Source organism: Artemia sp. Qi Xiang Cuo, chromosome 4 (assembly GCF_049724085.1).
Source record: "Artemia sp. Qi Xiang Cuo chromosome 4, ASM4972408v1, whole genome shotgun sequence".
Classification (NCBI taxonomy): Eukaryota; Metazoa; Arthropoda; class Branchiopoda; order Anostraca; family Artemiidae; genus Artemia; species Artemia sp. Qi Xiang Cuo.
In genome coordinates, this window is record NC_142797.1 from 5968076 (window position 1) to 6039277 (window position 71202).

The window sequence follows — 71202 nt, forward strand, 5'->3', positions numbered from 1 at the left end:
AGCCCTGAGGATGAGTTGAGCAGGATTAGTTTGGTACAACTGCTGATTAGAAGCGATAATAATCACAAGAAAATACATTTCGATTTTCTTATAAGGTTGCTGTTGCTGTTTTTGCGTAAAATTGCCCAGTCCAATTGTCGATTCCATTTTTTTCCGTTACACTGTCGACGATCAAAGGTTTCTTCTTCTTCTTCTATTTAACAGCAGGCGGGCTTTTCAGTAAAACTTTTTAGCCCTTTTCCTTTTGCGTCACTCTATGGGCTACAGAGCTACTGGCTTGATTGCCTCATATTTATTACATATATTCAGATATCATTCAGCAGATCTTTCGACTCTAGGAGTTCAAATATAAGATGATAGATGTCAATTTCTCTTCTCTGTGTGCAGGTATAGTTGGCTAGGCTCTTGGCTGATAGTGGGATTTTGTGGTGTTTGAAGTATTTTAACAGTTTACAAAGCAAGGTATGTTGTGCAGACGTCAGCATATTACATTCAAATAGGCAATAGTCCATTGTTTCATTATTCATATTAAAATGCCTGCAAAGAGGGGACAGGGGACTTGTACAACTTGAATTAGAAAGCTAATATGATAATGCAAGGAAATTTAGTCCATTTGTTCCAGAACTAATTATATGATAAATTTTAGAAATATACTTATTGGGCAAAGGGGAAAGGATAGGATTAATCTTATTAAAATTAATATCTGACAGCCTCCATCGGTAAATATCTCTAATTGGGATTGGTCTCCCACTTGGCTGGTCAATATTTATAGCATTTTTTGCTATTTCATCAACCTGATGATTACCACTTATGCCAGAAAGGCTAGGAATGTACTGAAAGTAAGTTTTTATGCCGCTTGAAGCAAGATTATCAATAATACTGAGACAATGATAAGTGTCAATGTCCAACTTATATTGAGGAGCTGAGGCCAGCAACTCAAGGCTTGATAAAGAGTCGGAATAGATGATAATATTATTCGAATTTTCAATCAAAGGTTGGTTTTGCTTAAGGTGTTCTAATGACATGATTATGGCATTTAACTCAGCAGACATTATAGATAAATTATTAAATAATCTCTCGCCCATTGCAATTTTCAGGTGAGGAAGGAAAACACCACTTGCAACCTTCTCATCCATTTTTGACCCATCAACAAATATTTGGAAGTGATTTTTATAGGTAATTGTATTAAGTTCTGCAATTTTTTTCTGGACAAAAGCAATGGGGGTTAAATCTTTATTCCATTTTGAAAATTCAGTATTTATTATGGGAAATAACCAATTCCATGGAGGGGATTGGGGGAAAGTAGGTGCAATAGACTTTGCTGGTACAGGGAACTTCTTTTGAATATTGGCATACTTTTTTGCAATTCCTCTATACATGGCTGGATTTCTTAACCAATTATGTAATGTGTGTGAGCTATTTGATTCAATTTTTGTAAGATGTTTTGTCAAGAGAAAGCTACGTCTCTCCCTTATTGTTGTTAATCCACTCTCCATCAGCAGAAACTTGGTGCTTGTGGGTTTCCTAAGACCAAATATGAGACGTATTATTTCATTTTGTGTTGTTTCAATTTTTTGCATCTGGGTCTTTGCACATGCACCATAGACGATGAGCCCATAGTCAATATGGGGTCTAATATGTAATTTATAAAACTGGAGTAAGGTTTTCTCCTTACAACCCCAGGGTGTGGAAAAAAGTCTTTTTAACATATTTGATTTTCTATAACATTTTTTTATTGTGTTTGAAATGTGGAGGTGGAAATTAAGTTTTTGGTATGGCATTAGACCTAGGTAATCAATATGATTATCTTCTGGAATATTTGTTTTATTTAGAGTTAGTTTTGCATTAACATGGTTTCTCTTCCGGTGAAATCGGATTATTTTTGACTTGGTGGGTGCAATGTGTAAATCTGAATGTTGAGAGAATTTTTCAAACTGGAAAAGTGACTTTTGCAGATTTGACTGTGCTATCTGAAAGGTCTTGCCAGATGACCATAGCACCAGATCATCAGCATATTGTAGATTTGTGTGGGGTAGGGTCATGTCCCAGAGATATAGGGCGAATAGGAGACAACTGAGGACTGCTCCCTGAGGTAGGCCTTTGGATATTGTCTTTTGGGGTGAAGAGGCTGAACCAACACAAACAATGAAACTTCGCACTTCTATGAAGGATTTAATAAAAGATACTAGCTTAGGGGTACTCCAAGATTTGCAAGTTTATTTAAAAGGATTTGGTGGTTCACATTGTCATATGCCCCTTCAAAATCTAGAAAAGCTGCCACTAGGATATTATTTTTTGAGAAAGATTAATTTATTGCATTTGTTAGCAAAGTGAAAGCATCTGTTGAGGAGTGGTATTTCCTGAATCCAGTTTGAGTGTGTGGGATCATATTATTTTTTTCAAAAAACCAGAGGAGTCTGTGATAAATTATTTTCTCCATTATTTTCCCCATCACAGGTGTAATCATTATGGGCCTATGAGACTCAAGGTTATCTTTTGGTTTATTTTTCTTTAGGATTGGTAGGAGGGACGAATATTTCCATATATTGGGGAAAATAGAAGATGCCCAAGCATGATTATAACAATTTATCAGTTTTTTTTTGTATGAAGGTGTGAGATTCTTTATCCATGTAGGGTGTATATTGTCATAGCTGCTGCTAGTTTTGGTCCTAATATGATGTATTGAATTATTCAATTCCTGGATTGAAAATGGATTGGTTATGTACTCGGATCCTGGGAGTGGTTGGTAACTTGGGTTCATGGGAATTGTGGACAGTTTGCTTTGATTATTTGATGTTAGCTTATTAAAAAAAAGAGTTGCAAATAGGTTAGCTTTTCCATTATCATTGTCATAATGGGTATTATTATGTAAAAGCTCATACAGGAGTGGGTTGGGGGAAGTCTTTTTCCCACAGAAGTGGCATATGACTTTATGTATAATTGGCTCATGCGTTTCTCTGAAGAGATTATTTGCAAAATTATTCCAGTATTTATATTTAGCATCTATTATAGTCCTTTTTAGATTAGATTCTGCTTGTAATTTTTATAAATATGTAGTAGGTGATGGTTTTCTTATGAATTCTGTCCTAGCTGCCATTTTTTATCCTCCATTTATTTAGGCACTCATTTGTCCACCATGCTTCAGGAATTTGTTTAGGGAATGTTTTCTTAGGTGTTGTCTTAGGGATAGCATGATTAGCTGTATTTATTAGTAAAGATGTCAAGGCTTCAGCATGTGTGTCAACTGTTGTGTTAGAAATGCCTGAACTTTGGGTGAAACTTGTAATTTCATCATTTAGCTTATTTTGGAACATAGACCAATCTGCTTTAGTGTTGATATATTTGGATGTATGAGATAAAGTTTCAGCAGGTTCATTTAGAGAGCAAACTATAGCAAAGTGGTCAGTACATAGACTATCAATTTTATTTATGTAAATTTTGTTCAAAAAATTTAATGAAACAATTTGTAGGTCAATTGTGGAGAATCTGCCACTTTTGGGGTTGAAATATGTGTTCAGGTTTGGAGGGGTAACAACAGCTAATTCATTATTATTTGAAGTCATATGCTCAATGAATTTATCAGCTTTATTTGCTGGTTTATTCCCCCACAAAAGGCTGTGGGCATTGAAATCACCACAAATAATGATATTTTTTAACATATTAGAATTATTTATATATTTAAAGAAATCCTTGGCATCTGTAGTTTGGCCATTAGGGTTATAAAAGCTTATTATGTAGGTTTTTAAATTATTCAGCCAAACACTTATACCAATAACATCAACATCATTTGCAAAATCTGGAAAATTGATACCAAAATTTTATATTATTATTAACTAATAAAGCTACCCCACCTCCTTTTCTCTCTGAAGATCTATCCTTTCTCAGGATTATATATCCCGGAGACTTAATTTGTTGATTTTAGGTTAAATGAGTTTCCTGGAGGCAAGCAATATTAATGGAATTATTATTCATAAAAGATATTAGTTCATTTAGCTTATTTTCTGTGAGTGATCTTAAATTCCATTGGAGTATTGATAAATGTTGTGTTGTTGATTTATTCTTCATATGGCTCTGTATCAATGTTCAGCTTTGTTAAAATTAAAGCAAGATCTTTTTTTGCTTGAATGAGTATATCATCTGGGATGTAGATTTTTGCCAATTCTGCAATAATTTTTGTTTTCTGTAGTTGATGTATGTTCATGGCCTGAACTGCATTACAGTTTAGAATGAATAAGCATATATTTGGGGATTGCATTTTTGGTTGTGAATCCTGTTTTTTGGTTAAGGGATTGATTCCTGGTAGTATTTCTGGTTTGTTTCTTCTTGGGAGGGGGGGGGGGGCAGGCTGACCTCATCTAACCGGACAAGGAGGCTTGTTGGCTTGGTGATTCCTTCTGATAGGGATTTGAGCTAGGGGGCTTAGAAGATGGTGTTTTATAAGGAGTGCTTGATGCATTGGGGGCATTTGACTTGGGGGTTTTGGTTGGTTTCATTATACGCTTTATTTGGTATTGTTGGGCAGCATCTGCTTCCATTGCTGCAAAGGGGTATGGGATAGCTTTCTCTGTTGATATTTGGAGTGTTAGAGCTCTTTTCTTGTATGCAGGGCATAATGATTTATTTGTAGATTCATGTGGGCTTTTGCAATTGATGCATGTAGGCTGAGTGTTGTTGCAAGTTGTCAGCTCTTTAGGATGGAAAGATTTACAATTACTACACTCTTGGAGAATTTCATTGCATTTGTTTGTCGTGTGTCCCAGTTTGAAACACTTCTGACACTGGATAGGCTTAGGTTTGTATTCCTTGTGTGGTTTGATTTGCCCAAATAGGAATAATTTTTCTGGGATATCAATTTTATCATTCAGTGTGAATAAGAAGGATCTACTAGTTTTTAGGCCATTGGAGTTAGGTTTTCCAAGTTGGGTAACATCCTCAACTGGGATTGTATTTCCAGCCCTATCTGTGAGGCCTTCTTTTAACTCCTGAGTAGATATCTCTGGGGGAACATTATAAACTACTATTTTTGTTGGTGATTGTTTTGGGTTCCAATTAGATGCAATAATTGGGGTATTCAGAAGGGATTTTAGGTTAATTATTGTATCTGCTGATTTCTGATCTTCTACAGCTATTAGCAGAGATCCAATTCGGTTAATGTTAAGAGAGAACATTGATTTTAGCAATTTAAAAATTGCAACTCTTTTTGCAGTGATAATTTTTATTTCAAAGGGGGTAGTGGGAGTAATTTTAAGGTAAATTCCTAAGTTTTTGGAGGGAGGATCTTGGGCAGGAAGAGGGGAAATGCTTTTAATTGGGGAGATTTTTTTCCTTTTTTTAGAGCTTCTAGAGAGGACCTCTTGAAACCCATGATCATCATTTATGGTTGCATTAGGACCTACAGTTATCATTGTCCTATTCTCTGAATTTGAGCTATCATTAGAACTTTCAGATAATGTGCTTGACCAGCCAGGATGGGTATCTTCCACTATGGAATTTGATTTGGGATCTGGGGGGACGTTTTTTTTTGGAGGACTTCTAAACATTGCCTATTGGAAAAAGCTTTAAACACAAATATAAAACTAAAACAAGAAGGGAAAATAGATGATATCAATCCGTCTGCACTATACTATGGGGAGGATAAACACCACAGTATAGCCCTGAGGATGACTTGAGCAGGATAGGTTTGGTACAACTGCTGATTAGAAGCGATAATAATCACAAGAAAATATATTTCGATTTTCTTATAAGGTTGCTGTTGCTGTTCTGCCAAAGGTGGTAAAGGTTAAATTAGTGCTTAATTACTCCGAGTGGTTTGCTCCCACTCAGGGTTGCCACCAAGGTCAGTTCCTAAAGTGGTACAGTTGCCCAAACTGACTATACTAGTGATAAAATAGTACTTTCATGTTATTTTAGAACTGTTATAGCAACCTGAGTACGTGTTACAGTGCTGCACATAATAAAATAGGGCTAAAATAGAATTTTCATGCTTTATGTGGTAACCCTATTCCCACTCTGCCCAATTAAAGCAATGCGAGAAACTCAACAGCGGCAAAGACTTGAAGCCGTAAACTTGACTAGCCTAAGATTCAAATATAAAAGAAATCTATAGGCTACTATAATGAGACAGAAACTGGCTTCAGTGCGGGCAACAAGAAGCTAAATTTTGGACGATAGCTCTTGGATATTTAGCTGTTTGCGTTTACGGAAGAAATAAGATAATTTTAGACACGTCATCTCCCATTTTAGGCTATATATATTACCAAAATGCATACATTCTTAACTAGACTCAATACTATTTCAACATTTTTCATGACTGTGCTTGCAGTATGTACATCACTTTGTTTCCTATCTACAGTCACAAATCCATACATGGCTCATGCTGATATTGTTCCTGTAAAAGTAGTAGTGTAAGTTTATTAGCCTATTATTTAGGCCCTAGACCTAGCATACTCAGCATAAGTCTAGAATAGGGGCTGTTGCAAAGTAAACATAAAAATATGGGTAAAATTCTACTTAACTGCTTTTGGCTATCTTGGAAAGGAGTTAGGTTAGGAAGATGAAAGTTTCAGGGATGATTCTACAGGGTAAAGTGTGTCATGGCAAGGTTCATTTCTGACAGAAATGATTATTATATTTGTAATCAGCATAAAAAAAGGCATAATATGATTTGGTAGAAATTTACCAATTACTGCACATTACTAGGCTAGGCTAGTTGTTTTAGCTCACATTTCATCCTATATTACTATCATAATTATAAATCACTGCTTACCTTACACAACTTCAGCTTTTAACCTTGTTTATTAAAATATATTCCAAAATCCTATTTCCATTTAACAGTCCATCCCTTTAACTTATTTACTATCGAGCTGAGATTCCTTATGGAACCCGTTTGTGATGTCCCAACTTTGCTAGTCATAGCCCCTTTAAGAGCAGCATGCAAAGCCCATGGGATGGAAGACAACTCTGTGTTGATAAGCTATTTATACTTTATTGATTTGAGAAAAGATTTGACAAGAGATAGAACAGTAAAAAAAAATCCAAATTGTTTTTAGAGGACAAATTATGTTATGAGAAGATGTTTTTATTTTTATAGGTCCATGCGCTCATGAAGCTTTTTAAATATTTCTGAAGCACTAATTGATAGAGCCCTACAAACATCAGAATTGACTTTAGAAGACAAGTTATGTCATGGGAAGATCTTTTTGAAATCCCTCCTTCCCGAAACTTAAAAATTTCTAAAATTCTACTTAAGAAGCTTTTTAAATATTTCTAAAGCACTAATAGATAGAGTGCTACAAATAGCAGAATCAACTTCAGAGGACAAATTATGTTATGGGAAGATGTTTTTGAAATCCCCTTCCCCCAAAAATCAAAATTTTACATTAGAAGCTTTTTTAAATATTTCTAAAGAGCTAGGACATGGAGCACTACAAACATCAGAATCGACTTTAGAGGACAAATTATGTTATGGGAAGATGTTCTTGAAATCCCCTTTCCCCCAAACTCAAAATTTTACAAAATTCTACTTTAGAAGCTTTTTTAAATATTTCGAAAGTGCTAAGACATTGAGCGCTACAAACATCAGAACCGACTTTAGAGGACAATTTATGTTATGGAAGATGTTTTTGAAATCCCCATTTGCCCCAAACTCAAAACTTTCCAAAATTCCACTTTAGAAGCTTTTTAAATATTTCTAAAGCGCTAATACATAGAGTGCTACAAACATCAGAATTGACTTAAGACGACAAGTTATGTCATGGGAAGATGTTTTTGAAACCCCCCTTCCCCCCAAAATCAAAATTTTCAAAAATTCTACTTTAGAAGCTTTTAAAATATTTCTAAAGTACTAATAGATAGAGTGCTAAAACCATCAGAATCAACTTCAGAGGACACGTTATATCATGGGAAGAGGTTTTTAAAATCCCTCTCCCCCCAAACTCAAAATTTTCTAAAATTCTACTTTTAATTTAGAAGCTTTTTTAAATATTTCTAAAGCGCTAAGACATAGAGCACTACAAACATCAGAATCAACTTTAGAGGATAAATTATGCTATGAAAAGATGTTCTTAAAATCCCCCTTCCCCCCAAACTCAAAATTTTCCAAAATTCTAGTTTAGAAGCTTTTTTAAATATTTCTAAAGCACTAAGACAGAGCGCTACAAACATCAGAATCAACTTTAGAGGACAATTTATGTCTTGTGAAGATGTTTTTGAAATCCCCCAAACTCAAAATTTTCTAAAATTTCGCTCTAGAAGCTTTTTAAATATTTCCAAAGCACTAACAAATAGCATGCTAAAAACATCAGAATCGACTTTAGAGGCCAAATTAATTCTACAATAATTCCCCCTTCCCCCCAAACTCAAAATTTTCCAAAATTCTACTTTAGAAGCTTTTTTGAATATTTCTGAAGCGCGAAGACATAGAGCACTACAAACATCAGAATTGACTTTAAAGGATAAGTTATGCCATGGGAAGATGTTTTTGAAATCCCCCTTTGCCCCAAACTCAAAATTTTCTAAATTCTAGTCTAGAAGCTTTTTAAATATTTCTAAGGCACTGATAGATTGCGCGCTACAAACATCAGAATCGACTTTAGAGGCCAAATTAATTCTAACATAATTCCCCCTTCCCCCCAAACTAAAAATGTTTTAAAATCCCCCTTCACCTCAAACTCAAAATTTTCCAAAATTCCACTTTAGAAGCTTTTTTAAATATTTCTAAAGAGCTAAGACATAGAGCGCTACAAACATCTGATCAACTTTAGAGGACAAGTTATGTTTTTGGGAAGATGTTTTTGAAATACCCATTACCCATTGAAATTTTGACAAAGCAACATTTTACCTTAATTTTCATTTATCAGTTTCTTTTTCTCTGGCTTTAGTTCTGAAAGCGCAATTTCAGGTATTATATTTTATGTCTTTGTCTAACAAATACCCGTTTGTCTGGTTTATTTGTCTAACAAATACCCGTTTGTCTGGTTTCCTATTACAGTCTATAGCGGTGGATTATTTATAATGCACAAGTACCGAATAATCTATATTCGTTTTGATTACTTTTTTTTGGAAACCCTTTAACATTTTGAGTTGGGTAACCACATAAAACATATTCAAATAGCTTAATCCTATAATGTTGAAAAATTTTGCTTTTCTTTTTCACATCCGCAATTTAAAATATGTTAAAAACGCTGGAACTTATATAGAAATTTTCTTTTGAGGTTGGAAAAGTTAGCTGCAAGGGGATTTGATAGAAGGGGGAGGGCAGGGGCAGTGGTCAGCAACCTGCTCGCAGTGCCCCTGCTTATACTAATCTAAGCTGACCATTTTGTTGCAAGATGTTGCACCGGAATCATGCTCTAAAATCTGGTTGATAATTTGCCTTTCTAAAAAATTTGTCTGAGTTTTGTAAAAGGGGGAAACAACCCCTAAAAGTCAAAGATTTTAATAAAACTCATACCAACAAATTTGTGGTTCTTGGCAAATACCCGCCAGAAAATCCCCCCCCCCGAAAATACTTCCCCGCTGAAAATATCCCCCCTCCCCACAGGAAATACCCTCGTGGAAAATTCCCCCCCCTAAAAAAATACCCCCGTGGAAAATAAGGCTTTTCAAATTTCAAATTATCAACCAGATTTTGGAGTATTAAGGGGGAATGGAATGAATGGTAAGGAGGATTTCAAAAACTTTGAATGACCTTTAAAGATCTGTGAGCTATAGCAATCGAATCTTGCAAAATAGATCTTCTGTTTAAATGAATTACAACAAAATTGTTTTCAGCTTCAAAGCTTTGCTCAATCCCAACTTATAAGGTTTTAAATATATGCAATTACATTTCCTAAATTTTGGAAATAAAAATTGATATGGCTTAAAATTCTGCTCAAATGATTTTTAGAACTAAAACCAGAGAAAAAGAAACTGATAACTGAAAATTAAGGTAAAATATTGTTTTGTCAAAATTTCAATAGGTAATGGGTATTCCAAAAACATCTTCCCATGACATAACTTGTAACATTGATATGCCTTAAAATTCTGCTCAAATAACTGAAATTGCGTTTTCAGAACTAAAGCCAGAGAAAAAGAAACTGATAACTGAAAATTAAGGTAAAATGTTTTGTCAAAATTTCAATGGGTAGGCTAATGGTTATTTCAAAAACATCTTCCCATGACATAAATTGTCCTCTAAAGTCGATTCTGATGTTTGTAGCGCTCTATGTCTTGGCGCTTTAGAAATATTTAAAAAAGCTTCTAAAGTAGAATTTTGGAAAATTTTGAGTTTGGGGCAAAGGGGGATTTCAAAAAAATTTTGAGTTTAGGGGAAATGGTAACTTAAAAACATCGGCCTAATGCACAACTTTCCCTATAAATGTAAGTACAATGTTTGTAGCGTTCTATGTCTTTCCAATTTAGAAATATTTAAAAAAGCTTTTGATGTGAAATATTAGAAAATTTTGAGTTGGGGGGAAGGAAGATTTCCAAAACATCTTCCCATAACATAATTTGTCCTCTAAAATCGATTCTGATGTTTTTAGTGCTGTATCTATTAGTGCTTAAGAAATATTTAAAAAGCTTCTTAAGTAGAATTTTACAAATTTTTGAGTTTTGGGGAGGGGGGATTTCAAAAACATCTTCCCAAGACATAACTGTTTTCTAAAGTCAATTCTGATGTGTGTAGTGCTCTATCAATTAGTGCTTCAGAAATATTTAAAAAACTTCATGAGTGCATGGACCTATAAAAATAAAAACATCTTCTCATAACATAATTTGTCCTCTAAAAACAATTTGGATTTTTTTTTACTGTTCTATATCTTGTCAAATCCTTTCCCTAATTAATAAAGCTTAAATGGCTTATCAACACAGAGTTGTCTTCTACCTCATGGGACCTGCATGCTAGTGTTAAAGGGGTTATGATAAGCAAAGTTGGGACATCACAAATGGGTTCCATAAGCAATGTCAGCTAGATAGTAAATAAGTTAAAGGGATGGACTGTTAAATGAAAATAGGATTTTTGAATGTATTTTAATAAAAAGGTTAAAAGCTGAAGTTGTGTAAGGTAAGCAGTGATTTATAATTATGATAGTGATATAGGATGAAATGTGATCTAAAACAACTAGTAATGTGCAGTAATTTACCATTATATAGAGTGGGGAGGTAGGTACTTAAAAGTACCTTCCTGGGACATACCTTAGCATGTAGATCCATCCCTGAAAGTTTCATTTTCCTAACCCATCCCTTTCCAAGATAGCCAAAAGTAACTAAAGTAGAATTTTATTAAAAGTAACTAAAGTAGAAGTAGAAAGATATTGGAAGAGTTTTGTTCCAAGTTTTGTTGAGTTATATAATAGCCAGGAAAGTTAGTCATTAATTTTATTGTTGTCGATTTATTTTTTCTTTTTGACTTTTTAACTAAGTTTTGACTGATCATATTTTTTATGTATTTTCATTAATTTTATTGTTATTTATTTATTTTTGATTTTTGACGTTTTAACTAAGTGTTGACTCTTTTTTATGTATTTTGTACAGTGGATTATTTTTGACATGAATGTCATTCTTTTTGATGATATATATCATTAAAATTCTACTTTAGCTACTTTTCGCTGTCTTGGAAAAGGGCTAGGTTAGGAAAATGAAACTTGCAGGGCTGGGTCTACAGGTTAAAGTATTTCCCAGGAAGGCATTTTGAAGTATCAATGTTTCTTCTTCTTCAAAATTTAGGAAATGTATTTGTATATTTTTAAAACCTTATAAATTGGGATTGAGCAAAATTTTAAAGCTGAAAACAATTTTGTTGTACTTCATTTGAGCAGAATATCTATTTTGCAAGATTTCACTTTTATAACACACAGATTGTTAAAAGTCAGGACCCTCTTGATGAACCCTCTAAGGGGCACTGACCTTTGGTGATTTTTGACAAACCCTTTAGTAAACAAATAAAGCTTTCAGAAATAGATCACATAGAATACCAAAGTAAAGTGTTTAGAGGGTCATAACCTTCCTAAATCCTGGTTTATACAATTTTTAAAGAATTCAGGAAAATTCTAGTTTGACCAGGGAGTTCCAATATGGCTTAGAATCCCAGGCATTAGCCTAGAATTGGGAATATTGAGAAGGAAAAATGGTAAGAAAACAATTCTTACTTTGTAATATGTATAAAAATTGTAGTCAACAAATTTTGAAAGCAATTATACTATACCCCTCTCCCTTATGTGCAAATATATAGCCTAAGAAGTATATTTTCAATGTGTTTTTTGTTCTTGATTTTGTCAGAGTGTATTCAATTTATAGGTACAGGGTTTGAGACAACAGTGACGCTTGGCAAAATGCATGGGAAATATGTAATTTGGGATATATATTTGCACACTAGGGAGAGTTGGTGGTAAAGTGTAGTGGAATTGCTTTCAAAATCTGTTGATTACAATTTTTATGCATATTATGAAGAAATAATTGCTTTCTTAACATGTTCTCTTCTCAGCAGGGGCATCCTGAAACTCATTTTATTGGGGGGTGATCTTTGTTAATTTTACCGAATTGCTACCTGATTTATGCTGAATTTTCTGCAGAAATCTAGAATTTTGCTAAGTTTCTGCAGATTTTCCTAACCTAACCCCTTTCCAAGATAGCCAAAAGTAGCTAAAGTAGAATTTTAACTATATATATCATAAAAAAGAATGACATTCATGTCAAAAATAATCCACTGTACAAAATACATAAAAAAGAGTCAACACTTAGTTAAAACGTCAAAAATCAAAAATAAATAAATAACAATAAAATTAATGAAAATACATAAAAAATATGATCAGTCAAAACTTAGTTAAAAAGTCAAAAAGAAAAAATAAATAGATAACAATAAAATTAATGACTAACTTTCCTGGCTATTATATAACTCAACAAAACTTGGAACAAAACTCTTCCAATATCTTTCATGCTTAGCTGGGATGGGAGTCAGATTGGGGACTTTTTGGGATGGTCTGTTGTGGGTGGGAAGGTAGGGTTTGGGGATGATGGAACGTAATCAAGGAACATACATGGATTGAGTGGAAAGAATCATAAGAATTTGATTGATAGAAACCTTTTGCATATTATTAGGATAGAATTTTGTTATTGTATAGTTGTTTTTTTTTTTATTGCAGAAGTTTCATATGTGGGCTATATTTGACCTCATTAGGGGCAGAGGGGTGTATGGCCCATAACTATAGCAACCGTAATATTTGTAAAGAGGAATACATTTGTAAATAAGGAATACAATGGTTTAATTTTTTTATTAGTGTCTACTTTACATTAGGAATCTAGGTGCATAATTACCAAAACTTTCAAAAAAAAATTAGATAAAAGTTTTTTCCCATGAGTTTTGGTTAGAATCAACCATTATTTGACTCTAGGATTCCATTTATTTGGAGAGACAATTCCAATGACTTCAGTAATATTTTGAGTTATATTAGGATTTTCTTTTGTCTGGTTTAATCCAGATGTTCCCAAATTGTTTAAAACTTAATAAATAAGACTTTAGAAAAGTTATGGGGCTGAAACAGTAAGGCTTGATATATTGGAGAAATCAGATGGGGAAAAAGTAAATACACTATTTGATTCTTTGTTCACTTCTCTCCAAATATAGCCTATCAATCACTGCCATCACAATTGCATATGCCCTCATCCAAGTGGTGCCAGAAATAGCTATGGGCTATATGCACAAGTTTGCTAATTTTGTGGGATTGACACTATCTTTTATGCTTATTTCTCATCAATAGGTGGTTTAGGCTGGTAAATAATGCCATTAAAAAAAACAAATTTTCTATGTAGCCTAGAGGTTTGTCTGGCCCCAGTAAAGAGGTGGGATGCAGAGATCTACAGAACACAAGGCTGAGGAAAGAGTTTTGAGCCTCTTGTCTTTGCTAAATCCTGATTTACAAGGCATTAAATAAATTTTGAAAATCCGCCTTCAATTTAGAAAAAAAGTTAAATAGGCTAGCTGAAATCCACCTGAAGTCAGTAGAACTATGTTTTTGGAATCTAGAGTTGTATAAAAGCAGACTCAAACCAGAATTGAGGGAAAATTTGATTTTTCCCAAGATATTAATATCTTTTATCTAGGCAATACCCAAAGCATTAGTAATAAAAAGGACCTTGAAAAGGGTTCTAAGCATTTACCCCTTTCCTGGAAAATACCCCTGCAGAAAATAGGGTTTTCCAAATTTGAGAATTTTATTTGAGTTGTGTTTTTCTTAGTTTTGTTGAGCAGCGATATGGAAAGTGAAAAAGAGGAATTTACACGCCATAAGTATCTTAAAAACCTAGAAAAAATACAAATTAATTTTCATTGAAGAGACTTCCATATGAACTTCTGCCATTTTTGGCAGTAGTGAGTGCCAAATTAAGAAAAAAAGAAAAAAACTGTTGGCAAAAATCATTAAAATTAAGCTGGAAATATATGGCAACAAAAAGCTTAAGAAGGTTTAGCTTTTCTTTGAAAGTTTTCGTAGACTAAAGCATTTTCAAATTCTAATTAGTGTTTCTTATCTTCCAAGTGCAAAACAAACAGACATTATAATAGATAACCTAGTCAAACTAAAAAACGAGCAACGATTAGTCAAACTCAAGACCAGAAGTTGGCTTTGGGAACCAAAAATTCTTATTGTTTAAGTTTTTCCAGACACAAGCATTGTCAAATTCTGCAAGTTAGTTTTTGTTATGTTACAAGTTTTTGTAATGCCAGCCACCATTGAAAACATCTCCCCAGGAGACAATTTACACTCCATATTCATTTATAAAAGTTGACATTTTGAGACTAAGAGAGGAAAGGAAATAATAAATGAAAAATAAAATAAAAAAAAGGTGAGAAAACGAGGATTTTGTCAGCCAGTGGCTTTTTTTTTTTTTTTTTTTTTTTTTTTTTTTTTTTTTTGTAAAAGTTTTATTCTCCCAACCCAATTATTTTCCAAGATAGCACTAAGACTAGCATCCATAACTTTACACCATTTACTGATTTGGTTACTTTGTTTGAATTTTTGCATTTGTTTCTCACAAACATTTCATTCATAATGTCAATTTGAAAATGAATAAGCAAGCATTTGTATATAGCTATGAGTAGTAACGATCTTGTGAAGGGGCTGAACTAAATACTATGATGATAAAAGTTGTACCATGTGTTTCCAAACTTAACTGTGTTTACGTGGCATTTTATCCCAACCCCAACCCCCTTCTAACAGGGCCAGTTATAGCCCACAGCTAAATTCAAAACTTGGCTGATTCAGGTACTTTACATTACATTTTTTGCTTATTTCTCATTAACTTTACAATGTAAAATATTGCCAATTTAAAAGAAAAACTATATATATATATATATATATATATATATATATATATATATATATATATATATATATATATATATATATATATATATATATATATATATATATATATATATATATATATTAATCACAACCCCACAATAATCACAGCATTTGTTATCATCACAATCATGCTCAAGGCACACATCATTTATCCCTCTAATGCCCTGATAATGCTCTTGGCTATGAGCAAAAGTTTGTCATTTCTTTCTTATATAGCTTAGGGGAACGTCCAGACTTTTAGAAGAGAGTTACCTATTTAGGTATGCAATCCGTAAATGGAAAGAAATAAATAGTTAAGGGTATTCCATATGCCGTCTTTGTCAATAGAATAAAAATATACGCCAAAATCTATATCTTGACTTACTTGATTTAAGTCCCATCCATCCTTGGAGGTCGTTTTGGGGTGCCCTCTAGGTCAAGAACCATGTACAAGAACCCAGACATCAAAGACTATCTTTGGGAGACAAGTGCCCTTCATATGTTGTCTGCACCCTAGCCATCTAAGCTATCACAGTTTTATTCTGCTGAGGATGGTTAGTTTGATCTTGAGATTACAGAGTGGCTTGATATTGGAAATTCTATCATGATAAGTGATACCAGCAGTATAATGCAGCATATTGCAATATATTAGAGTCCAGGATTCACAGGCACGAATGGCAATAGGGGTAATAAGCAAGTTAAATAGCTTCACTTTAAGGTTTGTGGATTAGTTCTTGTTTCTCCAGATGGACATCAGACTTCCAAAGTTGGAATTTACAAGTGCCAGTTGTCTCTTGATATCTCTTGAGTGGTTATTGTTGGAGGTGAGTAAGCTACCAAGGTAGGTAAATTCGTCAACCTACTCTAAAGTATCATGTTCAAGCTGGAGTCAGTCCAGAATTGAAGATCATGGAGGGACTTAGAAATTAGGGCTATATTGTCAGCATAAGCAAGTTTGTCTATCATTACCCCCCCTCCCTTTGAGGGCACCGAGAGGTATCAGAAAGGACTGTAGTTAAAAAGAGATTGAAGAGCTTCAGTGATAGCAAGCAACTTTGTAGAACACCAGTTGATGTTTCAAAGCTTTTGGTAGGGCAAGTCATAACACGGTCATAACACGTCATAATACGGCTTCTAAACTTCGTGTTCATGTCCCTTATGAGGGAGACTAAATTAAGTGGAATTCCAAAGTGAAGAAGAATGTGCCATAGGCTGTCTCTCCAATCGAGGTCAAAGGCTTGTTTGAAATCTATGAAGAGCTGATAGATATTGCAGTTTTGTTCAAGATATTTTTCCATGATCTCGTGGGCTGTGAAAATCTGATTGACTATTGACCTAATTGGGTTTAGAACCCCCTTCATATTCTGGGATAACTGTTGAGCATATTGTTCAAATGCGCCCAAACCTGACTTTTGTCATTATTTTTGCAGCATAGCTGGTCAGACTTATTGGTCAGTAGTTGTCACAGACTCCTTTTGAGCCTTTCTTATGGAGGGGAACTATTGTGGCTTTGCATCATGGTGTGGGGAAGTGGCAGTTGTAGTCATTTTATGGTAAAGATCAATATTCACAATTATCATTTAGAAGTTCAGGCTGTATTCCATCAGGACCAGCCACTTTGTTGGTCGTCGGATCTTTGATGCTTTAGTTTCAGAAGCAAAGGGGCTGAGGAATTTCAGTTTCAGAGCAAAGGCTTGGTCTGTAGCAAGTATCTAAATCTAGATTTATGTGTTTGTCTAAAAATCCATCTATGCAGCTCAATAACAGCTATTAATTCTTGGGTATAAATTTTCCAAGCAAAAACTATCAAGCTTTGATCTACGCACCCTTCTGTGGTGTGTATAGCTCTTAAGAAGGAAGGTGGGGGGCATATTATTTTTTTTTTTAGAATGGGGCCAAAAACATGAAAAGAATGTATTTTTAAGCCAAAAATTTGAATTCCCTATGGAGGATGGCCCTTAAAATCAGTATCAAGGGGATGCCTCCCTAATACCTCTGTGTTTAGGTCTATATACACTTAAGACTTCCTGTCTTCACACATAGGCCTGCTTATTATTCAGCGTTTGATATGTATCAACGCTGGAAAGCAAAATTGTTTATTAGGGCCTAATCTTCAGTTTGTGAACATCCTCTAATTGGTATTTTAAATAGGAAAAGAAAAGAAGATAGTATTTCTGGATCATAATTGTGAATTGTTGTCTGTTAGTTTTTATAGAAGGTGGCTCCTTGACATGATGGGGATTCCATTCTACTTCCATTGTTCTTAGGTCTATACATCTAAAGACTGTTCATTAAGCTTTACATTTAAAACAACCAATAGTTTATATTCTTTTTTTCAAAAAGTAAAATAAAATAACGTCTTTTGGATTACTATTTTGAATTGTGGTCTTACAATTTTTAATGAAGATGGCCCCTTAAAATGTGTATAAAGGAGATCTCTCCCTAATCCCCCTGTGCTTGGGTCTTATATTCTAAAGACTTTGTTTTCACATGCATGGGCGCCCATATGGGGGGGCAGGGGGGGGCTCTTGCCCCCCTGGCTGAATGATGCTGCCTTATTTTTATATTTTTGTTCTGAGATTTCTATTATATAGCATTAAAAGTAGCAATTAGACGCAGTTTGCCCCCCTGGAATTCAGCTTATGGGCACCCATGTTCACATGTTAGCCTACTGTCTTAATTAGTACCTTATATCTATCTTCACTGGAAAGCAATATTGTTAATTAAGTTTTCATTTTCAAACAATGTTCAATGTTTAGCTGTTATTTTTTTGAAAAGAAAAAAACAGTATTTGTTTTACCACTGTTTTGTATAGTGGTGTTACAATTATTATAGAAGACATCCCCTTAAAATCAATATCAAAGGGGGTCCCACCCTTTCCCCTCTGTGTTTAGTTCTGCATTCTCTGAAGTTCTTCTATTTTCCCATGCATGCCTACTCTTTCATTCCTTTTTTTTATAATCTCTACATTTATATACACTGGAAAGTGAAATTATTCATTGTTCATTGAAATTATTCAAGCTTAAGTTTGCAACCAACCTTTAATTAATTTTTGTTTCAGAAAGAATTTAAATGATTACGCCACAAACTCAGAAAGAACAGACCTCGGAATTGTGCAATTTGATTTAAAAGCTGATGTACAGGACTTGTTTAATTGGAATGTTAAACAGTTATTTTTATATTTAACTGCCGAATATCAGACTGAAAACAATGCTGTAAATCAGGTAAAAATATTTCTACTATACTTGGTATTGTTGATGTCTTATTGCTGTTGTTGCCTCTATTGTATTTTTGCTAATGCTAGAACCCTTAGAAAAAACTAGAAGCTCACCAATTTTTGTTACAGTCTAATAAAAATTTTGTTTTGGGGAAAACCAAGCTCTTAGATCAAAATGTGTGTTTTGCAATGTTACCAAAATTATGATGTATTTGTGTTTTGCATAATGCACATGGTTAAATGGAGAGGTTGAGAATTTTTATCTATTATGATTAATAAAACTGAACAGCAATTGCCCATTGCTGTCCAACCGAACAGCAACGCTTGAAGTGTTTCCTCTCCCAGAATGGAAATCTGTTTGCTGTAACCACGTGTGTTTTGAAGTTTGATTTTTTGATGAATATGAAGACGTAAAGAGAATTATTAATTGTGACAAAATCATGTGACAAAATTGTGATAAAATTAATTGTGACAAAATCATGTGACAAAATCACATGTATCATGGAATACCTGTGTTGATTTGAAAATGGTCTGCTTCCTCCTTAAGCAAGGGGAGTTCCTAGTGTCCTTATTCTTGTGTATTTGGGATTGCAGATGTCATGAGAAGTATTGAATAAAGTCACATTGACTGCTAAGGTCTGATTTGACACTTAGCAATCCACATTCTACACAAGTCACTTGTTAACAGAATGAATATAATTACCCCCCAGGGAGTGGGGGGTAAAACATAGCATATATTAAATGTGTATACGTAACCATGAAACTCCCCCCCCCCTTAAAACCCAAAAAACAACAGTTTAAATATCGTAAACGCAATGAAAACCACGCTTTGCATTCCGTTTCCCTATAGCGGTCTCTTGCAATTAACCCGTTTGGCCGGTTTCATCTCTGTGTACAAAGCTTGTCTCAAGAAGCAACTTACTAAAGCTTTGTTAATTCAAAGGTGTTTTTGGCATTTCCTTCTCTGTCATTTGAAAATAGAGATGTGTTTGATTATCCACATATTTGTAGTCTTTTAAAAGCAGTTGCGTCAATGGAAAGGGAGGGATAAGCCTCCTCATGCCCCAGATTTTGAAAAATACCTTTTTTGGTATCTTTGTTGAATAATATCATTGTTCTGGTATTTTTCATAAAAAAATACTTAGCAATTGATTTCCCCTCTAGATTTTGAAAACACGATTTGACCTCCCCACTACACCTTCGTGAATTGACATCCCTGTTTGAAGATGTACATTTTATTGGAACAGTAATAAAACTTCAAAGCTATATTTGTTTGACATTCAAAAATATTGTTAAATGGTTCCGTGGAAATATACAATCTTGTGTAATTGCAACAAAGTTACAAGCAACTTTTGGAGATTTGGTGTTTTTTGGAACCGTAGCCACCTTGCTGACTTCCCAAAAAATTGGTTGGTAACAGTGGGCAGAATGAGCTGCCCAAAATACTTAGAGGCTGGAAGGCATGGAATCAAGGTAAATGGAGTGCACCTATTAACTGTTGCTGGAGCATCAAATGAGAATATCCAGATTAAACACGCAAAAACATCTCCAGGTAACAGGCGTTCACTTAATATATTTACCACTTGTAAAAGAAGAAGAAGTTATGAATAAAACTACTTTTTGTCAGCAATATGTTTAAGAAATTTTCCCTTTCTATATTCATCCCGCAACACGAAGACCCACGCCTCCATGATATTTTGAAAATTGAGAAGCAGAATGATGCGTAGATGGTCAATTTAAGTGCATCAAAAATAAAGGAGCTGCTGATCTCTCGATTGAAAATGCCACGCATATACCCTGACTTCATTTTTGTGAATGAAACTATAAGGAGATTTAAATCATTGATGTACAAGGTCAGGATCCGAAGAAGGATTGTTGTAGAGTAGGATATATGACGCTTAAATAGATGGGCTTAGGAACTCAGTTATCTAACCCTGTATTTAATAAACTGAATTATTGATTTTTGTAATTTTTGGTGTCCAACAGGCAATTAAAACTGTTGAATTGTGTCCAAAATCATTTATTGAAACCTAATGTAATTAATCCAATTTGCTTATTATGCTTCAGAGCTCAATAATCTGCAATTCGTTTTTTTTTTACAGATCAAAATTACAGGTGTATTTATCTATCTGTATTTGATTGTAATATTTTTTATTAGTTTCAAAGGTTCTATAAGGTTGCATAGTTTTTTTTATTTTTTTTATTTGTTTTTGTAAGAAATCCATCTTAATGTTCAAATTGCGTTCAATAGAGCACAATAATCACGCTATTTTTATAATCTATTACAATTAGTTGCAATAATCTCTGTCGAGTGTGGGGGAATTTTTTATGCAACGTTATTATTAAAAAGTTTTGTTACAATGGCTCTGGGCAGTGCTTCAGCCCCCCTTCCCTTATTCTGTTGCTTAAAAATAATGTATTGATACTAAAAGTTCAGCACACATTTGAATAGATTTGGGAGAATTCCCAAGATGGTCTAAAGAAGGTCTAAAGACCTTCCTAGGAAACTGTATGAAATTAGGTTAGTTCTTGAAAGTGCAAAAGTAAGTGATAAAATGAGCTATAGTAGACTACCCGCAATTTTATAGCGTACCAGAGGACTTTATCTGCAGTTCGTCAACAAGAGGAAAAAAAGTAAACAAGTGTTGTTTAGGATATTCTATTAAGTATTATGCATTTATGTATTTGTCGTTATCTTGTAGTATTTTAAATAATACTACTTAGGATATACTGTGAGTATTATATACTGTTATATATTAATCCGTATTATTATTTTTATCCATATTACCATTATAAATTGTTATATAATATAAATAATCCATCATACAAATAATAAAAAGGACAGCGCAATGAAGAAATTTTAACGACAATGAATTGTAGAAGAAGAGAATGTTGGTCCTAATAGGATTTTGCTTTTGTAAATTACCTTTGTTTGTCAGTCCAAGTTGAACTTGTTTAGAGTAACAAACTTGTTTAGAGTCATGTCCTCTTTTATTTATTATAATTTGAGTATTATCTTTATTCTACTTCTTTTGTTTGATTGAAAATGGCTGTGAGACTCGTATCCGAAATATTCAATTCGTTTTCTTCTGCAATTCCTGTCTCTAAAATCTTCTAATTGCGTTATCCTCTTTATTGTTTCTGTTATTGTATACTTATTTTACCTATTATATTATGCAAACATATTATATAATATACTTATTATATACCTATATACTTGTTATTATGTATTTAGTATTCTATACTTAATAATACTATTTGGAATAAATTATTTACGAATTAGTAATTAGTTTATTAAAAAAAAAACTTTTATATAGCAATTGGCAAATTTATTTGACAAAGCAATGGTTAAAGACATGGAACTAATTTATGATGTTTATTTTATGAATGCAAATTTGCAAAGTTTGAGGGAGGAGATTTTAACTGCAAAGTTTGAGGGAGGAGATTTTAACTGCAAAGTTTGAGGGAGGAGATTTTAACTGCAAAGTTTGAGGGAGGAGATTTTAACTATATTTATAGCCTTGTGTCTGATGATGTCAATTTGAAAGAGCTTATTCTCATGTGGTTCGTCTCATGTAATTGGATTGCTGTTTATTTTTTTCTCTTTTATTGTTTCTATTTTCTTATCCTTAAAAATTTTATAAAAAAATCTTTTAATTTGATAGAAAAAAAGGAATTTGTCCCCAGCCAGTTGTAACCAATTGCATTTAAGTCCTTTTTATAAACTTATGGAATGTTTTTTTTGTTCTTTTTTAGGTTGTACTATGGGATAAAATAATTCAACGAGGTGAGAATACAAAGCTTGATTTGAAGAATGTGAATATGAAGTACTATTTTTGGGATGATGGAAAAGGTTTGAGGTGAACAGATTTTATTTTCTCATTTTAGAAACATTATGTGCAAAATCAAATCGTGCGTATTTTTAAGAAGATGCCATATTTAAAGACAAGATAATATTTTGAGAAGATGTAAAAATTACTTTGGATTAGCCAGACTAGCCTAATTGCTTTTGATTAGCCTTTGGATTAGCTTTGGATTTCAGTTTCAGGTTTTTCTTTGACTGCCTTGAAGATTAGAACTGTCCACCTATGAATATAATTGTCCCAGTCTTGAAATTGATATAAAAAAAAATCGCATCCCGCCTCCAAGAAAATCTAAAGCATAATGCATTAGAAATGTAGCTTGGTGTATTTTTGATTTTTATTTGAGAAGAAAGCAAAAATGCTAAAATGCAAATCCTTTCAGTAAAATTCAACAAAAATTAAATGAATATATTTTTCTAAAAACAACTCCTCATGCAAGGCCTTACACATTGGGAGGGGGGAGGGGCTACCAGGTTTGAACAGTTTCTAACTATATTTTGTCATTTCTTCATTTTGCTAGTTTTTCTTAAATCTACAAATTTAGGGAAATATCATAATGTGCTTTAGTTTAAAAGATCTAGTTTAAAAGATATGTTGTATTAGCTGAGACCCAGTAACTTTTGTTCGGCTTATTTCAATTTTACATTCTACTTTCGTTGAATTTTGTTGTTGTTTTTGTTGAGGTAGCAAGGACAACACAATAAAATATTTTTCTCCCGTTTTGTCCTCTTGTTCTAAGTTCTATGGTTACCGGAAAACTTCGGTTTCCTAAGATTTTTCTTTTGGTAATTGCAGAGATATGAACATTTTAGAGCCTTGCAAAATTTTTTGTCAGTGCTTCCACATTGAACTGTGACAATAATTAAGCCAAACTAATTAGTTAAATTTGACAATGTTTTTTTTATGAGTAAAAATTCTAACATTAACAATCTGTTGATTGCCTAGAACAACTATACCTTGAATGGGAAAGCCACACGTTCAGAAACTGTTTTTTGGAATATGTTTTTAGGTTGTTTTTGCTGGTTATTCACCCACATTTCTTTTTCTTTAGATTAATCTAAAAAAAAACTTTTCCACAAAAAAAAGTTTTTTCAAAGGAAAGTAAAGAGCTACATCTAACCAAAGATTAGCAAAAATAAAGTCAAATAATTTTCCAAGCGTAAAACTACCGTAAATCACTATCGATAAATAAATGAAGCCCAAAAAAGAACAGAACTTACTATAATTACTTAATTACTATAATTACTTACTTACTATCATCGAGAACTTACTAGTAAGTTAACTTACTAGTAAGTTAACTTTCTATCACTTACTAACTTACTAAATAATCGAGTCAAACTCAAACGAGGAGACAGTAAAATGAGTAGAACTGACGCCCCCCGTATCTTCTAAAGACAAGTTCATAATTTGCACTTTACTGAAAACAAAATGTATTTTAAATGTTTTCACTTTTTTAGCTTTAATAAATGCAAAATTATTAAGATTTTCAGGAATGAATATTGGTATATATATATTAGAACCCGACGGATATGGATTTTTGGGGTCTGATACCGATATATCGGTATCGTACCGATACGATACCGATATAATCTGCCGATAAATTCACCTTCGGAAAAAAAATAACTTAAAGTTCCAACCCCCCATTCTCTGTCCATATTCATGCTCACATGTTTCTCCCTGGTGTATTGCACACCAAAGAACAGCCTCAATAATTCACTGTGGATTTCCAAAAATTAGGCCATTAACTTTTTTTATTTTTATTAAGAATTTAATTTTTTTTTAAATTTTTATTTAATTTTTGATTAATTTTTATTATTAATTTTTTATTTAAATTAATTTAATTTTTATTAGGCCATTAAATTTTTTATTAAGAATTGTTTGATTTTCGTTACCTTTTCTGATCAGCTGCTTCTTAGCACACAAATGAAATGGCGGATATTTACGGAAGTGACAAATATAAAAAAAAAATTTAATCAAAGAAGCGTGTTTAGTTACAAAAACACAAATACTTGAAAATCAGATTGAAAGAAGTGTGAGATATTTATTGAAATTGGTTATTCAAAAACCAAATTTCAATAGCGGGACTTTAGAATTTTAACCATTCACATATTAATGTGAAAACTTTATATTCGTATGATATGATCTCTTACCAACAAATTCATGCTAGGTGTACTGGATAAAGGGGTACAGCTAGAGTTTTAAGTTTGGAGGATGGATTTAAAGAATGTGTTAACATAATCGTTTAGTATGCCGACAAATGCGGACACATAAGCCAAATTTCCAAGGTAAATAGGTAGATTTTCCAAGGTGTTGACACGCGGCGTGTCTTGGATCTTTCACCCATACAAGTGAAGATTCATTAATCAGAGATGTATGGATTATTGTATTCTTTTTAGTTGTTTTGGTAGAAGACGTACGTTCTTTAAGTCACCATACATTTAGAACATTGCTGCAACAGGTGTGTATTGACAACAAATATACTTTGACTCACCTCTGTTGCTCCTTCCACCATGATCAGACTTAGCTGGTAGCTCCGCCTTTAAAGACACGAAAAGAAAAAATTGCCTCAGGAAATATAGTGCCCTCTTCTGGACAAGTTGCGCATTAAAAAAAAAGAAAAAAAAAAAAAAAAAAAAAAAAAAGGATCGGCCGATAAACGATATTTTCCCGATATCCGATAATAGCACTGACCCTCATATTGGCCCAATAATATCGGTCTGTCAGTCGGGCCCTAATATATATATATATATATATATATATATATATATATATATATATATTTATTTATTTATTTATTACCCATCAAAAAAAGATACAAAAGACAGAGTATCATTAAAAAAGAAAAAAACACACACAAAAAATAAATTACAAAACTTTACATATAATAGAACAAATTACAAAGACGAGAAACAAAAACTCAATTATACACTGAACAGCAGGTCCGTAAGAAATTTTACTTTTTAATCTTCCAACCACTGAAGAAAAATAAGCAATATTATTGATAACTTCAATTCAGCTAACCTAACCTACAGCAAAACACTCGATAAATTCTATTAAAAATCAAAGGACTCAATCAACTAGTCTAAATATGACAAGACGGTAAAAAGACTAAATATGACAAGAGATATGCAAATAAATTAATTGGACAGGGATTTAGTGCCTTAGCAAACGGCACCATGGGTGGGAAGATATGCTCTTGTTGTACCGTTTTATTTTTTTAGTGAGGTCTGCTGCTTGGACTATACTTTATAATTTTTTTAAAAGGTATGACGGTTGTGTCCTCGACGGGAATCATAACAAAAACTTCAAATACTTAAAACTCGCGAATTTAACGTTTTTTGTATCTAGCTCAGGACAAATTCTGTAATACAGAATTTGATACATGACATGGGAACGGGACGCTGTGTTATAACGTCGAGCCAGAATTAAACGGTTGAAACGGATTTTAGATGAGACTACTCTACTGTAAGCAAAAGCCAGGCGTTTACGGAGATGATTAATAAGAAGGGAGCGGGTAGTTTTTAGATCCTTTCCAATTGGTAAACCAAGGTAAACAATTTTCGAGACAGGGGTTTCAGACAGTTTTCCCAGCATCAGAGACGAGACCTCTTCTTGGCGCCAGTTGAACAGAAGAATATCCGACTTCTGTGGGTTAAATTCAAGACCAATGCGACTGTAATTTGATTGTAGTGTGGAGAAGGTGGTCTCTGTACCTGCGACTGTGCGGCTGGGGTTGAGAATGTCATCGGCGTAAGCTATCATTGTAACGTCTATGCCACGAGCTATGCATGTTGTCTGGATAGTAGATTGTGGTTCAATAATACAACTATTAAAGGCACAAGGAGATGTGACTTATCCTTGTCGAGCACCCTTTTTTACTGGGACCACAGGATTCCCTCGGTAGTACAGCATCACGTCTGGTGTATATTCAGTGAGGGATCGACCATGGCCAGGAAGTAGGAGTTCAGCCTGTAGGTGGTCGTACATATCTTTAATGGGTAGTAGGATGTCCTGCACACCTCTCTTTTCCATATCCAGAATGAGTTGGTCATGGAGAAGTGAGTCGTAGGCACGACAGACGTCATGTAGACCTATAACAATGGACTCTTTTGATTCATCAGCGTCAATCAAGACTGAAGCCAAAGCAGAAATGGCGTGGCCGCAACCAAGACCCTCTGGAACCCAAACTGGGAACTGGGAAGGGGGAGTCCAGCATTTTTCCTGGGTTTCATCAATGACCAAAAGTTCGAAGATTTTGCAAAGAGTTGGTGCTACTGTGATCGATCTGAACGAAGCACAATCCGAAGTACTTTTTACTTTCTTCAGGACTGGCCTAAGTGACCCAGTACCGAATGCTGATGGTACGAGTCCAGTAGTGAAGATCATCTGAAAGAGAAGAGTTAGGTGCCCCATGAAAGTTGGGCTGCAATGGCTAAGGTGAAGGGCGGATACACGGTCAATGCCAGCCGACTTCTTCTTTTTCAACCGTCGGACCGCGGACGCAACCTGTGATTGGGTAACTATGAAATCTCTATCTGGAATTGATGAGAGGAGGGATGAAAGCTTTTCTTGAACAGAAATTTTAAGATTATGTTTTGTGGGTGAAAACTCACCGAGATAATAGTTTATTAATGCTAAAGATGGAATATCTGGCTCGAGAACCGCTGACTCTGTCTTATAAAAATTTTTCTAAAGCAGATTAGGATTTTTAATGACTTTTTCAGAAAGCTCTGATTTCAACTGCACACAGTGACGAGCAAGTTCCTTCGAAAACCTACGCTTAGATGCAATTCTAATCTCTTTCACTACTCCTGAGTGTGGTCTACCACATTCTTTCCATTTCCCGTACCAGAAACTAGCTTAGTCGCATGCTAATTGTAACAAAGGGTTAGAAGACCATCCCTTTTCTTGAGTTTTTTGTCTGGCACGAGACTTGGGTACTCCCTGAGATTCGGCAAACAGAAGAGCATCGATGAGAGAATTTCATAAGTAGGTCAAACCGTACGCGAATTTTTGACAGAACAAGATCACAAGAATCTTGAAACTTTTCTTTACGCCAAACCGGAACGTCATGCCACCTCTGAGTGAATATCGACGAATTATTCACAGCGGAAAACGAGGCAGGCCTACTGATAATACACTGAACTGGGAAATGATCCGAAGTGAAACTATTCGGAAGGACAAGAGCATCACGTGCTGGAAAAGAACTAAAGCTAACTATATGGTTTAGATTGACGTAGGGCCAGATTGGTGAATATGCGAGAAGTTCTGGTTCTTCGGTAAATAGTAAAACGGTTATCTTGTATACCTAATAGAATGTGAAAATGACTGTTTTCGGCACTGATATTCACATCTGAATTATAGTTAAAGTCGCCCACTATTATACACTAAAGGGACCCTCTCTCGGCTTTCTTAAGGCACTTGGTTAGCTTTACATCACTTATAGCCAAAAAATTATCAGATTCGTCGTCACAGTAATCAGTGGGAAGGTACACATTTATAACTAGCAGGTTATTTAGTCTAGTTGCAAGAAAATTGTCACTGTTCTCATGTACTTCGCACGCAAGACGATTGCTAACCAACGTGGCAACACCGCCAGACGGACGGCCCCAAGGAGATGAACGTTTTCCAGGCACGGAGAACACAGAATAGGACGGCCAGAGATTTAGTAGGTTTGTGCCAGCCTCTGTGATAAAATGTTCTTGCAGGCATATCACATTGTATTTATTCACAAACTGGTCAACCACAAGAGACCGCTCGGAAAAATTTCCGTTTATATTCCAAGAAATTAGTGAAATGTTAGAGATTTCGTTATTCATCATGTTAATGAGTTGCCTTTTGCTGGTTTTATAGACACTTTATGCTATAGCAGGTATGAACCGCTTTCTTATAGGAAACTCAAAACATAGCGCGAGCATAGTTTTCTGTGTCGTTCTTTATGAAGACGTGGTCCGACGTACCATATCTGGTGCATACAGGGATTTTGGAACACTCGCCTGCTTAGTGACATGGGTTGCAGCATGTATAGCAATGACTGGGTAAGAAATGGAATTCTTCAGTGGTCAGTTTTTCCTAATAGATCTTCACAGAGTCCTTAAGAAATTTATCCAAATCTGATTAACCGCTAAAAAATACATTGAACATAAGAGAAATGCGGAGCAGTTAAGATTGTCTAGTTCTGGGGATCAGCAAAGTTAGCTTATCCGCCGATGCGTCAGAGGGGACTCGTTTCACTACACCAATATAATTAGGGCTCTTTAATGAAGCAGAGATCTGCGGCTGGTTGGTTTTGATTGACTCAACAATGGTTTAAGCTGTGTTTTTCGAGCGAAACACTAGTTTTTAGTCTGATTTGACTCTCCGTAATCCATATATATCACTAGTTTCTACACATGCTGAATATATGAATCTCTTTCTAGCACGTGGGATATCAAGCAAATCGGGCATATTTTTCAGAACGATTAAATAAAGAGGTTTATCAGGCTGGTTTGACGCGCTAGGCCATTCGATGGGTTTGTTGGCATTAATAGCAAAATGGTTCTTAATAACTCGAGACAATTCATTCACCTTAATAGCAACGGTTACTGCAGTAGCTTCATTAGTAGTTGGGACTGAGCATGGAGAATCAATAACAAAGGTCGGCAATTTGGTCTTCTTGGCGTGAGCTTGGTGAATCCATCTGCAAATTTCCGTAAAATTCTCTTCATCTTTCGCGTGAATTTTACAGCGTGCTGTAAACTGCATTAGTTTATGGAGCGATTCTTTTGCTTTCAGAATTTTTTCTGGTGTGAAAAAGCCGACGCCTGTATCAACTAGTCCCTTCAGTTTTTCTCCTTTTTCCATACTACGGCTCACACAGCATTACTACAGGCTCACACAGCACACACACATTCAACACAGCATTCAAGAATAATTTTTCCTCCATTTCCGTCGACATCCCGAAAACAACGTGGTGCTGTCGACACACCTTAAGAAAAGGTTGAATATTGCTTATAAGATTTATATAATATTATAAGATATATATATATATATATATATATATATATATATATATATATATATATATATATATATATATATATATATATATATATATATATATATATATATATATATATATATATATATATATATATATATATATATATATATATATATATATATATATATATATATATATATATATATATATATATATATACATGTTAGGCCTAAACAGTCAGTCCACATTCATTTGTTGTTGTTTTTTTCCAGTAATTTTGGATAAGATAGTGATTTTTTTTCGATATTAAGAGAAATAAAACACACTGTTTGAAATAAGGATCGTTTTCAGTAGAGTGCAAATTATGTTCTGGTCTTTAGAAGGCACGGGGGGGGGGTATCAGTCCTTTTCCTCTTTGTTTCTGATCGTTTTGAGTTTGACTTGGTTATTTATAGTAATTTCTATTCATTTCGGGTTTTATTTATTCATTGATGGTGATTTATGGTAGTTTTATGGTTGGAAAATTATTTAAATTTATTTCTTCTCATCTTTGGTTTAATGTAACTCTATACTTTTCTTTGAAAAACTTCTTTTGTGGTAACAGTTTTTTTAAATTAATTTTTTTTTGTTTTTATTTATATGGCCTTTTTCATTGGTAAAGAAAAGAACATTTTAAATCTTTTCGTTTTTTTCTATAAAAATCCAGATTTTGACTCACTATTTGTATGTTGGACAAAATGTTTCAACAATTTTTAATAGTATACCCCCTTTTTAAAATCTGGCTACACATAGTATCTTTTAATTTATCTTTATACCTTTTCAGTTCTGTTCCTTAGACATTGTATCTAAGTATGCTATGTTTCTACAGAGGAGAGATAGCAGATCGGCTGTGATAATTAAAAGTGTGATATCCAATTTTGGTCAAAAAGGAGTTATGTATCTGTCATTGATAAACTAGGCACGTGGAATCGATTGGTGCATTCAGAATTGTCCTGTTTTGTACCGTTGCGAAGATAAAAAGAGACATAAACCTCTAAGTGGCCTATGTATCTTTTTTATCTGGCCTTGTTGCATTTCAGAATGACAGAAGAGGCTATAACATGAAGACCTGGCATTTGTCTCCTTTTTTTGTCAAGGAAAAAGGAGACAGACGCAATAAAACCGAAAAATATATAAACAGCCTGAAACACTACAGCTTAACCTTTACAGCTGAAAATAGAGCACAAGGTGTGTTAAGAATATGTTCCCATTATCCCCATTAGCGTCATTCTTCATAGTGACCACACCCCACAATTTTTTTTTCATTGATTTGGCTCTCCTGAAAAGTTACAAAAATGGCAAGTGTCGCACTTGTAATTATCACAGCCAAGAGGTAGCTAGCCTTGTTGGTTTGCTAGATGCAGATTTATTGCGACTTTTTTTGTAATACCTTCTGTTTGTCAGTCCTAGCGGGAATTGCTTAAAACAATGACATTGATATTGTTTTATTGATACTTTTAATTTTTTTTTTTTTTTTTTTTATAGTAAGCTAAATTTTATTTTGATTCGACTAATCGTAGGGGTCTTTCCCCCGTTTCGTTGTATCAAGCGGACTTCCTCATGGAAATGCTTCAATACTGACTCAAATCTTAAAAAGAGTTGGATAATTGGCTTACGCTAGACTATATTTTACCCAGGATCTACTTTTAGAATTGGGTAATTATTAGACCCTAACGCACAGATTGTGACCTATCTTTGTCTAAAAGGAAATCAAGTTAGTTAGTTTAACGATAAATTTCTTTCACTAGGTTTGTGAGTAGGCTGGAGGTTTACTATGATTTCTTCTTTCAGAGGCAATGAAAATGTTACGCTAACACTTTCATGGAATGTGATTCCAAATGCTGGCACCCTGCCAAGGATTACCGGTATGGGGGCGAAGGTGATCAAATTTCCATCAGATTACACAACAACTAGAGCAATTTGAGAATTTGACGTGAGATAGAAGATCTCATTCTTGTATGGTGAATGAATTCGTTTTTTTAAGTCAATGAGAAGAAATGTAAAGGTTCCTTTTAAGGAATAAAAACTTGTCCTTTTTTATATTCCTTAACTTGCTTAGTTGCACTCAGGAGGGTTATAGAGCAATTTGAGAATTTAACGTGAGATAGAAGATCTCATTCATGCATGGTAAATGATGGGAAAGCACCATAAATTGAAGAAAATTACGTAGTCTGTTGATTTTTGAATTATCAACTTTGTGGGAGTGATGAAAGACTTGAGAGTCAGGGCTAATTAGAGTAAATACAAGGCAGATAGTCTCTGTGAGAGGCTTGATGATAGTCTATCATCCCTCCTAGGGCAGAACTAAGGTAGGTAGGTATAGAGCATATACTAGGCATAGAGAATATATACTAATAGGAACGCATAGCCTATTTTACAAAACATCTGACTCCCTCCCCCCAAAAAAAACAAAACATAAAAAACATCTAAGAATAAAGAATCTTATGACCATCATTGCAACATATATGTCTAATTTTTTTGTTCCTCAAGGATGTGTAGTATAGGGCCAAACTCTTCACATTTGAATTGTGATTCTCCTGGCTGCATTAAATGACCTTTTGTGTTCGACTTCTTCCATAAATACCCGGTTCTGACTGAAGAATTTATCTTCATATGATATTTGCGTTTTACGACTCATATGATACTTTATATGATATTTGCGTTTCACGCTGCATTTTCCGATTTTAGTTTAAAATAATATTTAAAACTATTTCCTCTGGTGAATCGATTGAAATTTGTTAAGCAATTAGAAGCTTGTAAATGTGTGCAGCTTGTGCAGCAATTAGAAGCAATTGAAGATAATTTATTAAACCACATTGGCCTTGACATAACATAAAGAAAGAAAAACGAGCAAAAATGGGATTTTTAAAGGCCAAATGAAAATACTGAAAAAACACAACAAAGCGAATATTTCGAGGGGACAAACGCCTCTCTTCTTCAGCGCGAAACTCAAAAATGTAATCAATGCGACTGTCGAAGAACAAACAAACAAATAAAATGCGGAAAGTCAATGTGAATGTGAAAAAAAAAAACGAAAAAAAAAAGAATTAAAATATGAATAAAAATCAATAAAAGCCAAAAAATTTCAATAATTAAAACTAAATACCTAAAAATAATAACATTTGTTGGCTTTTATTGATTTTTATTCATCTTTTTTGGTTTGTTCTTCGACACTCGCATTGATTGTATTTTTTCGTTTTCCTCATGAGCAGCACTATCAAACAGTTCGTGATAACGAACTGTAAGTAAGGAGCAACCCGGCTCAATAGTAACTGACACTCTAAAAAAAGGGTTTTGATACCAATAGATACATGAAAAGAATCAGATTTTTATGCTGATTTCAAATATATAAGTTTCATTTAGCCTTACCTATCAAAAGTTACGCGCCTGAGAAAATTTGCCTTATTTTTGAAAAAAGGGGGAAACACCCAATAAAAGTAATAGAACCTTAATGAAAATCACACCATCAGATTCAGCGTATCAGGGAATCCAACTGTAGAGGTTTTAAGCTCCTATCTGCAAAAATGTGGAATTTTGTATTTTTGCCAGAAGGAAGATCATGGATGCGTGTTTATTTATTTGTTTGTTTTTTGTTTTTTTTTCAGGGATGATCGTATCGATCCAGTAGTCCTAGAATATCGTGGAAGGCTCATTTGAACGGAAATTAAAAGTTATAGTGCCCTTTTTAAGTGACAATAAAATGGAGGGCAACTAGGCCCCCTCCCACGCTAATTTTTCCCCGAAGTCACCCAATCAAAATTTTGAGATAGCCATTTTGTTCAGCATGGTCGAAAAATACAACACCTATGTCTTCATAAGACCCGTGATCTTCCTGATGAATTAATAGCTGAAGATGGAACTAAACTTGCTACAGGGAAAGTAGAAGTTGTCAATGCATTAAATATACACTTTGCGAAAATTGGCGAGGAAACCGCGTCAACTGCTGGAAACAACCTGGCCCGTTTTCTGCATAATGTGACTGGAGAGGACTTTTAATCATATCTACCCCTGTCTCACAATTGCTCCATTTTTCTTACTCCTGTAACCCCAGATGGGCTTTTACTTACAACACACCTTTTAAAGAATGGATCTTCGGAGGGGATTGATGGGTCATCTACTAATCTAATTAAGTGCATAGCACCAAATATTGTAATCCCGCTTTTCCATGTGTTCAAGATCTTTTTTGAAACCGAAAAACTTCCTTCTTGCTTCAAGTATGCAATAACTATTCTTATGTATAAACAAGGAGATCCGAAGAACCCAACAAACTATCGGCCGATTTCAACACTGTCTACATTTGGGAAGTTGCTTGAAAAGTGCCTATATAATTGGGTTCCGGAAGTGTCACTCTACTGAGCATGCTATTATGGCAATGACTCAGTTTGTTCATGACACCCTCGACAAAGGTGATATTCCTGCTACAATTTTTATTGACATTAAAAAGGTATTTGATACGATTTGCCATAAAATATTGCATACTAAACTTGATAACTGCAGCATAAGAGGCCCAGTTAATGACTTAGTAATGTCATACCTAAAAAAACGAAATCAGTATGCAGACGGAGGCGATACTGTTTCCTCATCAGTATCTCAATCTCAGTCAGTTGGAGTCCCACAAGGCTCTATTTTGGGTCCACTCCTATGTCTTATCTATGTTAATGATATCAGTAATAGCATCAAAGATATTGACCTTAACACATTATTCGTCGATGAAATGGTATGTAATGTCAGCAGTCCCGACTCTAGATCTTTGAAGCTTAGATTGGAATTAGCAGTGAAGAGGCTTATCTTATGGTTTTCGAGAAATAAATTGACTATTAATTGTGCTAAGACAAAATTCATAATCTTCTCTCGTACTGGGAAAACAGCACCGGAAATTATGATGATTAATACTCAAGGCCTACCCATTGAAATTGAAAGAGTTGATGATATTAAATGTCTCAGGATAATACTGGATTCAAGTTTATCATTTAAAAGCCATGCAATTTATCTTCAAATGAAACTGGCAAGAAATATTGGAATGATGAATCATCTGAAATTTGTTCTGCCGTTTTTTACCCTAAAATCTCTTTATCATTCTCTAGTGAATTCATATATAAATTACTGTCCCATTATTTTTTTGAATACTTTTAGAACTTATATTCTTCCTCTTCAGAGGCAACAAAATAAAGCTCTGCGTCTATTGAAAAATTGTCTGCCTAGCCCGTTTTCTTACCCAGGTAAATCGTCAACAAAAAGTATGTATCAAATTTTAAATATCCTTCCACTAGATCTTTTGTTCAAGGTGTTTTGCCTGAGTATTTTTATTTGCATAATAATTTTTTTCAGGATGATAATCAGGTTTTGCATACATATTGGACCCGTGGCAGTTCTGTAGTCCGTCAGGCTTTAATAAAATCTGAAAGGTCCTGTTTTTCACCTAGGCATAGTATTATAAATAATTGGAATAAATTTCATAGTTTTGTAGGTTTGAATACATCGTTGGTTAATAATAAAATTAGATTAATGAATCATTTAATCAGTAATTATTAATTTGATTTATTTTCTGGGGTGGATGCTCCTCATTTCACTTTATTTATTTGGTTATTTTGATTTTATTCGGATTTTGTTTGTTGTTACCATACGGAGAGTTGAAGAGCAATCTTTTTATTCCAGTATCTGGAGAAAGTATTATTTATTTATTATTGAGTGTATATAAACCCACACACGAGTTCCTGAGGAACACGAGTTCCTGAGGCGAAAATAATTTCAATGATTTAAAGAACATGAAAATTGGAACTTGGAATGTTACGACATTAAAAAATGACTATCGTATTGACATTTTGACTGACGAATTCAGACGATTCGAACTGGATTTATTAAGAGTTTCAGAAACTCATATCCCAGGGGTAGGAAGCATGAAATTAGGTGATATAGAATTTTTTTACTCAGGCTGGAAGGATGGGGTACATAGACAAGGAGTAGGCCTCATGATGAATAAGGAAGCTGCTAAGTCTTGTTTAGGCTGGGAAGGTATTAATAATAGCATACTTATTGCTCATTTTTTGACTAGAAAGTTCAGGGTATCAGTTATAGTAGTATACGCCCCTGTAGAACCGACTGACGGAAATACTAGTGACTCAGATGAATTTTACTTACAGTTACAGGAGCAAATAGACAAGGTCCCAGGTAGAAATATGATGTTATTACTGGAAGATTTTAACGCCCAGGTTGGTAGAAATAGGGATAGATGGTATCCCAGCCTAGGTAAATTTGGTGTAGGAAAATAAAACAGTAATGGATACAGAATTTTGCAATTTTGTAGGTATTACAATCTAGTTATAACCAATACGGTGTTTGGTCATAAAATGGCTCATAAGTTATCATGGTATTCACTTGATGGTAAGACAGCAAACCTTATTGATTATATTATAGTAAACCGAAGAATGGCAGGATCAATACAAGATACTAGGGTATATAGGAGTGCTGTTATTGATGTTAAAAGTAAAGATCACCATCTAATAGTGTCAATGGTTAATTTAAAGCTGAAATATCGGAAGGGTAACTACCTCCCGAGAAGTTATGGTGTTGGTAGATTCCAGGATGAGAATTTGAGAGAAGCTTTCCAGGAACAGTTGAATACTAAACTTGAGAGTTTAAAATTTGATAATGTGGAAGATGGTTGGAATAATTTTAGAAAAATAATTTGTGAAGTTGCGGAAGGTGTATTAAGGAAAAAAGCTAGAACTGCAGCTAAGAATATTAGTGAAAAAGCTTTATGTTTAATAGAAAGGAGAAAGGACTACAAGAATTATCTGAGTGATAGATCGTATGAAAACAAAAGAAACGTAAAGAAAATAGAGAAAGGAACAAAATATGAACAAAGTAGGTGAGAAGTGGAGGCCATGGATGAAATTGCCGAGGATGTTGAAGATGTAGTTAGACGGCATCGTATTGAAATATTGTTCTGGCATGTTAATAAATTGAGAGGGAGTAGTTAATCCGGACTTGTCCTAGTTAAAGATAGGAATGGGGTCACAATTAGCGATAAGGAAAAAACTAAAGAGAGATGGCCCGAACATTTTGAGAATTTGCTTAACCGAGATAGAGTTGCAGGAAAAAATATAGAGAAAAATGAAAAAGTTTGTGATTCCTTGGATGTGTAGGAAGATTTGTTTTGTGAGGAGGAATTAGAAACAGTACTAAAAGGACTAAAGAATAATAAGGCTCCAGGTGCTGATAGGGTGGTAAATGAGTTTCTCAAATATGGTGGCTCTGAGGTTAGAAATAAGTTATTGAAGATTATGAATATGATTTTTAAAAAGGGGAAGTACCTAACGATTTTAGGAAAATCTTGATTAAACCACTTTGCAAGAAAGGTGATAAAAGTTAGTATGGTAATTATCGGGGCATTAGCCTGGTCTCCTTAGGAAGTAAAATGCTTAGTAATATAATACTTTTTAAACTTAGAGATACCGAAGACAAAGTTATAAGAGAAGAGCACTGCGGTTTTAGAAAAGGTAGAGGATGTGTCGACCAAATTTTCACTCTTAGGCTAATAATTGAAAAGTGCCTGAGTTTTCAAACAACTTGGTCCTCGGTTTTATAGATTATGAGCAAGCGTTCGACTCTGTTGATAGAAGAGCTTTAGTAAAGGTTTTATCCTTGTACGGTATACCAGACAAATACATTAAAGTGATAAGTGCTATGTTTTAGAATAACATTGCTGCGGTTAAGGTAGGAAATGAGGTTAGCAGCTCGTTTTGTTTTAAATCAGGAGTTAAGCAGGGTTGTGTTCTATCCCCCTTTATATGGATTATTTTGATGGACTTTGTTTGAATGAGCACAGGAAAGGCAATGAGAGACCACGGAATCAAATGGGGAAAAAAAAGTCTCTTGGATTTAGATTATGCTGATGATTTAAGCATCCTAGATGTAAATGTGAGCAAAATGCATGAAGTTTTAGAGGTTTTGCGAGTTCAAGGTGCTCGATTAGGTTTGAAAATTAATGTTAAGAAGACTAAGTCACTAAGGGTAGGAATTAGTGAAGATAAAAAGGTGATCTTGGATAACGAAAAGATTGATCAGGTGGGCAGCTTCATTTACTTAGGTAGTATTATTAGTAAAGACTGTGGGAGCAGTGAAGATGTTAAAAGTAGAATAGCCAAGGCTCGGGGTGTTTTTTCACAGTTGAAAAAGGTTTGGAAGAATAGGTAAATAGGTCTGCAAACCAAGATTAGAATAGTACAAGCTATAGTAATGACAGTGGTCAAATATGGCCTGAAGCATGGACGCTCTGAAAAGCGGTTGAAGATTTGATAGATGTTTTCCAGAGTAATTTCTTAAGGGTTGTTTTGGGTACCTGGTTGACTGACCGTATTTCAAACAATAGGCTGTAGGAAAAAGGGGGTTCAATACCGCTCTCTAGGGCTATAATGAAAGAAAGGTTGAGGTGATTAGGGCACGTTGTGCGGATGAAGGATGACAGATTGCTGAAGATTGTTCTTTTCGGCCAACCGTCTAGGGCTAAACGGAAAGCAGGTTGTTCTCGTCTGGGGTGGGAGGACGTCATAAAGAAATATTTAAAGGAAATGGGATCTTCGTGGGCGGGTGTAAAAAGGGAAGCTTTGAATAGATTGGGATGGAGGAGCGTGCGTAGCTGTGTTGGCCTCAGGTAGCTTGGTGCTACAGTGAATTGTTAGAAGTAGTAGTAGTAGTTTGTCAAAACATTTTTTATTTATTAATAAAGAACTTGAACTTGAGGATGAATAAATCCCCCACGGTCCCCGGGGGAAGGGCTGCAGGTAATGAACTTTGCCGAATGTTTACATATAGTGTTGGTTATTGGGAAGTATACAGACGTTTTCAGGGCGAATTTTTTCTGTTTGTGGGGGGGGGGGGTTCGGGGGTTACGTGGGAGGATCTTTCCATGGGGGAAGGGAGATTGCTTTGAAGGGGGCGCCGGATTTCCCTACGTTATTTAAAAAAACTATCAGAATTAAATAAAAAAAAAGATTTCAACTGAAAACTTTTCAACATCAAAACTTAAAACGAACAGAAACTATTGCGTATGTGATTGGCTTCGCCCCCTAGTCAATACCTTGCTCTTTACGCTAAAGTTTTTTTTAGTACTTTCATAAGAGCTATTTATTTTAATTAACGGCTTTTGTGATTAAAGGGCCATTTTTAAAGAATTGGAGCAAAATTCGAACTTTAGCGTAAAGAGCGAGGTATTGACTAGGGGGCGATCCCCCTAATATACGTATTAAAAGTATATGAATATAGAAGTTCGTTACGAATTGGAAAAAAATTCGAACTTTAGCGCAAAGGGCGAGGTATTGACTAGGGGGGCGAACCCCCCTAATATACATAATATACGAATATAGAAGTTCGTTACGTAAGTTAATTCGTAAGTTACGTATATTTATTACTAATAAAAACGTTCGTAAATAAAATTAAACACCTTTTGAGAAAGCCATTTAGCCAAAAAAAGTAAAATTAATGTGAAAATTTCGTTTTAATTATTCATGTACAGTGAGCCAAAATCGAAACCTGCATTAATTTAAAAACGTTCAGAAAGTAAATTAAAAAAAAACAAGTTTTTTAAACCGAAAGTAAGGAGCGACATTAAAACTTAAAACGAACAGAAATTATTCCGTATATGGAAGGGTCTGTCCCCTCCTCAACGCCTCGCTCTTTACGCTATATTTTTTCTATTTTAAAAAAAAATAGGGTTGTGAGAAATAGTCAAACTTTAGCGTAAAAAGCGAGGCGTTGAGAAGGGGACAGCCCCTTTCACATACGGAATAATTTCTGTTCGTTTTAAGTTTTAATGTCGCTCCTTACTTTCAGTTAAAAAAACTTTTTTTATTTAGTTGTACAAGTCACCATGTTCACACATAGAATATGATAATATAAAAGCAGAAAACTTGTAGGTTTTCTTCAGGGTACTTGTATGATAAAGCCCCGACCGATCAAGTTGCTCAACCATTAACGCATTAAAGAACCGTTTTTTTTGTTATTTCTTTCATCTTAGCGTGAGACAAGACAAGAGAAGTGACAGAATATATGGAAAATATATAATTTGGGCTATATATTTGCACATTTGGGGGGGGGGGGTTGGGTAAAGTGTTTGGACAGTGTGAAGTTAGAAAACAATTCTTACTATATAACATGCAGAATAATTGGACCTAACACATTAGGCATGCAGACTCGCTATACTTTACCCCTACCCCCACCCCCCGAATGTGCAAATATATAGCCCAAATTTGTTTCTAAAGTTAGATGGTTTTTTGTGGTTACTGGCGCCAGTTTCCACTCTTATAATAAGTTATCCTTACTTTTGTTAAAAGGAACATTACGAGTGACTTTTACAAGAAAACTATGTTTCTCTGTAATTTTATTATCATATCTGATCTAAGAGTAGGGAAGTACGCATGGATTTGTTTTTCAGGGAGGACTCAATATTCTGGGAGCTTAAATATAAAAACGGAAAAATAGGTAAATTAAATGCAAATAAAAATATGTGGGATTTCAAAAATCTTGGGACTTTGCTATGGGGATTGGAATCATGCATGTCTTGCTTTTCCCTTACCTGCTAGGGCCCGTTTGCCAAAAATATTCAAGGAATGGTTAAAGAAGTTGTGCACTGGATGCTGCAAATGTCTCCGCAAACCGGTGCGAAAGTCGCCGCCTAGCCTCTACAGCCAAAGCTGGGATTTTATACCATTTATAGTCCAAAAAATAGTCCTGGCCACGTGGTCCGTGGTCAAGTATGATTCTGGAACATGGGCGCTTCGATACGCGGAGGAGGATTTGTTAGATGTTTTCCAGAGCAATTATCCACGGATTCTTATGGGTACCCGTCTGACCGACCGTATTTTAAACAGTAAGTTGTACGAAAAACGTGGCTTTATCCCGCTTTCTATGACTATGAGGGTAGATGGCTAAAAAACGTTCTACGGATGAAGGACGAAAGATTGCCAAAGACTGTCCTTTTCGGCAATCATCTAGGGCTAAACGAAAAGCAGGTCGTCCCGAATGAGATGGGAAGAGGTGATAAGGTAAGATTTAAAGGAAACTGGAACTTCTTGCGAGGGGATAAAGAGGGAAGCTTTGAATAGAATAGGATGAAAGAGGAGCGTGAGCAACTGTTTTGGCCTCAGACGGCTTGCTGCTGCAGTGAGCTGATAGTAGTGGTAGATAATGCAGTTGTTTGTAGGGAAATATCTAGTAGAGTGACGGCAGATAGAGCTGTGATTATTTTCACTCATAAATGCTTTGACTGACTTATTTGACTTAAAGCTCCTGCTGGTGGTCCAGCGTATAGAGAGATGTGACTCTTCGCCTCCATTCCGAACGGTCCTGCTATAGCGTGACTGCTTCTTGGAGATCAGTACCGATCATGGAGGAGTACTGGGTAACGCTGTCACTCCATCTGAACGGGGGCGCTTCCAGCCATGTTCAGAGGGATCAAAATTGAAAAGTGTGCTGGCGGGTGCTTCTGCTGGCATGCGAATTAAGTGACCGAACCACCGTAGGGTTCTTACGGCGAGCTGACGGGAGTTGGGGGTCTGATCCGTTAGTGTCAGCAGTCGTGTGTTTGAGACGAAGTCGTACCACTTGATCCCTCCGATTCGTCTTAAGAAGTTTGTTTGGGCCACATCTATGGCATCACGAACAGAAGCAGCAGCCGGCTAAGTCTCAGAACCGTAGATAAGAACTTGTGTTACGGTCGTGTTGTAGATCTGCATTTTTGTTTTTCGCTGATGTTGGGCTTTTACCACGCGGAACGGCATAATCAAGCCATAATAGACGCGGCTTTAGCGATGCGCGACTGGACTCCCACTTCAATTAAGTCGTTATCCGAGACGGCACATCCAAGGTAATATTGATAACTTCAACAGTGTGCCATAATACGTTGAATGCTGGTGATTTGGCTGAATTACCTACCGGCTTGATGATCATTTTTTTTTTCTGCCAGCTAATGTGTAGTTCCACTTTCAGGGCTTCTTCCGACAGTGCGTTGAGGGCTGTCTCGAGTTCAGCTGCAGAAGTGCATATCAGGCCAATGTCATCTACGAAGTTGGAATCGGCTAGAACTCTATCGCCATATTTCAGTCCGAATTGGAACCGACCCGAATTGGAACCATGACATAATCAATCACCGCGTTGAAAAGTTCAGGAGCAGCAACACAGTCTTGCCTTACACCAGTATCTATTTCGAATAGTGGGCCTTGGCGATCATTAACCTGGACAGAGCTTTTTTTTCCAGTTCAGAGCGCCTTGTGCAGACGACAGAATTTGTCAGGGAGACCCGTCCATTGTAGTATCCGCCAAAGAGACTCACAGTCGACCGAGTCGAAAGCTGCTTTAAAATCAACAAAGGCAATTTACGGTGGACGCTGGAACTCACGGGCTTTCTCGATGACCTGGCGAATAGTGTAAGGTGTAGTGTATTGGTCAGGAAACTCCTACAGCGAAGGTAGAAGTAACTGAAACAGGAAAGGTTCTTCACCAGAAAGTGGCTTTTTTTCTTTGTTCTTTCGTTTTTTTCTTTTACTAAAACGATTTTGGTCTGTTTTACTATTTGATTTTTTTTTCTTTTTTACTACTATTTTTTTTCAAATCTACACAATCACTTTCTAATAACGATACATGTCAAATCAATTGAAATAAAGGGACATATCAAAAATACACTATAATGCGAAAGAAATTCTACATTTGGTCCCTTAATAATTTGGCTAAGTAAAGGAACATCAAAAAACAGATCCTCAAGCTTATTGAAAAATCAAACAATTTTCCGAACTCCCTTAACCGATAGCCTAATTCTCCGGTATAATATAGAAACCTTAATTATCCGGTAGTTAAATTAGTTATCCGGTAGTAATATAATCTAACAAACCTCTTTAATCCGGTAACTTACTAAAAATAATGTAAAAGTTGCACTTAAAATTCTAATAATATATTCAAATAAAACATCTAAAGCCGAACTGGCCAGTCATGACCGAAAACAAAGAAATTAACACAAAGACGACCTACGCGTCTATGGCCAGTAAATGAAAATGAAGAAAAAACAAACAAAGAAACTAGAAACTAAAACTAAAAATATATACAAAACTAAAGTAGACTAACATGAAATATACAATTACTTACATTTACAATTGGCAGCTACCTTCATGAAACCACAAAGAGTAACTCTAACTGTTAAAAGTAACAGTTACTTTTGTGGTTTCGTGAAGGTAGCTGCCAATTGTTAATGTAAGTAATTGTATATTATATATTTTATTTTAGTCTATTTTAGTTTCTAGTTTTTTTTCTAGGCTTAAGACGACTTTTTGTATACGGTCAAAATATTCGTTTGATTTTTTGTTTCTCATCATTTTCATTTACTGGTCATAGATCCATTGTCGTCTTTATATTCATTTCTTTGTTTTTTAAGAATAAATTAAAAAAACTGATTTTGTCCAGCAGTCTCATTAATTATCCGGTAGTAATATCATCCAGAAAACCTTCATAATCGGGCAGCCTACATGAGGTTTGAAAATTAATGTTAAAAAACTAAGTCGCTAAGGCTAGGAATTAGTGAAGATGGAAAGGTGACGTTGGGTAACGTAAAGATTGATCAAGAGGACAGCTTCACTTACCTTGGTAGTATTATTAGTAAGACGGTAGGAGGAGTGAAGATATTGAAAGTAGAATAGCCACGGCTCAGGGTGTTTTTTATCAGTTGAAAAAAGTTTGGAAGAATAGGAAGATAAGTCTGCAAACCAAGATTAGAATACTGGAACCTAGTGATGACAGTGGTCAAATATGGTTCTGAAGCATGAACGCTCCGAAAAAAACAGAGGAAGACTTGTTAGACGTTTTCCGGAGTAATTGCGGGCGGATTGTTTTGGGTACCCGGCTGACAGACCGTATTTCACGTTCTGTGGATGAAGAATGACAGATTTCCAAAGATTGTCTTTTTTGGCCAACCGTTTAGGGCTAAACGGAAAGCAGGTCGTCCGCGGTCGGGGTGGGAGGATGTCGTAAAGAAAGATTTAAGAAAATGGGAACTTCATGGAAGGGTGTAAAGAGGGAGGCTTTGAATAGATTGGGATAGAGGAGAAGCATGCGTAGCGGTGTTGGCCCAAGGCGGCTTAGTGCTGCGGTGAACTGTTAGTAGTAGTAGTATTATATAATCTAACAAAAACTATTTTTATCTGGTAGTTCAGTAGTTTAATTAATTATTCGGTACTAACATCATTTAGCAAACCTTTATAAATTACATTTTTCCAAATCTAAACAAAATAATTAAATCTTATAATATTATCTAACAAATATTTATTGTCAGGGAGTAATATAATCAAACAAACCTTTCCGACCCGGTAACTTTCAAGAAACAATGAAAAATTGTTAAAGTAATACCATCTAGCAAACCTTCATAATCGGGCATCTAGCAAACCTTCATAATCGGGCTTTTATAACTTTTATAATTTAACCTAACAAATCTTTATTATGGCGTCCTATTTTAATTAACTGATTTTTTAAATAGTTATTTTGTAGTAATATAATTTAGAAAACCCGAAACAGTAGCCTACCCGAAACAATGGAAGAAATTTAAATTTACAAACCTTATAATATATTCTAACAAACCTTTATTATTAACAAAACAAGAAAAAAACACAAAATTTCCAACACTACTTAAATCTGATACCGGAAACAGTCGCAACTTTTAACAAAAATTCTTGAACTTTGGTATTGTTGAACGCTTGAATTTTAAATTTAATAGAATCTTCATCCAGCATGATCCTAATATATAAGTTGAAGAAGAAGAAGAGGAAAAAAAAAAAAAAAAATCGCACGACGGAAAGACACCTACAAGTGATGGTCACCAGGTCTAAGTGTTTATACAGTAACGATATTGGCCGAAAACATGGGACAAAATTAGAAAAATTGTTAATTAGAAACAAAAGAAAAATGTCAATAATATACAACAATGCGTGAAAAAATAATATACCCAAAGTAAGTTCATCTTTACATAAAGCAAAAATCCAAACTTCTTTAATCCGTTGCACAAGATGGTCAAAAATAATTACCTTTATGCTTCTTCTAATTAAGTCTAACAAAGCTTTATTTAGAAAAATCTTCCGTTACAGATTAAATACACCTGTATTAACTTTTAACAAAAATCTTTTAGAGCGTCTACATTTTTTGTTTTCTTAAAAAACAGGCCGGATATAAGGATAATTTAAGCACTGAGGGTTTACCCAAAAAGGGCGGTTCATGCCAGACCTCATCATGCGCACATATCAGAGTTGTCTAAGTTCTTGTTCCAGTTTGCCGCAAAACGGCAAGTTTAAACAAGCTCTTAAACTTGTCGCAATAAAAAACGTTAGTCTTAAATTAATCTTAAATATTTCTTTCAACGTGGTTCTGGTGTTCAAAAAAAAAAAAAAAAAAAAAAAAAAAAAAAAAAAAAAAAAAAAAACTCATAGAACGCGCCACGGAAAGCTACCTATAGTGAATGAGCAACATGTTTAAGTTGTTACGTAGTCACGAGATTGATAGAATAGAATATAAGCTGTTTCTGAAGATTTCTGAACGTCGGAATTGGAACCATAGAAGTCTTCTATTGCAGAGCTGTCAATCTTCTGAAAGAAAAGGAAGAGGAGAGAAGATTTATTCAGATGAATCACAATAATAGAGCTTATTCACCAATAAAATTTGGAATCAAAATACCTTTGTTCCCCCTCAAAAGAGAACCAGAAAAAACCGGAACAACCAAACACGCATTATTATTGTGTTAACACACAAAACGCACAACTACAATAAAATCAGATAAGAAAGAAATATAATATTTGACAAAATGGCTACATCAAAAAGTGAGTCCGTATTTACAAAGTATTTTTCATTTAAATTTATTTTAAATTTCAATTAATGGATGCCTGTTTTAATGGTTGCTTGATTAGTAATAACATATATCATCACTATTACCAAATCACTGAGGTACCAAGCCACTTGAGAGACATATACAATTGGCCACGCTCCTAATCCCCAGCAATCTGTCCAAAACTTCACTCTTTAATCTCTTTTCTGATATTCTAATTTCCCATTAAATCCATCCTTGTGACTTCTTCCCACACCGTTCGGGTACGACCTGCATTTCCTTTGGTCCCGAACGAATGGCTAAAAAGCACAGTTTTCAGCAATCGATCATCTTTCATCCTTAAAACGCATCATGACCATCCTCACATTTCTTTCTTTTTTAGGATCAAGCCACATTTTCCCAGATATTACCCCATTCATCCACATTGATTTATCAAAACAGTATTATGAAATTGTCTGGTACGCCCTTTGGTTTTAAAAACTTTTGTTGGATTCGAGCTCTTGTAGTTTCTTGAAGGCTTGTGCCCGTGGAATTTCACCCCCTTTGGCATTCAATTTCAACGGCCACTTCTTGACTGGGTTTTTCAATATATTTTTTCTAGGATGCTTATTAAAGTCTGAGCTAAAGAGTATGGGAAACTTAATAGCGCGGAAACTAGCGCTGGTACCCAAATAAAAGGGGGCCTTATAAAGTGCGAACAAACCCCCTTTTCCAAACCACTTATTAATTGATGTGCGGTTAGTCAAACGAGACCTAAAACTATCCCTTAACCAATTCTTCCAAAACATATCCAGCCTATCTTCCATGACCTTTCGTAGCACCTACGATCCGGGGCCCTATAGGCAATCAAAGTTTACTTAACTGTACGAAATCAAAATTTACTTTCTGAAGCTCAGAGCCTATGCCCCTCTTCCTTCTGGGCTGGATTGAAACCCTTCATTTTGAGGTGGGCTATCATCAGGTGCTTTCAATAAGATATCCTTCTTGCTTGTCGACTAGCGTCGAATATCCTTGTCCTAGTAATAAGACGTATCTTCCTATTCTTCCAAACCTTTTTTAAATAAATTTTTATTTAAATAAATATATTTTTTATATTTTTTTAAATAAAGATCTTTTAAAATAAATATTTAAAAAAAATAAATATCTTATCATAGGCAGCGCTAATTAAAGAAAGATGTGGGCACAATGTGTTTTTTTTTTCTCCATACCCAGGCCCTTAGTATCGAAGGAGTTGTCGTAGAAACTTCAAAAAGGGCTCATTCGATTGGAAATTGGAGTGGCTAGTGCCCTTTTTAATAGTCAAAAGTGATTGGAGGGCCACTAGCTCCACGAGCCCCTCATTCCCCCGAACACATCAAACCAAAATTTTGAGATAGCCATTTTGTTGAGCATAGTTGATTTCCAGATAGAAAATATCTTTTTGAGGAGGACACTCCCCCACAACCCTCGGGGCAAAGGTTTTAAGTTATGCCCTGAAGGCATATTCATATGGAACGGGTCGTTATAGAGACTTTAAAAGAGATTCATTTAACTTGAGATCGAATGCTCTCGGGCACTTTTTAATAGTAAACGATGGTTTGAGGATATTTAGCCCCCCCCCCACACTAATTAATTCTCCAAACCCAACCAATCAAATTTTTAAGATAGCAATTTTGTTCAGCATAGTTGATTTCCAGATAGAAAATGTTTTTGAGGAGGACACTCCCTCACAGCCCTCAGGGTAAGGGTTTTAAGTTATGCCCGGGGGCATATAAGGTTTTTAAAGAAGGTGTTGTCGTAGAAACTTCTAAAAATACTCATTCAATTGGAAATTCAAAGGTCTAGTACCCTTTTTATTTGTCTAAAGTGATTGTAGGGCAGCTAGCCCCCCCCCCTCACGCCCATCATTTCCCCAAACACTTCCAATCAAAATTTTAAGATGGCCATTTTGTTGAGTATAGTTAATTTCCAGATAGAAAATAAATTTTGGAGAAGGACATTCCTCCACAACCCTCAGGGCATGAGTTATAAGTTATGCCCTGGAGGCATATAAGGTTTTTATTGAAATCTTTGTCGTAGGAACTTGAAAAAGGGCTCATTCAATTTGAAATTTAAAGTGATAGTGCCCTTTTTTATATTCATTTTTGAATGAAAGGTAATTAATCACTTTTTTACGCCCGTATTGTCCCCGAACACATACAATCAAAATTTTTAATAGCCGGTGTGTTCAATATATTTGAAAGTTCTAGTAATTACGTTTTAGAGGATGTAAACCCCTCCCCCCAAAAGCCTCATGGCAAGGGTTGTAAGTTTTGCCCTGGGTCATATAAAGTTTTTATTGAAAGCGTTGTCGTAGAAACTTTAAAAGGGCTCATTCAATTGGAAATTGAAAGGGCTAGTGCCTTTTTTAACAGTTGAAAGTGATTGGATAGCGACTAACGCCCCTCTCACGCCCACCATTTTCCAAAACACATCCAATGAAAATTTTGCAGACCAAACTATAAAGTCTTAAAAAACGAAAAGATTTAAAGCATTATTTTCTTTTTTCCTGAAAAGACTTTGTCAATATAAAGCGAACAGAAATTAATTAAAAATACTTTTTCCCCAAAATAAGTTTTTCAAAGAAAAGTAAAGAACTCCATTAAACAAAAAATGAGCAAAAACAAAGTCAAATAATCTACCAAGCGTCAAACTACCACAAATCAGCATCGATAAATAATGAAACCCAAAACGAACAGAAATTACAATAATTAACCGAGTCAAACTCAAAACGAGCTGAAAGTAACATAAGTTGGGCTCAAAACCCCTATGCCTTCCCATGGCCAGAACAAAATTTGCACTTTACTGGAAAAATACAAATGAATGTGCATTGTCAGTTTAATATACATATACTGATATTTAGTAATTAAAATGTTTATATTATTTGATTTATTAAAGCTATAAAAGTAAAAACACTTATATTTTTTTCAGTTTTTTTTTTCTGCTAACCTCATTTCTTACCTTAACCGCAGCAGTGTTATTCTCGCACATAGCACTAATCACTTTAATGTATTTGTCTAGTATACCATACAAGGGTAAAACCTTTACTAAAGCGCCACTGACGGAAATTACCTTTAGCCACTCCAAATGCCAAGTTTGGATTTGCAACGGACCACAACAACTTATTCATATTTTGTAAACCATGCTTTGGTAAAATGGGTGCTTCGTAAATTAGGAAAATATTCACTTGAGCTAATTCTGTAGCATTGTTTGAACCAGGTCTTACTCTGGAATTTAAATCCGAGGAAAGCGGAAGTTTCAAGCCAAGTATATTGTACGTTGTCGGTCCAAAAGTACATACCAGAGAAAAACCTTTTAAATATAACCCCTTAAACTTGCATTACATTTAAATGGTTTTCCCCGGTATGTACTCTTCGGTGCATATTCAAACTGCTTGATTTGTGAGAAGCATTTCTATCACATATTACATTTAAATGGCCTCGCTTGTCTTTTTCTGCGTTTTCTGCTTCTTCTTCCATTTCATTTTGTGGTATTGTCGTTTTCTGCTTCTATCGTTCTTCTTCCCTCCTTTTTTCAACTCTCTTTGATTTTCGAAATAGCTTCTTCAACTTTAAACGACAGTCGTTTCACAGTCGTTCTTTTGATTAATGATGGAGAGTACTTTACTGCTGAAGAAAGTAGCCAGTCCATGTCTCACTTGCTTTGACATCATTTGCAAAACGAATCGAGTGCGAGACTTGAACTCGAAACCTCACACTTCGTAGTCTAGGCCCAGAGCAATATACCATGAGGCATTACAGAAGTATTACAACCTTATACTACCAATGGGAAAGGGATAAAAAATGGAAATATGACGATGCTGCCAATTTCTTGGGTTTAGAAACGGGGCTATAAACTTCTAATGAGGCTTTCAATTATGACAATCCCAGTGCGTATTTTTCGTTCTCAGGTCATTTTCGAGATGTTTTAGGTGTTTTTTTTTTGTCAAAAGAAAAAATTTCAAGACTACAAATTAATGGTGAGTTAAAAGTAAATAACAGTTACCACTCTTGTATTTTTCTTGGTTGAGTATTTTTGCATTATATTTTACATTCGAAAACAATTTGAATACAAAACTTGAACTCGAAACCAGACACTTCGTAGTCTAGGCCCAGAGCAATATACATAATAGTCTAGGCCCGTAGGCCTGCAGTCTAGACCCGATATTAAGTAAGTATAATAATCTAATACTACTAATGGGCATCAGCATAAAAATAGGAAACATAACGGTGCTGTCAGTTTCTTGGTTTTAGAAAGAGGGCTATAAACTTCTAATGAAGGGTTTCCAATTATAGCAATTCCAGTGGCGTATTTTTCGATCTGCGGCCATTTTCGAGAAGTTTTAGACGTATTTTCTTTTGGTTGAGGATTTTCTAGCATTATTTTTTTTCCCAAATCATTCTTTTAATTCTTGGTTACAATTGCCTGGGGATTGTTCTTTACTAGGTTGCAGCTACCACTGCAACAATGACATAAGGATTAGACACGGAAGGGTTTGACATTAATGGTAACTTTGGTGGAGTTATTAGTCAATTAAGAGTATTGACTATATATATTGACGGAAGGGTTTGACATTAATGGTAACTTTGGTAACTTTGGTGGAGTTATTAGTCAATTAAGAGTAAGCTGAGAAAAAGTGTCGAATCTCAAGGAATATATATCTAAAAATGAATATAAAATGCGTGACAGCTTCAATGACTCCAGGGGGAAAGGACGTCAAATCTCTTTGTCCATCATTATTAAGGAGACTTGGACGCTGTAGCCTTGAATTTATTTTGCAGTCTTCAGGTCAATAAAGCACTAAAAGGACTTCTTAGCTGAAGTACTGAAAACCTCCAGTATTAGGGACTTTAGGGACCTTGTGGCAGCCCTGAGCATATTAACACAAATCAACTCGCTAGACACGCTGCATTAATCGATCGGGACAAAATTCTTGCCCAATCCAATTTCTGAATGGTTTTTCATTTGTTTTGGGTTTGTATTGTTCCAGTCTTTTCTCTGTCGCGTTACGATTTACTTCAAAAGGTTAGTTGTATTTAATATATTTTTTTTTTCGTAAATGATATTGGCCTAAGCTAACTGTATAGGCTATTCTGGACGCTTCTACAGTGCACTATCCACTTTTCTCGATAAGGTGACGGAAACAGAAACAATACTCCCTATTATCTACTATCTACTAATATAATCATGATTATATACATGCTTTAATAGTATGTAGAAATCAAATCTCAAAATGCCCAATTATTATTTTGACTGCTCGTCGAGCACCAGCGAACTTTTTTCCTTTTATTTAACTTTTTTTTACCTTCCCTCTCTACTTTTTGTGTGGCATTGAGGACGGCTTGGCGGAGGTGGTTGCCGAAATATCTGTTTTGTCTTTTCGTTCACTTCTTTTCTACTGAATCACTCTTGAATCACCGTTTTTCTGAAGATCACCCTTGTTTATAGTTTCTAAATTATTTATGTTAAAAATTGCAGCCCTTCCCCCGGGAACCGTGGGGGATAAAGTCGTCATCGAAGACATATTTATTAGATTTTCGACTATGCTGAACAAAATGGCTATCTCAAAATTTTGATTGGGTGACTTCGGGAAGAAAATGAGCGCGGGAGGGGGCCAAGTTGCCCTCCAATTTTTTTGGTCACTTCTTTTCTACTGAATCACTCTTGAATCACCTTTTTTCTTAAAATCACCCTTGTTTATGGTTTCTAAATTATTTTATGTTTTTTCGCATTTTTTTTTTGCTTTTAGTCCGACGCAATAAATTAAGTAGATATCTTAGTTAGCACGTTTTATTACAAGCTAATCGGTAGACTAAAGTAGCGGCTTATAGCTGTTTTTGGCCAAGTCCTATCAAATTCCCTTAAATATAGACCTGCTTCTCTTGTAACCTTATTTTTCTTATTAAAAAAGTGTAAGATTAAAAAATTGCGGAATTTTATATGGCTGCTAATTTTGGTCTCAAAAACCGAAATTTTTTCAGTAGGCTATATTTTAAGTTTCCCGAAAATTATTTTTATGATACTAAAACCTTACCAATGAGTAAAAAAAAAAGAAAAAAAAGAAGAAAAAGGATTAAGGTGATCAAGAGTGATGATTGATTAAGGTGACGAAATTAAGACTCTCTACTCCTTATCATAGTTTCAGCGATAGCTGTAATCCTAGTAGAGAACGAACCACGGTACATTATAACCAAAAATTTTTTAAACCCTTTGAAAACAATTGTCAAGTGGGAAAAATTTACCATTCGAAGCTGATTCAGGGATGATAGCTATGATATTGATTAATATTAAAATTAACTATTGGAAGTGAGCTTTTTCTTAGGCTGAAAATTTTTTACCCTCCAAAATTTGAAACATTTACCATGTTTTTCACTATTTTTCGTTATTCACTATTATTCGCTTACTTTTGGTGCTATTCGCAACTTCGATACTTTTGACCGAGAGGTGAGCGGTGAGTGGTGAGGGTGAGCGAGTGGGTAAAGGCAGAGACCCTCAATACAGACCCACTTTTTTCGTACTGTGTTATACCCTTAATGTGCCAGCGTAATTTAACCCTCAAAAGAGGGTTTGAGGGTTAAATTTTGCTGTTTTCCTCAAAACAGCAACAACTGTTTTGACAAAGGTTGTTTTTTCTAAACCCTTTTTTTCTAAATTCTATTCAGAAAAAACGCCTAAAACCCAGAATTTGGGTCAGCCGAATTTCAAAACTATGTTGTTCGTCCAAAAACAGATGACCAATAAATCTTTATTATTGGTCATAGTAAATAAAAAGGAAAATATAGATGCGATAGAATACAATATACTATATTGCATAAAAATCGGTGTCTTGAGGCTTTGGTCTGGACTAGGCCAGAAAAGTTTAAAAACACTGGGAAAAAATGTTGGTCGAAACCAAGTCGAGAGCCCCCCCCCACCCCCAAGCGCGTATCTAATCAAAATATACCCAAGAAATGTATTTATAATTAAAAAATAGGAATTAAGCAAAATTCAAAACGGAAAAAAATTAAAGAGAATAGAGCCTAGTTCTAGCATTAAAACTGATAAAACGACACGAAGTCAGAAAGAGCTTTTTTTCATGTTTTGACTTTTGGGGAGTAAAAAAAAGAGAAAAAAACATATTAAGTGACTTACGTCCACAATATCATCATCAAACACAAGCCAAATGCCATGACTTTTAACAATACTAATGTAATGACCTCTGTTAGGGCCAGTTCCACAATGGACTACTATGGATATAAGATCATATAGGCGGTCAGGATTCATGGCATCGTCTGACTGAAATGAAATAAACAGGTTAATAACAGGTCTACAAATACAGATCTACAACGTGTACAGGTCTACGATTGCACACAGGATAAAATCGGTTCTTCGGAGCTCGAGTCGGGACCCTTCGGATCAAAAGTCAGAGTCGGCCCATTTCTTTGAACAAAGCCTAGGTCTCCTTGATTGAAAGGCATATGTTTGAATCATACAACTGTGTTCTTCGTATTTTCTATAATTACGTTGGAAAACCAAGCGAAAAGTCCTATTAAGAGCTATTTCTGTGGGCTTCCCATGGAGATGACTCATTTCTTTGAACCAAGATTAAACCTCCCTGATTGAATATTAAAAACACTACTACTAATAACTCACTGCAGCACCAAGCTGATCAGATTTAGAGGATGAATTGAAACTGAGGGACCTGGAAAGGAGCAGAAGGAAAGTGAACGATGCATGAAAAAACAACATGAAGTTTGTCAAGATTGAATATCGAGTTGGTTAATGAACAATTAGTTTTCCTGAATAAGATTTAGGGCCTTATTTATGTTTTGGCGACGGCGCTCATGCGGGACGACTGGCGGCTTTTCGTGGATGCCTCTGGCGGCACAGGAGGATCTGAGGTCAAAGGTAAGGTCTTTATTATAGGCGTCAGAAATTGGTTTAAGAATAGAAGGAAAAAGTAGACATCTATACAATTGAGGAACAGGAAACATGCGACCGAATTCAAGTATGTTAGAGGATTTTCAGAACTGTCCCGCGAAAAATATGTTTGGACTCATTTGTTGCGAAAGAAGCATTGTTGTACCCTACGAGTGGCATACTTCCGATATCGTAAATTTTTGCTTCGTTTACCGTGATGGTACCGTAATTGTAAATTAGTGGATATGTTTGATCTTATTGATATACCATCTCCACTAAATGGCCTTATTGATGCTTTATGTATGAGAACCTGGAATTTTGTTTCTGTTTATGACCCAATTTTTCCTTCCTGGCGTTGGCTAATTAGTTTTCTTGCTTACAGTATTTAATTTTATTTTTATGCTGTTTTTTGCTTTCTTTCCTCTTCAATTTTTGTACTCAGCTGTTTTTTTTTCTGCTTTTTGTGGGTAATAAATTTATAGTATATTATTATTACAGAGTGGCAAGCTGAAAGCTTGCCACTCTGTTGCTCAATTAGTAGAACCTTCATCTTAAACCACATCCATGCGGTCATTAAAAGATAAATTTTTATTAATAAGTATTCCTAGGAAACAGATATTCCCACCCTTTGTTTTATTAATAGAGGCTTTGGACCTCGTTCTCATATTGGCATAAGATCGGATCACCCGGAAACACAAAGTTACGAACATTGAATGTGGAACAACTTGAGCAGTAGCCTAGAGTCAAGTTAAGCCCAATGAAATGAAAATCGTTTCAACAGAACTAAGACCTAATTAAACAGAACCAAGTTATATTCGCAGGGTCAATTTCAAATACTACTACTGCTAACAACTCACTGCAGCACCAAGCCACCTGTGGCCAACACAGCCACGCAGGCTCCTCCTTCAGCCCAATCATATTCAAAGCTTTCTTCTTTACACCATTTCTAGACCAAGCTTGTATCTTCATTTTAATTTTTTTCCATTGTTTCCACTTCACGTTCAATTATTATTGGAAAACCAATAACAGCTGGATTGCCAAAAACAAACAAAAAACAGAGGGCAAATCAGCCTATTAATTTGGAAAACACAGAGGAAAACTATATTAATTTAAACATTAAACATTTAAACATTAAATTAATCTTAATTAAAATTAAATTGAATTAATTGAGCTAATGATTTTAACAAAACTTAAAAAGTAAAATAATTACAAAATATTAGAATATTTGATAAAAAACTAGAATTAATTAAAACTAATCAATGTTATCGCTCATAATTGACTATTTCAACAAACAGTAAATTAAAATCGTACTTACTGGTCGCTCAAATATTACAGTAGGGATTAGGCTTAAAATAACAACTCAATACAGTGGCAAATTTTAACCTGTTAAATCCAACATTAAAAAAAAAAAAAAAAAAAAAAAAAAAAAAAAAAAAAAAACTGAACTTGCTATACTGAATACCCAAATAGATAAGTAGAACCCGCCATTATATATAATAATAATAATACAAATACTTACCATAATAAATACAAAAAATTAAAATGATTGATAATAAAATAATAATAACATAATAGTAATTTAAAATAATAACACAAATCATCAATGAATATTAATTCAACACGCTTAGTTTTAGCCAATTTTAAAATAGCAAATCTAGTAGTAAGGAAAATCACCGAACTTACCACATTGAATAGCCTGAAAAAAGTAGAGCTTACCGTATTAAACAGTCTAAGTTCCATAGGGAAAACTACACGATGAGATACTTTAATGTGCCGACTATACGTGTCCATGTATTTGAACCGTTTCAGATGCAGAGCCAATATCATTGGAAGCTTCTTTACTCGAACACGTTTCTAAAAATAATACAAATAATATATATATATATATATATATATATATATATATATATATATATATATATATATATATATATATATATGGTTCAGTTCAAGGGCATTACAATGTAAGATAATTGTATACCTATTGACGCTGGAAAGATATCGAGGGTGCGTCCCCTCCTAAAAACTCTATTGCAAAAATTATTAGTATCATCACAGATGAACTTTTAAACATTAAATTTTAAAATCATGTAACCTAATCTAGTCTAAAGCACGAATTTTTAGTCTTTTATTTACGTGCCTGTATGCCTTGATGGCTCGTAAATGGAGTAAAAAAGAAAAAATGACAAAAGGTTATGACAAAGGATCCTTAAAAATTAAGAGAATCTCAGACCTTATAATTATGCTTTGCGTTTAACTCATCTTATTTACATCAACCCTCGTTCAATTCAACCCCCATCCCCGTTCAGTTCTTATTCAGAAAATTTGCTGTGGTCAACTACATCTAAAGGTTTCATGCTAATAAAATGAAAATAATAGCTTTTAATTCCTTTTTCTAAACTCTTTTTAAATAGCTTGGTAGCTTTCCTGATAGTGCAGGGAGGGGTGCGTTGTCAATAAAGCGATCACGATATTTGAAAAAAAAACAAACAAAAAAACAACAACATAAAATAAGGGATCCAAACACACTAATTTTATTTTAGCATGTTTCCTTTAGATGTGGTGAACCACTGCAAATTTACCGAATAAGGTTGAGTTGCATTGGGGTTCATTTAAGTGGAGTAGAGTTAAATGGGCATCCAGTTTCATTTTTTGAGTTAAATGGAGGTTGAATTGCACAGCGGTTGGATGAATGAGGGCTGAGCTGAACGGGGGTTGAGTTATATAGGAACCTATAAATATTATTTTAAAAAATGATTATATTTACCTAATAGTTAACTATTGAAGTACGATGTTAAGTAGTTTGTCCTCTTCTTTATTTTATGTACCATTATAATGTAACAAATTAATTTTGTAAGTGAGTACTTCTGTATTTAGTGCTATATCTGGAACCATCAGGGGGAAGGTGCGGCGTAGAGTCAGAAAAGCGACCATGATATTTGGAAAGAACATAAAATAAAGGATCTAATGCCACTACTTTTATTTTATTAGTATGTTTTCTTTAGATGTGGCGGACCACAGCAAATTTACCGAATAGCGCTGAGTTACATCGGGTTGAGTTAAACGGGGGTCGAGTTGCATGTGATTGATTTAAATAGGGAATTGAATTGCACAGGGGTTGAGCTGAATGAGAGTTGAGTTAAACGGGGGTTGATTTACACGGGGATTCAATTGGATGGTGGTTGATTCGAACGGGGAATGAGTTACCGGGGAACCTATAAATATTTTATTTAAAGATTACTCTTAATTAATGGCAGAAGCGGCCTTACTGGTGCGGGGGCCTGATGCAGCTTCCACTGTGCGGGGCCTGACATCGTGGTCCTAATGTAGTGGGAGCAATAATAATGTAGCTTCCAATGGGAGTGGTAAGAATGTGAAGAGTAGAGTAGGAAAAAAGAGTAAAGAGTAGAACAAAAACGGGGGTGTGCTGCCACAGGAAGTCCCAGACTGGGGACAAATTAAGTTAACAGATGAAACAAAAGAAAATAACATTTATCTAGTGACCAGGACCAAAAGGCCCTAATAAAGGGGGGTTTTGACAGTTTTACAGCTGCTGGCCCTGCTCCACATAAAGGGGCACCCCAAAGTTGGAACCCCATCCGTACATTCCATGGTTTTTTTCCGTAAGGCCCCTCGCGAAGTCACAAAATCACTCACGTGATTGTAATCCATAACATATTTGACTTTGTTAGCGCGGGGCCCGATGCGGTCGCACCACCTGCCAACCCCAAAGACCGGCATAATGGTTAATTATTTGTTTACGGTGCTGATTAGCTTTTCTTCTTCTTTATTTTGTGTACCGTCATAAATTAAAACATTAATTTTGTAAGTGAGTTTTCGTAAAACGGATTCTGTTTCAATATTTATAGATGCGTGACTTTTCATTTGGCTGATTTTTGGTATTAATGAACACACTTGGAGAGAGAGAATTTTAGGTAAACAGAGGGATTTCGGAGCCAAAAATTTTTGCTCGAATTTTCGTGATCTTGTTGTCACCGTAGAAGGGATGCTTTATGATGAAACTGCACCCTGCAAAACGGCTTGGTACAGGGTTGCCACCATGGTCAGTTCCTAAAGCGCTAGAATTGCCCAAATGTGTGTGCTATACAGCAGTTTTTGTTGCTGTAGTAAAAAAAAATTTACTCTAATAGTTCTAAAATATCATTTTCTTTCTATTTTAGCACTATTTTAGTAACTCTAAGCACCTGCTATAGTACTACATATAATGAAATAATGCTAAAATAGCACTTTTGTTCTACACGTGGGAACCCTGGTTGGTAGTCGTTGGATGAGGTTAATTGAGTAGAATGCCCCAAAAAATAAAACCTGTTTAGTTTTATCATCTTAAATTTAAGAATCATTACACAAAATTTATTCATTACTTAAAAAACAGTCCTTGCGTACAGTTATTTCATAGCCCAGATATTTCATAGCCCAGCTATTTCATAGCCCAGATATGTTTATTTTTAAAGCCTTCCCTTTAAAAATGAACAGAAAAAATTGAGATAAGAAACTACTACTAGTACTAACAAATCAATCCAGAACTAAGCCACCTGACACCAGTACAGCTATGCACGCTCCTCCTCCACCCCAATCTATCAAAAGCTTCTCTTTACCGCTGCACACGAAGTTGTAATTTACTTTAAATTCTTCCTTATGACCTCTTTTCGCCCCATTTGGGAATGATCTGCTTTGCGTTTGGACCCTGAAGGATAGCCAAAGAGCACAAGCTTATTACATAAAACACGGCCTAGAATTCTTAACATTTCTTTCATTATAGCCCTTAAAAGATACCTGAAACTAGGAAAACATAAATCAAAAACAGGAATCAATTTCTTTTTTTTTCTAAGCTGGGCTTCTTGATAGCTACAGACTGAGCCAGAATAGAGCCAAGTGTCCATGCGTTCCATGCGTTTCGTTAGCGTTTGGACATTAAGGCAATGTTATTTGTATTATTTATAATAGAGGTTTTTGAGGAAAGATGGGCGAACTTAGTTCAAAAGTAACCTGGATTGTACCATAATACATAATATGTACATAATAGGGGCTAAAAAAATCAATAAATCACATTCAAATTGCATCATCCTTTAAGACCTATCACAAGACCTATCACGAGATTCGACATATTTATCATGTTTAATTTCATATTTGAGCACAAATGAACAAACTATAGGTAAGTAAACAGTCACAGCACTAATTTAGCAAATATAAGTTTTTTCCCAGGAAACTCATGGGCACCTACAAGGGGGGGGACCAATCCATAAATTCACAAGTTATGAAAATGTGAATAAAAAACAGAAAGCTAAAAAAAAAAATTAACCTGGGCTTCTTGATAGCTACAGCATACGTCACATTTGAATTTATTTTCATTACATAACGTTTCAGTTGAGCTGAAGTTTCGAAGACAGTGTGTGATACTAGTATTTTGTTCTACGTCCACCTGGAGATCAAAAAAATCCTCATCCTTGGAGCTCACCTGTAAGAAAATATAAATAAGACAAAAAGCAAATGATGATGAAAATTTAAATTATTTTAATCTCTTATCATGATTCTTTCATTATTTTTGTCTTTTCGTTGAGTTTTTCTAAAAAAAATTTCGCCCTTACTTTTTTTTACTTAAACTTATCCAAAAAAAGTTCATCAAAAGAAAAGAAACTAAATCAACTGCAAAACACTGGCACATTCCCAATAAACACATATTCACAAGATCAGCTTAAAACTAGAACATATTCTACAGAAAAATGCAGACGTGTGCAGGCTTATTAAACTACAAAACTGTGAATCCCAAGCCAGGAAGGGCTCCATGACCCCAAACGTTTAGAAACATCAAATAAATCAAATCGGTGTTTGGAGAGGGTCCTTAAAAAACTTAAGGTGTGATTTGTGCAATGAGCGTTTATCCAAATCTGACAACACACTTCAAACTTGGGTTAAAAATATAGATGTGGGACAAGGTCACACGATGGAACAACTAGATGGCGCTTAAAAGTAAAGATGGCGCTTAAAAGTAGCTTGCATATGCACTAAATAGTATAAGCAACAAGTAGTTTATTTTCAACGTGCTTAATAAGGAACTTTCGTATATTCTCCAGGGAAGACACGATCAGTAGACCGAGATAAATGAGGTCTATTGTTGGGATGATATTCAACTCAGCGAGTCGTTTATTTCTGGCTACATACTACTAGGATAAATAAAAAAAAGTACTTTATATTTAGCCGGGTGAATGGATACACCTATGCCATAATAGCGGGCTGTAAGTTCATCAAAATTGCGTTGAAGACTTGCAATAGAGCGCCACAAATTCCAAAAATCATCAAGATAACAAAGTACCAAAGTCCCATGACCAATATACCAACATGACAATATGACCAATACATCAAATAGGTAAACCACCCTGGGCTGTGAGAGGAGCATTGTTGTACAGTGAGAGATATGATCCCTCCTTGCTCCGACAAAACAGAAATATCTTCATCTGTAAGCGTATTACCATGTTTTCAACAAAATTTTAAATACCTATACATGCAATAAAGCAGTGCAATGATATCGAGGCTAACACCAAGATTATATAGTTTCAACATTGCTTGTGAATGGAGAAGCAAACCGAAAGCGTTTGTCACGTGATACGCACCTATAATAAGTCTGCTTCCAGCAGACTCTTTAACCTCTAAAATAGAAAACTTGCGCAGCACGTGAAAATACCACATACCTAATTAACATTCAAACTGATAGGGGGCATAACACGTTGTTCCTTTATATATCAACAATCAAAAACTCAAAATCTTGACAGAAACATTTGAGACAGTTATTAGCCGATAGGATGAACAAAATAAATGGTGTTTTCCTCTTTTCAGAAGAAGGACAGCAAAACCAAGGCGAATATTATCAGGGGTAACATCTTCATGAAGAACAATCTGGAAAATATTGACAGGTGACCGTATAAAGCATTACTCACGGCATTTAAATGATGGGCACAAATGCCATCGGCAACCACGGATAACTTTGGAGGGGATAACAACTACCTCATTCGGTTTACTTTTTAGTATAAGGAGCAGAGGCAACTGTGCACCGAAATTAAATTTTACACTAGCATTTGGCTTTGGGAATCTTCGGCTAAATGATTGGTACAATTAGAAAGTAGGAGGTTCCAATTAGAAAGTAGGAGATTCCAGAAAAATATTAGGTCATTAATGATTTTCTCGGCTGCGGACGACATAGAAACAGGTAAGTGCCCTCAAGAACCTTATGATATTTTCGTGTAGCATAGATTCATGCAGAGTTTAATATACCCGACCTTGGCTTCCGCACTCAATGTCCAGACTCACCGACGTCACCGCAACCGCATTTTTTGGTATATCTCCGAACACGTTTCACAAGCATAAAAACTATCAGCATAGGTAAACGCAATCAGAATTATTTGTGATTTGTGATCAGGATTATACATTATTTGTGATTGTTGTTCACTTTCGCTTGTTCTAAGATTTGCTTGAAGAAGGTAAAATTTAGTTTTAATCTTTAGTTTTGATCAGTTGACTGTAAAAGAGACCGTCTATTCTTGCACAGTTTGCCGGACATCAATTAAAGCCACTGATAATCAGGCATCTCGGTTACGAGCCAGGTACCTTCTTTACGCGCTTAGACAGTTTGCGACAAGCAGTAGAAAACATAACCTCTGATGCCTGATACGTTAATTGTTGAATGCAATAGCAACATATCAATCTTCGTATTGAAGGGTGTGGGCCTGGAGCTGGTCTAACAGAACATGGCATCACTCAGACAGCCACGGGATTTACGACGAGCCACCCTTAAGATGATGGCTAACCGCATTTCGAATACTTAATAGGGAGATCGAGTCCTCCGACAGAAAAGTCGGACTAACTAAACTACCCATAAATTTTTGTCACCCGTTAACGAAACTTATTACCACAAACATTACCGTTTTAATCTTCTAAACAAACAATAGCGTGAACCCTTTTTTAAGAACCTTAGGAAAAATTGTCTCTTCCAATACTCAAACTATGCTAAAACAAATCCAATTCTCTTAATTTTATCGTAAATAAAATTGTTCCGTTTGTGTTATTCCAAAAATGAAATAAATAAAGATCCAAGACATTAGACTTTAGAGGCATTTTCTTTAAGATAAAGATTTAAAAGGAACAATAATAGCTATGACTGATCGAACACGTTGACTGGATATTTAAATTTATTTCTTGCAACAGTTCAAAGCGGGAGAATTTTTCATTTTTTTTTTATATGAAAAGAATTCATATAAAAACGTTCAAATCTTTTCGTTCAAATTCTGAACGTTCAAATCTTTTTCTGCATCAGTGAAAATCAGCAGACTTTTTTTTATTTTCCTGATTAAAACTAACCACATGTTTATATAATTATAGGAATATATTAAAAGAATTTAACACACATCAGTGAAAATCGAACATTATGTTAGAACAAAGCCAATTCTCTTAATTTTATTGTAAATAAAATTGTTCCGTTTGTGTTATTCCAAAACTTAAATAAATAAAGATCCCTTCTATTGTATTATTAAATATACTTACGTTGCTAGGGCAGAATGAAGTGTTGCGGCAATCTTTGGTTGGATGTACCAACAAAGGTGTTGTGGGAGTAAAACTTTTTTTTAATACTATAGTTCAGAATGAAGTGTTGCGGCAATCTTTGGTTGAATGTACCAACAAAGGTGTTGTGGGATTAAAACTTTTTTTTAATACTATAGTTCAGAATTAAGTGTTGCGGCAATCTTTGGTTGAATTTACCAAAACATGTGTTATGGGATTAAAAATTTTTTTTAATACTATAGTTCAGAATGAAGTGTTGCGGCAATATTTGGTAGTATGTACCAACAAAGGTGTTGTGGGATTAAAACTTTTTTTTTAATACTATAGTTCAGAATGAAGTATTGCGGCAATCTTTGGTTGGATGTACCAACAAAGGTGTTGTGGGAGTAAAACTTTTTTTTAATACTATAGTTCAGAATGATGTGTTGCGGCAATCTTTGGTTGAATGTACCAACAAAGGTGTTATGGGAGCAAAACTTTTGTTTAATACTATAGTTCAGAATGAAGTGTTGCGGCAATCTTTGATTGAATGTACCAACAAAGGTGTTGTGGGAGTAAAACTTTTTTTTAATACTATATTTCAGAATGAAGTGTTGCGGCAATCTTTGGTTGGATGTACCAACAAAGGTGTTATGGGAGTAAAACTTTTTTTTAATACTATAGTTCAGAATGAAGTGTTGCGGCAATCTTTGGTTGGATGTACCAACAAAGGTGTTGTGGGAGTAAAACTTTTTTTTTTACTATAGTTAAGAATGAAGTATTGCGGCAATCTTTGGTTGGATGTACCAACAAAGGTGTTATGGGAGTAAAACTTTTTTTTAATACTATAGTTCAGAATGAAGTGTTGCGGCAATCTTTGGTTGGATGTACCAACAAAGGTGTTATGGGAGCAAAACTTTTTTTTAATACTATAGTTCAGACTGATGTGTTGCGGCAATCTTTGGTTGGATGTACCAACAATGGTGTTGTGGGAGTAAAAATTTTTTTTTTACTATAGTTCAGAATGAAGTATTGCGGCAATCTTTGGTTGGATTTACCAACAAAGGTGTTATGGGAGTAAAAGTTTTTTTTAATACTATAGTTCAGAATGAAGTGTTGCGGCAATCTTTGGTTGGATGTACCAACAATGGTGTTGTGGGAGTAAAACTTTTTTTTTTACTATAGTTCAGAATGAAGTATTGCGGCAATCTTTGGTTGGATGTACCAACAAAGGTGTTATGGGAGTAAAAGTTTTTTTAATACTATAGTTCAGAATGAAGTTTTGCGGCAATCTTTGGTTGAATGTACCAACAAAGGTGTTGTGGGAGTAAAACTTTTTTTTAATACTATAGTTCAGAATGTAGTGTTGCGGCAATCTTTGGTTGAATGTACCAACAAAGGTGTTGTGGGAGTAAAACTTTTTTTTAATACTATAGTTCAGAATGAAGTGTTGCGGCAATCTTTGGTTGAATGTACCAAAAAAGGTGTTGTGGGATTAAAACTTTTTTTTTAATACTATAGTTCAGAATGAAGTGTTGCGGCAATCTTTGGTTGGATGTACCAACAAAGGTGTTATGGGAGTAAAACTTTTTTTTAATACTATAGTTCAGAATGAAGTGTTGCGGCAATCTTTGGTTGAATGTACCAACAAAGGTGTTGTGGGAGTAAAACTTTTTTTTAATTCTATAGTTCAGAATGAAGTGTTGCGGCAATCTTTGGTAGAATGTACCAACAAAGGTGTTGTGGGAGTAAAACTTTTTTTTAATACGCTACTATAGTTCAGAATGAAGTGTTGCGGCAATCTTTGGTTGGATGTATCAACAAAGGTGTTATGCGAGCAATTTTTTTTTTTAATACTATAGTTCTCAGCCCCTCAAAAACCTCACAAATGTTATGCCTCAAAAGAATCTCTTATTCAAAAACAAAACAAATGATTAAACTTTTCTAAAAAGGCGGTGCCAAAATAACGCTGCCTTCTTAAAATAACTGTATTCATTATTTATTGACATCTAAACAACTTGGTTTAAAAATGCACCATTCTTAATTTTAAAATGCACCATTCTTAATTTTAAAATGCACCATTCTTAATTTTAAAATGCACCATTCTTAGTTTTAAAATGTACCATGTATAAGAGCTAGTGGTTTATTACTGTGCCCCGAAACATAATAACGCAATCTACGTTCTTATTTCTAAAACCGAAGTCTGTAAAAAGGCTAAGGCAACGACCGTCGCCTTAGCGCAGAAAGTAGGGAATGGGGAGAGGCGAGTTGCACTCAGGAGTGCCAGACTTCTGGAGTTAATCTACTCTCTCTACATGCCCATGATTTTCTAACAGAGTGGAGGTTGGAAAAGCGATATGCGCTTATGAAACTCTTCATTTTCACGTCACGTTGATCTAGGTACTTACGACATGAATCTAAAGAAAAAAACCTCTCTACTGAAAATTTGGCAATCGGAGTTGGTATTAGAGGGTTCAAGGACTTTGTGCTCTCGACGATGTAGTCAAATTTTTCACAGAGAAGGGGAACGTGGCTTAGAGGAGCGAAAGACTGATTATGTGCCTTAAACCAAACAGATTGAAAATCCTTGCACGTTTTGATTCAAACACGGTACAACAGGCCTACCTGCGCGCTTAAAAGCAGGAATTGAGAATGGTGCGGGTGTTGAAAGGGTAACAGTCCCAATTTTGTTCTCCAATCAAATAGTGAATAATCCTTACATTATCCCTTTTCAAAAAAGGGCAATATGCCTGCCGTACTGGTTGAACGCAGGAATTGCAAGAGGCAATTCCTGCTGCTGAAATGGATGCTGAAGGACCCAAGGGCTAAATTTGTTAGCCCATCAACACGGAGTGAAAGCCATTACATAACTCCACTTCAAAGAAGGTGGAATATGTCTGCCTTTTTGCTACAAAACTAGTGGAAGAGGTTGAGGTGTTGTTGGAAGGTTTATGGACCCACTTTGTACCTCAATTCATGCATACTGAAAATCATTCCATGTTTCTGATTAAAACGATGAGTATCCCTAACTATCTGCTAACCAATTAGATGGGGGAGGGCAGGGAGTGTTGGAGGGTCAATGGCACTTGGCCCTCGGCCTAGGCACTTTGGTCTTTCAGTCTTTTATCAAACAGTTCCTGGTTTCATCTAAAAAACAGAATTTTGATACCAATAGATAAATCAAAAGAATCGGATTTTTATGCTGATTTTAAATATATAAGTTTCATCAAGTTTAGTCTTACCCTTCAAAAATTACGAGCCTGAGAAAATTTGCCTTTTTTTCGAAAAAGGGGTAAGTACCCCCTAAAGGTCATAGAATCTTAATGAAAATCACACTATGAGATTCAGCGTACCATAGAACCCTACTATAGAGATTTCAAGCTCCTATCTGCAAAAATGTGGAATTTGTATTTTTTGCCAAAGGAAAGATCACGGATGTGTGTTTATTTGTTGTTTTTTTTTTTATTTTTTTTCCCCAGGGGTGATCGTATCGACCCAGTGGTCCTAGAATGTCGCAAGAGGGCTCATTCTAACGGAAATTAAAAGTTCTAGTGCCTTTTTTAAGTGACCAAAAATTGGAGGGCAACTAGGCCCCCTCCCACTCTCGTTTTTCCCCAGTGACCGGATCAAAATTTTGAGATAGCCATTTTGTTCAACATAGTCGAAAAATTTAATAAGTATGTCTTTGAGGACGACTAAAACCCTCACAGTCCCCGGGGGAACAGCTGCAAGTTATGAACTTTGTCCAATGTTTACATATAGTATTGGTTATTGGGAAGTATACAGCTGTTCAGGGGGATTTTTTCTGGTGGGGGGGGGTCGGATGGAGGGGTTACGTGGGAGGATCTTTCCATGGAGTAATTTTTCATAGGAGAAGAGAATTTCCATGAAGGGGGAGCTGAATTTTCCAGCATTATTTAAAAAACATATCAGAAATTGAATAAAAAAACAAGTTTTTTCAACTGAAAGTAAGGAGCAACACAAAAATTTCAAACGAACAGAAACTATTTCGTATATGAGGGGTTTCGTCCCCTCATCAATACCTCGCTCTTTTCGCTAACCTGTTTTTAGTAATATCAAAAGAGCTATTTATTTTAATTAAATGGCCTTTGTGATTGAGGGGTCATTCTCAAAGAATTTGAACAAAATTCGAACTTTAGCGTAAAGAGCGAGTTATTGACGAGGGGGCAAACTTCCTCATATATGTAACAAAATTATACGAATATAGAAGTACGAAACGTAAGTTAATTCGTAAGTTACGTACAATTAAAAATTAATAAAAGCGTTCGTAAATAAAATTAAAAGCTCTAGTGCCCTTTTTAAGTAACCAAAAAAATGGAGGGCAACTAAGCCCCCTCTCCCGCCCTTTTTTCTCAAAGTCGTCCAATTGAAGTTTCGAGAAAGCTATTTAGCCAAAAAAGTAAAATTAATATGCAAATTTCGTTTTAATTATTCATGTACGGTGAGCCAAAATTAAAACCTGCATTAATTCAAAAACGTTCAGAAATTAAATAAAAAAAAACAAGTTTTTTTTTAACTGAAAGTAAGGAGCGACATTGAAACTTAAAACGAACAGAAATTATTCCGTATATGAAAGGGGCTGTCTCCTCCTCAACGCCCCGCTCTTTACGCTAAAGTTTTTTATTGTTATAAAAAGTAGAGTTGTGAGAAAGAGTCAAAACTTAGCGTAAAGAGCGGGGCGCTGAGAAGCGGACACCCCCTTCGATATACGGAATAATTTCTGTTCGTTTTAAGTTTTAATCTCGCTCTTTATTTTCAGTTAAAACATTTTTTTTATTTAATATTAAAAATCTGGCATGGCTCTAGCTAATAATAATAATAAAAAAAAAAAAAAAAAAATATAGGCGCAACACTCATGCTGATTGAGCATTCAAACAAGGTCCAACGTACCTACCTTCGTGCTTGGCATTGAAATGGGCGGATTGCCTTTGGAAGGCCTATAAACCATTTTAGCTCTAACAATACGAATTAAAAATACTTGGGCAATTTCAGTTCAAATATGGTGCAAAGTGCTAACATATCTGCTAAAACGTAGAAGAGGCCACTTAATGCCTCCAGTGACATAGCTATAGAATTATTGCACAATGTCCCTTCAAACAAGGACCAACATGAATGAAAATAGCAGGAAAAGGTAGAGGAGGGGGAGGTATTGGAAGGGCCATCAGCCTATTTTGTTCTAACAATACTAACTAAAATCCCTTGCACAATTTCGGTTCAAACAAAAATGCAACATGCCTACCTTTTTACGAAAGATCGGCAGCAATATGCGCGTGTGACAGAGAGAAGGCTTGGTGGTTAGGAGGTGGTAGAGTGGCCCATGACGTAGTTTGGCCCCCTAGCCATAAAGACTGCTAAAAAATTAGAAGCAGCATGGGCGTGGGGGAGGGAGGTGTCAATAGCTTATTTTGGCTCTTAAACCCCCAAATTCAAAATTCCTTGCGTGATTCTGATTCAAAAGTGCAAAACGCCTACCTTTTGGAAAAAAATATGGCATGGGGGGTCGCAGGAGGAAGAGGGTAATGGGCTTACTTTTTGCCTTGAGCTTGTTTTGTAACGAATCAGCTCTTAGCTCACTTTCAAGCAGAATTATTATCCAAGTTTTTCCTGTATGTTCCACAACTTACAACTTATTAGACCATTGAAATTTTCAAAACGGTATATCTAGCGAACGCATTTTTGCGCAAAAAGCTGATATAATTAACATTCATCAGTTGTTCAAAGAGTCATACCTCTCATAGTTCAAAAATTGGTTTTATTACATGGAACGTTACTTTTTTAGGCTCATGAAGAGATTCAAAACTGAAGCATTTTGTAAATTTAAGAATTTTGCTTCTGTAGACAATGTTGCCACATTTCATTAGTTTTTCGCTTTAGGCTTGCGATTGAACGGCTAGCAAACATTTTTCCTGTTAAAACAGTTGTGCATACTCCTCTACCATCCCACTCTATTCACTGTTCCATTACACCCTCCTATCAAGTTTCAATTTCCTTAAAATTCTTCCTTATAGCCTCTTTTCACCCAATTCGGGCACGAGCTACTTTTTTCTTTGGTCCCAGATAGATGGCCAAAAAGTACTATATTACAATAGGAAGGCAGCCCATAATAAATAACGTAGCTAGGAAGGGCTTATAAACCCCAAAAAGCGCAGAAAAAACAACAAAACCAAGAATTATTATTCATTATTCAAGGTCCAGTGCAACGCTGTGTATTTTACTAGGCCCTGATTGCTTAGACAGACACCACTCCTCTAGGTCATTTTAAAGCTCTATTTGAAGTAACAGTTCTCTTTAGGCAAATCCCCTTCCAGGGAAAGTGATAGAAAAACGAACTTATGACAGAGTGAAGACCCCAAATCGTCTCACAACACCAGAATCTTCGAACTTAGATCCTCCAGAGCCAGCATTGGCGCACAGGGCGTTTACAAAACCTTGCCAAGAATCATAGAGCTGAGCTGCAGACCTCCGACTATGGTTGGAGAGACAACTCCGCCTTTCCTAGATCCTGGTCATTCTGCCGTCATAAAGTGTATTGGCCACCCTCTTTTGTGCCTCCCCTCGGGGCGCCACTTACATACTGTACTTAAGAGTCGATCCTCTGGCATACAAAGAACGTCACCGATGTATGTTTATCTCCTGATGCAGAGAATTCAGCTAATCCTATGGGTTTCTAACTAAGTTAGTTTTCTGAAGACTTATTCATCATTTGAAGTCTTCAATCTTAAAGTTCTATTTGAAGGTAATTTGGTTCAACTAACGTCTCCCTCTAAAATTCAAAATGCTCCTGTGCCAACATCTTACCCACTTGACCCCCTTTGAAAATGGCTGGGAATTTTTATGAAGGTGACCTTTTCCAGCCATGATATGTTTAGAATTCTTCTAAGGCACATGTTTTCAAAGACTAGCACATATTTCCTCAGTTGGAAGTTCAGCTTCCAGCATTAACATGCGTAAAGGAGTATGAACATCACAATGCAATTCAGGAGGTGGAGCTTCCAGCGCATAGAGTATTTTCAATCCAACTCCCGATACACTTAAAATCACTGACGCGCTCAATTGCCGTTTCTTTGCTTTTTAGAATTAGCAGAGAGTCAGAAGTGGCCACGCTCTCTGTCCTACTGACATTCATTGTAAATATACCCAGCATTAATAAAAACAATATTTTACAAATAGTGTAAATGAAAAAAAATTCAGCAATATAAAATATAATTAATGTGTCAACTAAAATAATGAATTACTAAGATAAATTATTTACCATCGCAGTGCAGCATAATTTAATGAGTAGCACTTTATAACAATTCAGTTTTTTTTAATACTCTATGCGCTTCCATAGCAATTGTTATATAAAAGTCATAGCAATGTATATCTTGTTACACTTGTACCCACCTTTTTTTCGGTTCAAAAAGTTGGATAAAAAAAATAACACATAAAAAAGTTTTTTTGTTTAAAATAATAAATTGTTTTTAGAGAATTTTTTTATAAAGCTTACCCCCCCCCCCCAATCTGTTTTTGACGAATTTGTGACGGTTTTCCAATGCTACTTAAAGATCTTGTAATCTACCCAAAGAAGCTACTTGAAGAAGCCCACAGTCTTATACAGTTGTGCGGATGAAGGATGACAGATTGCCGCAGATTGTTCTTTTCGGCCAACCGTCTAGGGCTAAATAGAAAGCGGGTCGTCTTCGTCTGAGGTGGGAGGATGTCCTAAAGAAAGATTTGAAGGAAATGGGAACTTCGTGGGAGGGTGTAAAAAGGGAGGCTTTGAATAGATTGGGATGGAGGAACGTGCGTACCTGTGTTGGCCTCAGGCGGCTTGGTGCTGCGGTGAGTTGTTAGTAGTAGTAGTGGTAGTAGTTGACGATAAACACTGCTAACAATAAAGTGAAAACAACAGTGACGTTGCTATGTCAAAACTAACTGTTATATCTGTATGAAAGTATAATTTCTTTATATCTTCTTATAATAAAAAAAAAATCTTCAAAATATGAAGCGTCGGGGGGATAAATATGTGAAAGGTCGGGGGGAGGGAGGGGGTTCTAGGTTAAGTTAACCAACTGCTAAGTTCAGACAAAAGACAGAAATTATTGTCAAGCGAAAATGACCAAGTAACGTCATTATGTCAATTCTGACCAGCATATCAGAATGAAAGTAAATTTCTTTCATATCTTTTTAGAACTGAAAACGAACTATAAAAGAAATATATAATATGTCGAGAGGAAGAGAGGGGGGATCTAAGCTCTAGGTTAAATCTCTATAAAAACAATTTGTTCGTGACACACTTAGGTAAACTAATACGACAGGAAATGTTTTAATTGTTTTCTGTTCCTCCAAAAATTTTGAAGACAAAGAAGGTTCGCTCTTAATTTTGAGTTTTGGCATCACTCTTTCCAAGATTCGCTTTTAATTTGAAGTTTTGACGTCACTCTTTACTGTCGTTTTACGTAAATGGCTAAACTGAATGAGTTATTTCATAGCGGATTCCGTATCATCTTACCACTTACCACTATTCCATATCATCTTACCGTGTCACAAGTCAGGCATCGAGTTTCACTAGTCATTATTCCTTGGAAAATTTCATGGACCCAAGTCGGTTCGGACTCCGAATTTGGCAGCATTTGATGAACTGGTGGTAACCCATTCAGGATCAGTTCTGTTCCATTGATTGGTCGAACTCGGGCGTTACTCATCTGTTGTTTCTCCGCTGTTAAAGAAAAAGACCAATTACATTCTAATACTAAAATTCAACGGAGGCACATGTCGCGCAATGCCCCCATAAAAGTACACACTCTTGACCACCCTACTCTATTCAGAACCTGCGCATTAGCAGTCTTTTTTATGACCTCTTCGGGCACAAATAGGGAACATCCTCAAAGGTGTATTCAGAATTTTTATTCGGGGAGGGGGGGGGATTACAAAAAAAACTACAAGACGCGTCAAAATTTGTTTATATACATTTTGTTACTTTTTTACGAGTCGGAAAAAAAAATTCGGGAGGGAGGCTCAAACTCAGTAACCCCATCACACCTGCATACGGTCTTGGACATCCTCCTTTCCCTTAGGGCGCAGCAGCATTGCCAAAATACAGAATTTCTTACAACCTATTATTCCCCCCACTGTAAGCATCCCAAAACACAAGAACAACTCTCACTTTTTATATCCAGCGTATTCCTGTCAGGGTATCAGTCAGGATTACAATTAAAAATAAGTAATTAGTTATACTGACTTTATCAAATATCTGAACAGTACATATTATTGGAAGAATTATAAGGTATTAAATCAAAACTACTTAAATTTATTCTGGCATTATTGATCTATCTATTTATATTTTAAAATTTCAATTTCACAAACACCTGTCAATACCGATATTTTATCTATACAATTGCTTTTTTAGCTCCCGATTTATAATTAAAACTATAGACCTATTGACGACATAATATAACTGTGAC

The 71202-nt window shown here is 35.2% G+C and overlaps 2 protein-coding genes across 2 annotated transcripts in view; one reads left to right on the forward strand and one right to left on the reverse strand.

The window, feature by feature from the left end:
* The first annotated feature begins 6210 nt into the window (after positions 1 to 6210).
* On the forward strand, positions 6211 to 31461 carry Spase22-23 (Signal peptidase complex subunit Spase22-23). The gene is made up of 4 exons (XM_089087375.1): positions 6211 to 6404; positions 18382 to 18544; positions 22294 to 22397; positions 31213 to 31461. The coding sequence occupies exons 1-4, from the start codon at positions 6262 to 6264 to the stop codon at positions 31343 to 31345; spliced, it is 543 nt and encodes a 180-aa protein (XP_088943501.1). The 5' UTR covers positions 6211 to 6261; the 3' UTR covers positions 31346 to 31461.
* A 12552-nt stretch (positions 31462 to 44013) lies between these two features.
* Positions 44014 to 71202, reverse strand: part of Usp12-46 (Ubiquitin-specific protease 12/46) — a 57141-nt gene continuing 29952 nt past the window's right edge. The window contains exons 5-9 of the mRNA XM_089087376.1: positions 70279 to 70457; positions 58509 to 58664; positions 54905 to 55042; positions 52421 to 52564; positions 44014 to 45035 (exon numbers count right to left, since the gene is read on the reverse strand). Coding sequence (XP_088943502.1) covers positions 44922 to 45035; positions 52421 to 52564; positions 54905 to 55042; positions 58509 to 58664; positions 70279 to 70457 — 731 coding nt within the window. The 3' untranslated portion in view covers positions 44014 to 44921. The remainder of the gene's footprint in view (positions 45036 to 52420; positions 52565 to 54904; positions 55043 to 58508; positions 58665 to 70278; positions 70458 to 71202) is intronic.

Bases quoted from the DNA above. Each gene is read 5' to 3' on its own strand.
- Spase22-23 (XM_089087375.1), top strand. From the start codon at position 6,262: ATGCATACATTCTTAACTAGACTCAATACTATTTCAACATTTTTCATG. The intron at 6,405-18,381 runs GTAAGTTTATTA...TTTTTGTTTCAG, and splicing joins GTTCCTGTAAAAGTAGTAGT to AAAGAATTTAAATGATTACG. The intron at 22,398-31,212 runs GTGAACAGATTT...TTCTTCTTTCAG, and splicing joins GATGATGGAAAAGGTTTGAG to AGGCAATGAAAATGTTACGC.